The following is a 70,632-nucleotide window of genomic DNA, read 5'->3' as shown; positions in this document are numbered from 1 at the left end:
TCGCGGCATCACAGCATTTAAAGGAACTTTCGGGGCAATTCCATGTTGGGAAGGGCACTCCATGAACCCTAAGAGTGGTTACCTGGAGAACTGGAGCGCACTGGGCCAATTTCCAATTTTGATTTTACAGACCCCTGCACTGTTTATGTTTGTGTGTCAAGCACAACAAAAGCCCAACAAAGGCAAAGGAATTCATTGTCTTTACTATATTCTATTTAATAAGCCTGGAAAACATGCTCTTCCATGTAGAATGCTTCCATAAAAAATAATTTAAGTCTAAAGAAAAATAATTAAGATATAAAGGACAGGATCATGTTTACCAGCAGGCCGAGTTGTCACTGTGAAATAAGAATGCATGACAAATATGGAAAGCCTGCGACATGACAGGCTCTATGCGAAGCATTTTGCTTACTCATCTCATGTCGCTCTCATTACTACCCTTTTATTACCCTGCATTTATGGGAGAGTTGCGCTCTTAAGATTAAGAACTTTGCAGGGAGGCAAGCTGTGGAGCTCCAACTCAGATGCAGACCCTTTTAACACCAAAGCTCAGGTTCTGAAACCAGAGCTGCTTTGTTTTTTTGTGCGAGTCCCGCATTAAGGGGGTTGTGGCAGATTAGAGGTTCAGAGAAGCTGTCTCCATTTTACAAAACAGCATGCCTTCAAGGGTTCTTTCCCTGCTCCCTGCTGGTTACAGATGTTAATTAGCAAACCCTCCCTCTCTTCCAGCTGCCCACCCCCTCCTTCCTCCAAACCTGAACCCCCCTAGCACCAGTTCACCCTGCCCAAGAACTCCGGACTGGCCCCTTGGGAACAAAGGGCAATAACCCCAGGTTCTCTTGACTTAATAATGCTATGTGTCCCATAGCCCTGAAAAAGTGCTGTTTATCTTGCTATCTATTTGACATTTACAAAGGAGCAGATGAAAGTGAAAAGATGTTTTCCTTTGGATCCAAAAAAGGATTTGGACACTTAAGCCATGAAATCCTCAAGGGCCCCAGTTTTGCTTTGTATCTTCATGATGGAATGTGACATTTTGAAATATGGAGATGTTTGTCATGGGTAAAAGTTGTGCTTACTGAAACAAACAAACAAAAGAAGGTGAATCTTTAGTATTTTCTACTAAAATCACTTGCTTTTTAGCTTTGAAATGTAACCATGATCTGCTCATGTCCTTTCAGAAGGTGTTCTGGTGCTGCCTGAGACTCCCTGGAGAGAAGGACAGAGGGAGGAAGAGAGGGAGGAAGGGAGGGAGGAAGAGAGGGAGGAAGGGAAGGAGGAAGGGAGGGAGGGAGCGAGCTTGGTTTAGGGATGACCCATCTGCATGGAAGAGAAGCCTGAGGCTCTGAGAGGAGGGACAGTGCTAGCCAGTGGAGGAGGGTACCAGCCCCATGATGCAGCACCAAGTGTTAAATCTCTCTCAACTTCATTGGCTTGCTTCTCTATAAAACAAGCACAATTAGGGGTGCCTGATGGCTCAGTCGGTTAAGCATTTGCCTTTGGGTCCTGGGATCCAGCCCCTCATGATGCTCCCTGCTCAGCGGGGAGCCTACTTCTTCCTCTCTCTCTCTCTCTCTCTCTCTCCTCTCCCTCCCAAAATACATAAAATCTTAAAAAAAAAACAAAACAAAATACAAGCGGAATTAGAGAATCTATCTCATAAGGTTATTGGGAAGAAGGAATGAAATAAAACGCGTAGAAGGACTTAAATATTTCATAGCACAAAGTAAATTCACCATAGAGACTTCAGTTACTGCATCCCAGTGAGGTGCCAAATATCCAATCAACAAATCACACCAGTTGTCACACTATGGTTCGGATAGTTGCCACAAAGTGTCAGGCACGACGGAAATGATAATGAGAGTCTATAACCTAGCTTGGGAGGTCAGAGAGAACTTCAAAGAAGTGAAGGTAAGACTGAAATCCACAGGGTAAGAAGAATCCTTCAAGTGGGAGAAGCCAGTACTATTTCAACCGCGCTTTTCAAAAACCAACTACAGTGTGTAACTTTCAAAGACAGCAAATGTGGAAAGCATTTCTATTTTAGTACTGTTTTTTATTTGCTTATCTTTGATTATTAAGGAGATGAAATGTTTTCAAATATTTGTTGGTCATTCGAGTCTTTTTTTTTTAAGATTTTATTTATTTATTTGACAGAGATTACAAATCATCAGAGAGGCAGGCAGGGAGAGAGCGGGAAGCAGGCTCCCCACTGAGCTGAGCAGAGAGCCCACGCTCCATCCCAGGACCCTGAGATCACGACCTGAGCAGAAGGCAGAGGCTTTAACTCACTGAGCTACCCAGGCTCAAAAAAGACCTTGAGTCTTTTTTTAATGATCTTTGCCTAACTTTGTTACTGAAGGGCAACTGTATTTTGTTTGTTTGTTGGTTGGTTTGTTTGTTTGTTTTTAAAGGCTGTTTAGATATTAAGTATATTAACTTTGTCATAGTTATCATAGACAGTTTTCCGAATTTGTAATTCATCTCAATTTTGTGAAGCTCTTCAAAGTATATGTGCAAATGCATTAACACTCTATATCTTTGTCTCTTAACAGTCCTTGCCCTTCCTAATATCAAAGACTCACCTATATTTTCTTCCTTTTTGATGGTTTTATTTTGTAGTTACACACTCATAAGATTTTTAAAATTCCCTACACCCACTTGTTTTGATTCTTACTCATTGGAATTCGTCTCTACTATTTATCCTCCATGTAGATCATTTCCTTGCTCATAATCTTCATGGCTTTTCCCATTTCCTCTGTGTTCTGTAGAGACTCACAAAGTTTGATCTCCATGTTAGTGATTTTATGCTCTGGGCACTGAGTTCTGAATAGCCTCCCATCCCGATGATTTTAATCTTACCATTAATACCCGAGTTTCCTTGCCTTCTTGATACTCCTTTACATCTTGTCTTGTTTTTTTTTCTCATGATTTTCTACTTGTATTAATGGAAGCTATTTTAATCAACGAGGCCACACAGCTTTCAACCTGCTCATCTGGCTTTTGCCATACATCACTCCCATTGTTATACATTCTTCCTGTGAATCTGTGAGCTGTTACTTGTACTCCAGTATTGCTCATGAGGGCTTCAGTTGTCCCTTGCCAGGTTCCTCCCTCCCGATCTGCTTCTGCACAGAGGGAGATCTAACTACAGGACAGTTGTGGGTGTGTTGCCCATTTCCATGTCTCATGGCCGTGACAGCTCACAACCAATTCCCAATGTCCGGTATGAGTAACTGTCATGGTTTTCAGCAGAAACTTTTTTCAGAAAAAAATCTTACCGGAACTCCAACATAAACACCTCGAAAATCATAAAAGGCTTGACTGAAGCAAAGGATAGAGGCCCAGACTATCACTCTGTCACATGCCGCTCTCGTCCTCTGATGGGTTTTCTCCTCCTTCACAGTTCCTGGCTTTCTGACACATTGAACTGACGGAATGAACAAGAAAGGCAACCCCTCACCAGGTGCCATTATAAAGATTTCTTCTCGGATGCCTGGGTGGCGCAGTGGATTAAGCCTCTGCCTTTGGCTCAGGTCATGATCTCAGGGTCCTGGGATTGAGCCCCAGCATCGGGCTTTCTGCTCAGTGGGGAGCCTGCTTCCCGCTCTCTCTCTGCCTGCCTCTCTGCCTACTTGTGATCTCTCTCTGTCAAATAAATAAATAAAAACTTAAAAAAAAAAAAATTCTTCTCTCTTAGGGTCCAAGCATTGACCTTGGATCCTCAGTGCTTTGAAAGGCTCTGGATCATCTTTCTCTCTTCCCCACCCCAAACTCCCTGCCCTCCTCCACTCTGTGATTTGCAGTCTCTGGACAGATGTAGAACATGTGGGACTGGGGCGGGGAAGGGGGTGAATATTCTGGCACCTCTGGCCCAAGAAGTTGAAATGCCAACCTCAGGTGATCCTTCATTCTTTCCTCTGGGCCAAGACCCCAGGGGTGGGGGAGGAGGCCACCTGGGCAGCATGCCTCCTGCCCCAGATGCCCCCACCAGGCTCCTTCCCCACCCAGGGCTCAGACACAGGTGTGAGCGTCCCCTTTCTTTCCAGTTTGCTACAGCTATGACCTTGCTTTAGGATGTTTATTTCTGTTCCAGAGCCCAACAAAGTCGGCATTTAGCTAATGAGCACCATATTACTGAGAACATAAAAGACCCCATTGTTCCCCCCTCCCCTTTATGGAGGGACGCAGCTTCCTGAGGTAAATTAATTTGCGGAAAGAGTCAGAATGACCAATTGCTTTACAATGAACAACGTTTTAAGCCACTCATGCACAGGGTGGGGCTCGGGGAAAATATTACACGCTATATTTTTCTTCTCACATTTCTCTTCTCTGAAAAATGACTTTTAATGCTCTTATTAAGGTATCCAAACTATAATCTAATGGTTCTAAAAGGCTCCCTTGCACTTTTCTTCCTCTCCTTTAAATACCTTTAGAAGAGATCAAGTGTTGGGTCACTGGGAAAAAAGGAAACTGCACAATGGGATGGTTGAATATGGCTCCCTGACCCAAAAGGGCAGGGAGTCTGGAGGGAGTCACAGAAGCCCTTGGTAGTGACAAGGGCCAGCTCTTCCCAAGAGTAGAAAGTCACTCATGAGAGAGATTTGCCGAGGAGAACTGTGGGTGTGCATTGTACACATGTATGTGCGTTGCACATGCGTATGCATATGTCTGAAATTTTTAAAGAATTAGTACTTTTTTATGTTCGTAAAGTAATTCCCCCTCAGGGTAAAAATTCAAACAGTGCCAAAGAGACTAAGTGATCCCGGTTTTATAACTGTCAGAAAACCATGCGTATGTACATAGGCACATGTTCATATATAATGTTCATCTTCCAATGAGTTCTTTTATGAAAAGAAATGGAGAGAAAGCACTTCTCTAAGTTCTTCAAACTAGTGATTGCAAGCAGTTTCCAAAAGCCACCCTGAATCCTACTTTTCTCATCTTTTTTGACTATTTTCGGAACAGAAGTCATTTTTCAAAGTGAAACACACCTGGGAAACACAATGGATGAATTTCTTAACAACAGGACAACAAAAGCCTGACAGGTAGTGGACACTCTAAATATTTATTGGACTAGCAGGTCATGAAATCAAACTGTAACACTCTTTTGCAACTCTTTTTTTTTTCTCTCAGGACCTCTGGGGTGGTGTCCATGTGGGTCTGTGGAAGTGGGTGGCAGTTTTTTTGTTTGTTTGTTTGTTTTAATTTTACTTATTTATTTGACAGAGAGAGAAAGAGTGTGTGCAAGCAGGGGGAGTGGTGGGCAGAGGGAGGGGGAGAGGGAGAAGCAGGCTTCCTGCTGAGTAGGGACCCTGACATGGGGCTTGAATCCTAAGACTCCAGGATCATGACCTGAGCCGAAGGCAGACGCTTAACCCACTGAGCCCCCCAGGTGCCCCGGGTAGCAGTGGTGGTACGTGCTGCTAAGTGTTCTGTTGTTGGAATTTACCATCATTTGACCAAACAGACATTGCGTGGGGACACAGGGTGGAATTTTAGCCTAGAGCTTGAGTCCAACAACTCTAAGTAAAAAGCAGGAAATGGGTCAGGACTCCTCACCCCTGTCCCTTCATTCCAGATACACTTGGAGCTTTTTAATTTTCATGGTTGAACCTAAAACCCATCCAAGAATGTGTCAGGGATACTGACATCCGCGTTCAATGTTAGGAAAGATGGGAAAGAACAAAGGGAAGTTTAAATAAAGAAGTACGAATAAAAGTTTCACTTGGCGCATCACTGATTAGAGGAATAGAGGCTTACACTTCTTTGGAAAAAATTAGAAGTTAATACTATTGGAGTTAAATTCTTTTACCAAATGACTACCAAAAAAAAAGCCTATAAAATATGTGTATGTTTATGTGTGTGCGTATCATTAACAGGTTATGCAGTAAAAGATTAACACTGCATTGATAGCTTTATGAGTCACTTTTTTAATTTATAAAAATAATGCAACAGCAAAATTCTGCATGTGGAGACAGGACAAGTTTCAAACCTCTTAGGAACTAAGGATCCGTTCTGGTCTGTGCATTACCATCTGGGGAATGACCGGTCCTGAAATCCACTCTCCTTTCCAATCCGCATGGCGGGGTGTCATGGATCCCCAGCCAGCAAAGGGCTTGTCCTCCTGGCAATCGGCTCAGAGAGGGCTGTATGAGCCAAGGTGAGACTCGGACTTCAGATAACAGTCTAGCTCTTTTATCAGAAACAGTGTGGCCTCATCTTTGCCTGTCCCAGAATGAAGCCAGAGTCAGAGTAAGGAGAAGGAGAGAGAGAACAGAGAGAGCTGGAAAGACGGGGAGAGAGAGAGACAACAGAAGACAAGTTTGAGCCTCTCCTCCCTGTCAGGTGACTCCTTTTTATCTAAATCAATACATCTCTCTTTCTCACCTAGTTAATTTGAGTTGGTTTCTGTCACTGATAACCACAAGAATTCTCAGGCAACGTGTCAGCCCCTAAAAGTTCAGGACACGTTTATGGACATGGGCTTTCTGGGCCTACTTTAATCAAGAATGCTTTCCCCAGCCAGTACGATGTGATTGTAGCCCAGAATAACTTTTTCTGTGAAAGCCACTGCCTCATGAATATAGAAGGCTTTGGGAGCCTTGTCTTGCTATTATCAAGTGGTTTGTCTGTTCTGGCAAAGGGTTTTGCTTTGGAGAATTTCCCTATGCCCTCAATCCTCATCTACACTTGCTCAACAGAGACCCTCGTTTCTACAAAATCGGGCCTACTCCCACCACCCAACCTCCACCCCTTTCACCCTCCCTCTGTTCACTCAACTCCAGCCAACATGTTTTGTCTTTCCTGACTTCAAAAATGCCAAACTGTCACCCAACGCCAGGCCCTTCCCCATGCTGTCCCCTCCCGCTTGCAAGTTTCTGCTGAAAGCATCTCCTTCCTTCACTTGGCTGCCTCTTCCTGAGTCAGCTGGGATAGCCCGTATTCCTTCTTCCGGCAAGTGAATCTAAGATCTGATATCAGCTCTCACTTTAGTTTTTGCTTTTCTCTTCTTTATCACAAAACATATTGCCCAGTTAGCTGTGTAATTTCTGTATTTGACACCTGGCTGTAATTTCTGCAGCCAGGTGTCAAATATCTCTTTCTTTCCAAAGATGACAAGCCCCACGAAGGCATGGTCCAGGCCCATTTTATCCATGACTCCCCCCTCAGGATGTAGAATAGTGCCTGACCCTCCCTGGGTAGCTGCTGAGTGGGTGAGGGCAGACTCACCACCAGTTGCATACACTGGATAGTTTCTTGAACACAGAAGGAGCCCAGCTTTCAGGAACAGAGCATCTCTTAAGAGCCTTGCCCACAGGACACTGCACGGATTAATGGCCTTTGCACTGACTTCCGCACAATTAAAAAAAAAAAAAAAATCAGGAAGGAGAGTTTCCAGGAAGGCTCTGGAGTCTGGAGAGCAAATGGATGGCATGGAGCTCCTTGTTTCCATTTGTCTCTTGCAGACATCAGTCAGGACTCACCCAAGTCCTCTTTTCAGGGTATTTGGGGCCCCTGTTCAGTCAGGTTAACTAGGAGACTCCCAGCACCATCAAATTTATTTCCACAGCATGAGACTGGTACCTATCAAAAGCAAACACTTAAGCAGCCAAGTTGAAGGAATTTGGCTGAAGCAGGCATCATCAGACACTCAGACCAGAAGGGAGGAAAGTGCTTTTACTATTTGAATGTTCTTAAATCTCATGTGCATTTTTGTATTATTTTGCATTATTTCTCACGGTGTCAAGTAACCCCAGAGCAAAGGCTTTGAAGTCAGCAAGACCCACTACGTTTTAACTTGGCTGTTCTACCTACTAGCTGTGTGACCCAAAGCAAGTTGCTTAACCTCTCTGGGCTTTGGATATTTTTCTTCTGAAACTAGAGGATAATGTCAGAACTTCCCGCATAAGGTTGTAGTGAGCGGGTGGGCCTTGAAATAATGTAATCAAGGCAAACCACCTAGCACCAGGCCTGATACCTCGTGAGCTGCTGTTGTTAGCTGTCGTGGCCTGATTGCCGTTGCTATTGTTGTAGACGTGAGTAAAGCATCTGGAATTGTGGCTGGCACATAGCAAATATCAATGGTCTCGTGTTACTCCTTTAGGTCCGGCACAGGTGAGATTCAAACATTTCCCCACCACAGCACAAGCCAATCAGGGGGGAAGCAAGGCATTGGCCTCCTGGTAGCCGCAGTTCTGGCAAGGAGCACCTCCCATGGGACACAGGGATGAGGGAGTGCAGGGATGGCTATGATGGTGAAGAGTCGTTTTGGGGGATCTGGGCAGTGGCTCGTAGTTACCAGCCAGAGTGGAAGCCGTTCTGCAGGGAACCCCCAGTGTGGCCGCGCCCAGGCAAACCAGGGCACATCTGGCCTGGACCGGCTACTCAGTGGGAGCCTCAGGAGGCTCCAAACCCGAGGGCACGGCTGATTCTCACCCAATTAGAAAATCTCCTTTCAGGGCTCACACATGCCACGAGGGTATTGCCAGGCCTCAGTTGCCTTTTCTGGACCCTTCTTCAGTGACTTCCTGCCCAGGAACCATGCACAGCCTCCATGCCCACAGACTTGCTCCCTCTGCAACTCCTGGGCTGCACGTTGCGCCTGAGCCCATGCTCTCCTCCCTCCCCACCTGACACCAGGCAGAGGCTGGAGCCACCCCTCCCCCCCAGCAAGGCTGCAGCTGCCTCACTGTCCCGTCTGTCACCCCCCAACACTGGCATGAGAGCCTGAGGGGCCCTGAACTTATGCCCCCTTTCCTGCTTTCCAGCAGGGCGGCCAGACCCTCCAGTGGTCTGAGGCTGCGGGGCTGGGTGGGCCTTCCCACCCCCAGCTGACTCCCACTCAGGAAATGGCCAGTCTCTATTTTGAGCAGAGGAACGTGTCACACCTCCCCGGGCCAGGACACCTCCTCCCTTGCCAAGAAACCACACTGCAACTGTGCTTAGCCAACGACATTTCAGTCGCGGTCTGCAAAGGCCTTTAGGACCTTTCAAGTTGCTTCAATCCTCTGAGCCTCCAAAAAGTAAATCTTATTTTCGCTTTCTTCCCTAGTACTTCCCCCCCAGTCAGCTATATATAGCTCCAGGCGAAAGAGCTAACCTTGGAGGGCTGGGCACTTGGACAGGGTTGAACTATTGTTTCAACACCCGCCCTCGTGCTGCCAAAGCCCCCCACCCGCCACACAGCTGGAAGCTAGAGTGTGCAGGGAGGGGTGTACAGAGAGGGATCAAGTGCAGCCACCTCAGGCCTGACCACGCCAGGCCCTGCCTCTTCTTCCCTGTGCACTTCTGGAGAGCTGACTGGATGTCTCTGAGACTCATTTTTGAAACTGGGAAAATACTACAAACTTCTTGGAAGGGTCAAAAGGATTAGCGTGTACATCTATGTCAAGAATCTGACTCCAGGAGGGGGTGGAGTTGGTTGGTAAATACTTGCTGTTAATTATGCTATGCGGTGACTTTTGGAAAGCTCTAGGTATCTGGGCAGTTGAGAAGAAGGTCTTCTCTTTTTGTGTCTCAAGGACAGCACACTCACGTGGACACTCAGAAAGGTCTATTTACTTCTTAATGTTTAACTCTTCCTAATGTCCCATCACAAAGCTTGTTCCTAACACTTGTGGAACAAAAGACAGGACAACGAGGAGGCAGACATTCTATGAGCCTATAGACCGAACAGCTTTATCAGGGTGTAATTGACAATCAAACTTCCCACCATAGATGTAACACACGTACACACCCACGCGGCCATCTCTGCAAGCAGAGAGTGAACACGTGTAATGCTCCCCAAAGACCCCTCCCCCTGCACGATTCCACCCTGCCATACCCCCACCCCACCTCTGCCATCCCCAGGCAACCACTGTTCTGCTTTCTGTGGCAAGGGATCGATCTGCGTGTTTTAGAGTTTTATGTAAATGGATCCATATACTACGTACTCTTTTCCTTTGTTTCTGCATCTCAGCATCCTTCTTTTGAGACCCATCGTGCTGATGCCAGTATCATTGTTTCACTCTCCTTTATTGTTGGGTAGCGGTCCACCGGCCTGCTGCATAGACATAACACACACTGCTAACCCATTGACTGGTTTTTGACTACTTGTTTCTTATTTGGGGCTATTAAGAAAAAAGGTGTTAGGAATATTCATGCATCAGATTTGGTTTCTATATATGCTTTCTTTTCTCTGGAGGAAACACCCAGTACTGGAGTAGCTGGATAGGTTATGTGCATATTTACTTTTTAAGAAACTGTCCAACTTTTCCTTATACGTGGCTGTACCCTTTTCCACTCCCACCCACCAGCAGTACAGGAGAACGTTCCAGTTCCTTCCCACTCTTGGGTGTGACTAACGCTTGGAATGGTCTTTTCCATTCTAGCCATTCTGACAAATGTGTAGTGGAATCTTATTGTGATTTTAATTTGCATTTCCCTCAAGAATAATGACGCAGAGAACTTTTTATCATGTGCCTGTTTGTCATCCGTGTATCTGCTTTGCTGAAGAGTCTGTTCAAACCTTTGGCCCTTTACTGAAAAATGAGCTCGTTGTTTTCTTGATATGGAGTTTTGAGAGGTTTTCTACTTTGTATATTCTGTACTCTTAATCAGTTGTGTAATTTGCAAAGATTTTCCTCTCAGTCCATGGCTTGTCTATTTATTGTCTTAACAGCATCTTTCAAAGAGCAGAGTTTTAAATTCCAATGAAATTCAAATCATTTTTTTTCTTTTATGAATCATGCTTTTTGTTCTCATATCTAAGAACTCTTTGCCTAGCTCAAGGTCATAAGGATTTTCTCCTGGAAGCCTTATGGGTTTGGGGTCTCACATTTAGGCCTAAACATTTTTTTAAGACTCCATTTTATATATGGTGGAAAGTCTGGTCTAACTTCTCTTTGCATATGGAGTTCCAACTATTTCGGTCCTATTTATGGAAAAGAATACACCTTCTTCACCAAATTGCCTTTGCAAGTTTGTCGAGAATCAGTGTCTATTTCTGGAATCTTTGCTATGTTCCATTGATCTATTTGTCTATCTCTAGGCCAATATCATCATCTTGATGAGTGTAGTCTTCCAATAAGGATATATTAGCTTTCCTATTTTATTCTTCTTTTTCAAAGTTGTTGGGCTAATACAGGTTTATTACTTCCTATATGAATTTTAGCATGAGCTCACGGATATTTAATTTAAAAGAAAGCCAGATGGGATTTTGATTGGAAGTACAATAAATCTATAGAACAATTTGCTGAGAATTGACAACAATACCGAGTCTTCTGACCCAGTGTTTTTCCCATTTATTTAGGTTTTTTAAAATTTGTCTCAGCAAAGTATAGTTTTCAGTCTACGGATCTTGCACGTTGTTTGTCATGCTTATCCCTAAGTGTTTTATAATTTCTGGTGCTATTGTAAACTGTGTTTTTAAAATTTCATTTTTGGTTGTTTATTGCTGTCAGCGGAAATACAATAGATCTTTGTACGCTGATCTTGTATCCTGCAACCTTGCTAAACTTGTTTATTAGCTCTGGTAACTTTTCATAGATCTCATCAGATTTCCTGCCTAAATGATTAGGTCAATGGTTAGTAAGAACAATTTTACTTCTGATTTGGATAATTTCTTTTTCTTGACTTATTGCACTGACTACAACCTTCAGCATAATTTTAAGTCAAAGTGCTAAGAGCAGACATCACTGTTTACTACTTGATCTTACAGGGTAAAGGCTGTTCGTCTTTTATACTGAAGCATGGCGACAGGTGCAGACCTACTGTACAGGCCCACTATCAGGTTGAGGAAGTTCTCCACCATTCCTGGGTTGCTGAGAGTTTTTGTTTGTTTTTCATCAGGAATAGATACTGGATTTTTAAATGTCTTCTCTGCATCTATTATGTGTTTTTGTTTTGTTTTTTTGTTTTTTGTTTTTTGGGTTTTTTTTGCTTATTAATATAGTGAAGTATGTTGATTTTCAAATGTTAAACTCACCCTCCATTTCTGTGATGAACTACTTGGGTATGATATATTGCCTTTTTATAGGTTGTTGGATTTCTCTATGCTAAAATTTTGTTTCAAATTTTTCCATCTAAGTTTATGAAGGCTATATTGGTCTGTTGTTTTTTTGCGATGAGTTTTTCTGGTGTGGAATTAGAGTGATGCTAACCTCATCACAGGAGCTGGTTTCCCCTTGGGCATGGTCTATTCTTGGGAGGATATTCTGAGGATTCCAGAAGACCCTCAGGATGATTCTGGCAGGTGACTTGAGTTTTCCAGTTACGTGCAATATGAGCTAGAAGAGCTCTGCATATGGTTCCTCTGCCACTTCCTTACAGTCCTGGGTAGAGTACTGCAGGTGAGGCTCTTTAAAACTCTGGACATAGGGTGGGGCTCCTGAAGCCCAGGACCAAGACGCAGCGCCACCACAGAACCTTCTGGAATCCTGACTAGCCATCATCTGGAGTCCTTGCTCAGTATGAAACTAACCTCTTTCCCTTTTAGAAGACATGCTGTGTGAATCACCCTGGCAAAAACACTCTCTAGTGTGTTTTCAACCTGCCTTGGCTACCACCACCTTCCCACTCAGACAAGCTCCAGGCTCTCATCTTTAAAATCCATGAAAACCAAAGCTCGTGAAGCAGGGTCTTCAGGACCCTCACCACCCTTGCCCCCTCTCTTCCACAGGAAGAGCTGAACCCCCTCACCCTGTCCCCGCTTCCCATCCCACAAACAGCAATCTGCCTCTCACCCTCACCACTCCTGCCAAGGTCACCAACGAACTCCTTGTTGCCAGTCACTTGGGGGTCCTTCTCTGCTTCACAAGTCATACCCTTGGGCACTGCTGGCTGCGTCTCTGCCTTGGTGCATCTCCTGTTGACTTCTGTAACAGCTGGTCCTCCTCCTCCTGTCTCACTGGCCTTTGTGTCTCTCACAGACACCAAACATACCAGTGCTCCCATGATATCTTTCTCCTATTCTTACTCCTTAGACTGATCCCCCCAGTTCCAGGGGACGTACCCCTTCCTCACCAGCAGCCACACAGGTGCGCTCAGACTGTGCACAGGCTGACTCCAGACAGCCTTGTCCCCACTGTGCTCATTCCATGGGGCAGAGACCAGATTTGAGTTATGCACAACCTGGCCCTATGTGACTGCTCTACCTCTATACATTCCAGGCACACCACTTGACACCCTCCACAGCAATGGTCTCTAGGCTGTAAAGGCTTTAAAGACTCAATTCAGCCCTTAATCATCTTCGACAGACCCGGTGCACAGTAGATGATCTTGAAGAGGGTGCTGTCTTCCAAGTCCAACCCCCACTCATAGCCAGGGTGGGTTTCTCCACCGAGAAAGGCCACCACGTCCCGAGGGTGGGGTTGTCCTCTTTTGGACTGTGTGTTCTTCTGAACCAGAGGAATGGATGGAGCCCAATGCTAGCTCTGCCTCTCAGACTCTGAGTTTGCTGCTTTAGCAAATAATATAGTCTACCTTACAGACTGTGGGGAGGATTGCAGAGGTAAAGGTGTGGAACTGTCCCCTGCCTTCGGTCCCCCGCCTTGCTCTCTAGGGCGCTCAGGACAATACCTCTGAGCAAAGGATATTTCAGGGAAAAATTTCTTATCCCAAAAGGAGCCCAAACCTGCCCGACCACCGCTAGCTCTCAAGGTCTGTTCCATTTCTGTGTGTAATTGTGCCCTCAATCTAGTCATCTGTCCATTCAGATGACAAAGGCTCAGTGCTTGCTGCAGCCACATGCTGTGGCCAGCACCGGGAGACCAGGACCCTAGGTGACCGAATACAGTCCCTGCCTTCAGGACACTGCACTTTGCCACACTTGGGAAGTGTCGGAGTGGATCTAGGTATATACTTGCTAATGGAGGAAAAACACTGGCTTCTGGGACAAAGCAGTAGCAGGGTGGGAAGTAGAGAGGTGGCCCTTTAGACAGAGTATTCAAGGAAGGGCTCTCTAAAGAGGTAAATGTTAGAGAATGCGGTTGGAGCGCAGGGAGATTTCTGAGAAATGGTGGAGCAGCTGGAAGGGGCAGGCTTGAGCAATCAGGGAAGGCAATGTGGTAGCCACGAGACAAGGGGAAAAGGGAAGGGCCTTGGGTACCATTGGAAAGGTAGGGAAGCACCAGATCACCCAGGACACAGAATCAGGGCCGGATGCTAAGAACAAGAGGCCTTCTCTCAGGGTTCTGAGCCGGAATGAATAGGATTTGCTTTAGGGTTTGCAGGTGGGGGATTTCCTTACTGTCAAGGGCCATCTGCCCACCAGGGGGAGCACCTGGTACGCACCGCCTGAGCCCTCCCCTTTCTGCCGGTCAGTTCTTAACTCCTACACCCAGACCCCAGGCCCGAAAGTACCCGCTTCCTCAGACGGGGAGCTGGGAACTGGTAGAAGAGAAGAGATTATTGGCAGTAAACGGAGTTCATTGCTTACGGAGTCCTACGCACCTGGCCCGAACGAGGCCCACTGTTACACACATAGTCCCTGGCCTCTAGTACACACAATACTATTAATAGCCCCATTTTTGGATGACAATTCGGCGGCGATTACAATTTTAAATGTGTATATTAGTGTCGAGCAGTTCCACGGCTGGGAATTCAACCTCAAGAAATACTTGTCTATTTCCACGAAGAGACTTGTGCAAAGATATTCATTCACTGGATCGCTATTTGTAAACTGGTTTAAAAAAAAAAACAAAAACAAAAACACAAAACAACAACAAAAATACCCCAGAACAACCCAGAAACAACTTCAATATCCAATCCTACCAGGGCAATGGCAAAATAAATCATGGTCCATGTACTCTTGGGGAGCTATTATAAATAATGAGAGATCTCCAGACAGTGTTTTGGGATCATTTCCCAGACACAAAGAAGTTTCCCACAAAGCTGGTGCGCTGCAGTCTCATCCTAGCAAACAGAACACAGACATAAGCAAAATAAAGCTATTTTTATTTACCTTCATATGTAAATTTATAGAAAGAAGACTAAGGAGGAGGCAGAGCAACCTTTTTAAAAATGCTCTTTTCTCTGGGGCAGGGTTGGGATGAGTAGCTCAAATTAGGTCAAGGGTGGCTTGTACTGGCTTTAATTTCTCTCTCTTTTTGGGGGGGTTCCATACAAAATTAAAAGAAAACAATCAAACATTTGAGCTTGAAGTTACAGAGCTAGGAAGTGGGGGAGCTGGGATTCAACCCAAGTGGAGGGGCAGCAACGTTCATACACAAAGCACTGCTACTCTTCCTAGTCACCCCCTGACTCAGGTTCATGGAAGTATCTTCTGAAGACCAGACACCGTGCTAGGCACAGGGAGACCGCAAAGAACAAAACCGAAGATCTCTGTCTAGTGGACCTTACTAATTGTTTGAAATACTTTTAAAGGTATCTTCTTATTTATTTGTCGGAGAGAGAGAGCAAGAGCGGGTGCGTACAAGCAGGGGGAGCAGCAGGCAGAGGGAGAAGCAGGTTCCCTGCTAAGCAAGGAGCCCAAACCAGGGCTGGATCCCAGGACCCTGGGATCATGAGCTGAGCCAAAGGCAGTTGCTTAACAGACAGAGCCATCCAGCAATCCCTGTTTGAAATATTTTAGAGCAAGACAGGCACACACCCCCTGCAGATAACTCTTCTTCTCCCCTGCCCCCACCCCCCCAGTTCAAACTTTGGTTGGGCCACTGAATAATTGGGCCACTTTTTAAATTCTTACCATTTCAGTTACTTAAACTGGGAGTCTCTGTATATTCATCTACAAAATGGGCCAACATTACCAATAGGGTTATATATGAGACAGAAACTTAACGGAGGGCTTGGCACAGTGGTATATGCTTGGTCACAGGGACATGATTACCCTTGAGGTTCCAGTCCTTTTGTTAATAGTTGTATATGTCAGGTCTCTATCCAGCTCTTGAATCATCCAAGAGGGTAGAATTGTGAACAAGGGATGGGGTGGGGAAAGGGAAGGCTAATTCATCCTTCTCTATCCTTGAGAGCGATTTTCTTAAGTTTTGAGCTCCCAAGATCAAACCTGGGCTTTATCTTGAGATCCAGTTACCGGGAGAAACCATCATTAATTCAGCCAGGCCCCATTCAAAAAACATGTGCACATCACAAGCTCTGTTACCAGGGGCCAGCTCGGGGCCTGGCACGGAGAGGAATTGAGCTGGTCTCAGTCTTAGATCAGATCACAGGCTGTAGTGGGAGATTTTATGGAGACTTGGGCTGCCCGGGTGTGCTCAGGGACAACTTGAAAAATATCTAGGCAAGGACTTCTGGAAACCTGGCGGCTCCTTACAGCCCGCGATCGGCTCATCCACCCCCTCGCTCCTTCCCTCCCGCCAGCGAGTCTTTTCCCTTTCCTCGGGTGGGCTCTGCGGAGAGGCGGGGCGGAAAGACCGTGGACCAGCTCCCCAACACAAGGAGCTGGCAGGATCGAAAATGAGGCTCGCAGTTTTGGGGGCGTGGAAAAAGCGCAGCCCCGCCCCTCTACGTCAGTCCGCTGCAGTTAGAGAGGTAGAAATTGCGAGGCGTTTCTCGGGTCGGCTTTAGCTCAAGCGGTTACTTCGCGTTCAGTCTTCGGACTTCTAATCCCTTCACGGGGGTTCGAGACCCGCGGGTGCTTTCTGACCCTTTTCGTCCTGCTCTTTTAAGAATTTTTAGTTTTGTCCTCTGTCCCTCTTCATTTTCCCGCATTATTTATCTGCTGGTAATATATGCTGAGGTAGATTTAATGGCCTGTGGGAGAATATGAAGAGGGTCACTCATCAGCCCAGAGTCAGATTTACCCTGTATGACAAACCAGCCTCAGCACCTGCAGCTTTGTCCAATACCCGGGGCGAGGAGTGTGAGGGGGAATCCCCCACGAGAGACTCACTGTCAAGGTCACGATCAGAGCCCTGTATTATGGATTTCAAGTCCAAGGGAGTCTCCCAAACTTTAATAACAATAGGTGTCATTTATTATTTTACCATTACAAGCTATTGTTCGCATATGTTAAGCTTCTCGAGGACCTGCTGGATCAACCACAGCTAGTGAGACCTCCCCCTCCTTGCTTGCTCCCAATTTTTCTTTCAAGTCCTAGAACACCCCCAAAGGGCTCCCTCACAGCCTGTGGCTGTGCTATCTTACCACATGGACTTCTACCCAAGCCTCCCTCCCTACCAAAATGCAATCTCTCCTTTTATCTTCCCCTCACCCTTTACTGGTTCCCCTCACAGCGCTGGCACAAATCCTAGACATTTTATGGGAGTTTGTTTAATGCGGGGCGCTCTCTGGAATGTAAACCGCACGAGGGCAGGGACTCGGACCCCCGCTGTACCCAGGGCATGTAGCCCTTTCTAGGTTAGATTGAGCGAATGCACACTGGAGGGCTTTACAGATGTGTCGCCCAAGTTCCGTCGGGAAAGGTCTCTGGGACGAGGGGCTGGCCTTGGTCGTCCGGGGACACAAATCCCTGCGGGCTCGGGGAGGCCAAGACGGCGAGCGGCGCGGGGACCCTGATGGCGTCTTGGGCTACAGTTCCGAGCCCGTCTCGCAGCCTCGCAGCCCTTCGGGGACCTCCCACCCGCGGCCCTGACCGCGGCGCGCGCCACAGATCACACCACGGGGACGCACGCTGCCGAGGCTTCTCGGGGGCGCTGATTCCGCCTTTCCGCTTGCACAGGCTCCCAGGCCTCTGCACCAGCCTCCCCCGGGCGCACCGCCCCTTCCGCCTCCGCCCCGGACAGGGGACTCGGACCCGGCCAGCGCTCGGCCTCCGACGGCGCTCCCCGCGGACCCGCGCGGGATCCTGAGAGGGAACTGGGTGCGGCGAACAGCCCGCGAGCAAGCTCCTCCACCCGCGTGGAACAGCCCCGGCGCAGAAGGAAGAGCAGGGTGGCCCCGGGCTCCCAGCCCCTCCCCCGCTGCCCAGTTCCTCCCGTGGGCCTACATACTGGCCCTACCATGGCCCACCTCCTCCAAAAACAGAAGTAAAATCTACACCAACAAAAAGGATCCCCCTAACCCAGGTCCTCTCCTAACAGTCCGTTTCTTTGCCCCTTCTTGGCAAAGCACCTTTGTCTCCATTTTCTTAGGGCTTTTCTCTCCACCAGTCCCTGGCTTTTATCGAGGTGTCCTCTGGCCAAATTCAACCACCGATTCTCTTTCCCCACCGTCTTCCAGCCCAGCGAATTCACAGACTCACCCTCCTCCAAGCCCCTGACACCAGGCTCCTCTGTGCCCCCTTGTCTCACGGGCATGTCTTTCCCTATCTCCTTTGGAGGCTCCTGCTCTGTGGACCCCCAAGAGTTAGAGGCCCCATGGCTGTACCAGCTTTGCTGTGACTGTCCTACCCCTCTCCTCTCCCTGTCACCGGATTCAGTCCCCAGGCATTCAATTGCCAGTCTGTGATGATTTCCCAATGCAGACAGCTCATCAAGCCCAGGCCTTTTTTGACCTTCAAATTTTAATATCCAGTTGCTTCCCTGAGGTATATCTGACATTGCCAACACGATTAACCCAAACTCTGGAGCCCCCCCCCCCCCCCCCCCCCCGAAACCCACCCAAACAGGTTCCTTCCTCCTTCCTGTCAGGAAATGGCAGCTCTATCCAATTGGTGGCTTCCATCAGAAATTTCGATGCTATCTTTGATTTTTCCTCATTCCCCCCCCAATTCAATCCATTAACAAGTTCTTGTGATTTTACTTCTAAAAGAAATCCTTAATTCTCTCACTTCTCATCATGGCGACCTCCAGAGTCCCTGGTTCCATCACTTTCCACCTCCACTCCTTGACAGCAGAGAGCCGGGACCCCTGCTTTGTGTTAGCACCCTCTGCTTCATCCTCCAGGTGGAAGAGTCCCCCATCAATATATTATGAAAAAAGGGAGGTCCTTCTACGAGGACTCCCCAAGCTGCTGGGGTCCTCATAGAAGGATACAGAAGCGAGCTGCTCCAGAGGGGCAGAGAGATGTGACATGAGCCCCTTGGGATCCCTAAACCTCCATCTGGGAGGATGGCTGGAGACTCTCTCATCCTTAATGCTACAGCTGGGGTGCGGGGGGGGGGGGGTTACACAGGAGGATGAAATACATGCATTTGGCAGTGGGTCAAGTGCAGACAACGTGCTCCTATGCTCTGCCCTGTGTGTGTGGCCCGGTGGCTCTTGCTGCTTTGTTTCAGACCTGAAAGAGTATCACAGCCACATGGTTCTCTTTGTGAAGAGCTCTCATCTGTCAGCTCTCCAGAGACCTGCAGATGGGGCCGTGCTCTGCTCTATTGTTTGGCTCATCTTATTGGTGTCCTGGTTTTTAAAAACTTCCACGAAGGGTCAGGCAGAATAGGTGGGCTTTGAAGGGCTCTGAAGTCTCACGTGACTGCCCCAGCTCAGGGAGTAGGCAGCGGGAGGCTGAGCTTGTTCTGCTGGACAGAAGGGGCCACTTGGCCCCCAGGGGCCTGACACCCTTGTTCTCCTGCTCCTTCTGCCTACAGCTGTACCTGAGCCCTCCTCTCTTCAGGGCCCAGGGCTCCAGCTCAGAGAGGCATACCTATACTAGACCCTCCTTTTAGAAAAAGGGGACCAATGAGAATGCCCCCCAAAGACCCTGTCTGGAAGCCGGAAGCTCCTGGGATGCATGGCTGCACCCTTGTAATGGTTACCTGGTGTCCCATAGGGAAGGGGATCCTGGCACCTGCCTCTGGGGTAGGCATGGGGCTGGTGGGATGAGGTCTACTCCTCACAGGAAGTGGGACTGCCATTTCTCCCCCACTTCTAGCCAAGTGCTTGGTATCCCACAGGCATTCAACACACCGACCAAAGGAGGACTTCGAGAGCGTTGAGAATGATAGTCCTACCCCCTCCTTTCAGGGCAGTGCTAACTTTCCTTGTATCTTCAGGCTAGGGAAATCCCATTGCTTTCCAGATAAGGGTAATTAGGCTCCAGAAACTGATGCATTGAGAAAAAAACCTCAACAACCTGCATTGCATCCCCCTGGCAGCTGTTGGTGAACCAATAAACATCTGGAGAGAGAGTGGAGTCAGATCTCGCTGAAATCATCAAGACAATGGCTTTCCTACAAGAATGTGTATTTTTGCCTATCTGCATCACGATTACCTACCTGGTGCTCCCAGATTTTGTCAGGAACTAGGGAATTCTTGCTGGGTTCATGTGGCTTCCAGAAGCCTAGTCAGCTTCCTGCTGCCCCTGACCCGGCCTCCTGGGGAAGCAAGGCTTTGCCTTTGGAGCCCAATGTGGAGACAACAGCGACAGCTGATAGCCCTTCCTGGCCAGCCCGGAGGTGCTCTCCCAGATGCGGCCAATTTCTCAAGCAGGCGTACTCCAACTCTACCTTATATCAGAATCACCTGGAAGGCTTAATCAAAACCCTGGCTCCAGCTCCCTCATTTCTCACCCAGTAAGGTTGAGGTGGGGCTCCCCCACTTTCATTTCTGCTAAGTTCCCACATGATGCTACTGGTCCCCACACTACATTCGGAGAAACACTGGTTTAGGGCAGTCCTTCCAAGTCTGCTGGGACATTTGCCACTTAAAAGGTAGTCCCTGCACCAGGACCATTCAGGCCAGCTGGAAGCCTGTTTGAAATGCAGGAGCTGAAGCTTTTGATTTTGATGAAGTCCCAAAAGTTCATTTTCGCTTTTGTTTCCTTTGCCTTTGGAGACATGTCTTGAAAGAAGTTGCTGTGGTTGATATCGAAGAGGTTACTGCCTATGTTCTCCTCTAGGATTCTGATGGATTCTTGTCTCACGTTGAGGTCTTTTATCCATTTTGAGTTTATCTTTGTGCATGGTGTAAGAGAATGGTCGAGTTTCATTCTTCTACATATAGCTGTCCAGTTTTCCCAGCACCATTTATTGAAGAGACTGTCTTTTTTCCACTGTATATTTTTTCCTGTTTTGTCAAAGATTATTTGACCATAGAGTTGAGGGTCCATATCTGGGCTCTCTACTCTGTTCCACTGGTCTATGTGTCTGTTTTTATGCCAGTACCATGCTGTTTTGGTGATCACAGCTTTGTAGTAAAGCTTGAAATCAGGTAATGTGAGGCCACCAGTTTTATTTTTGTTTTTCAACATTTCCTTAGCGATTTGGGGTCTCTTCTGATTCCATACAAATTTTAGGGTTATTTGCTCCAGCTCTTTGAAAAATACCAGTGGAATTTTGATTGGAATGGCATTAAAAGTATAGATTACTCTAGGCAGTATAGACATCTTAACAATGTTTATTCTTCCGATCCAAGAGCATGGAATGGTCTTCCATCTTTTTGTGTCTTCTTCAATTTCTTTCATGAGTGTTCTGTAATTCCTCGAGTACAGATCCTTTACCTCTTTGGTTAGGTTTATTCCCAGGTATCTTATGGTTCTTGGTGCTATAGTAAATGGAATCGATTCTCTAATTTCCCTTTCTGTATTTTCATTGTTAGTGTATAAGAAAGCCATTGATTTCTGTACATTGACTTTGCTTCTGCACAGCAAAGGAAACAGTCAGCAAAAGAAACAGTCAGCAAAACAAAGAGGCAACCCACGGAATGGGAGAAGATATTTGCAAATGACAGTACAGACAAAAGGTTGATATCCAGGATCTATAAAGAACTTCTCAAACTCAAGACACACAAAACAGATAATCATATCAAAAAATGGGCAGAAGATATGAACAGACACTTCTCCAATGAAGACATACAAATGGCTAGCAGACACATGAAAAAATGTTCATCATCACTAGCCATCAGGGAGATTCAAATTAAAACCACATTGAGATATCACCTTACACCAGCTAGCATGGCCAAAATTAGCAAGACAGGAAACAACATGTGTTGGAGGGGATGTGGAGAAAGGGGAACCCGCTTACACTGTTGGGGGGAATGCAAGTTGGTGCAGCCACTTTGGAGAACAGTGTGGAGATTCCTCAAGAAATTAAAAATAGAGCTTCCCTATGACCCTGCCATTGCACTACTGGGTATTTACCCCAAAGATACAGATGTAGTGAAAAGAAGGGCCATCTGTACCCCAATGTTTATAGCAGCAATGGCCACGGTCGCCAAACTGTGGAAAGAACCAAGATGCCCTTCAACGGACGAATGGATAAGGAAGATGTGGTCCATATACACTATGGAGTATTATGCCTCCATCAGAAAGGATGAATACCCAACTTTTGTAGCAACATGGACAGGACTGGAAGAGATTATGCTGAGTGAAATAAGTCAAGCAGAGAGAGTCAATTATCATATGGTTTCACTTATTTGTGGAGCATAACAAATAGCATGGAGGACAAGGGGAGTTAGAGAGGAGAAGGGAGTTGAGGGAAACTGGAAGGGGAGGTGAACCATGAGAGACTATGGACTCTGAAAAACAATCTGAGGGTTTTGAAGGGGCGGGGGGTGGGAGGTTGGGGGATCCAGGTGGTGGATATTGCAGAGGGCACGGATTGCATGGAGCACTGGGTGTGGTGCAAAAACAATGAATACTGTTACACTGCAAATAAATTTAAAAAATTTAAAAAAAATGCAGAAGCTGAGGTTCCTGCTCAGGTTTATTGAATTGGAATCTTCATTTTACCAGGTTTAAATAGCATGGACCTGGGCTGTGTGTTAAATATGCTAATTCCTGCTCTTCACCCTGCCCCAACTGAAACCATCTGGGAGAGTGTACTCTGGAATCTGCATATATAACAAGGCAGAGGGTGGGGGGGGGGGAGTCTTTTGCGTGACAGTGCTGGAGAACCTCTATTCTGCACGTTAAAATCCCCAGGAGGGGTTTTGAACTGCCAATTCCCTTAAAACCAATTAATGTCTGAATGGCTGTTGAGGTCCAGGCCTACGGATTTTAGAAAGTTGCTCCAGCTCCTACCTTGCAGCAGGATTGAGAACCACTGCTCCTGGGGTGCCTGGGTGTTTCAGTCTGTTGAGGCTCTGCTCCTGGTTCCAGCTCAGGGCATGATCACAGAGCCCCATGTTAGAATCAGCCCATAGTCTGCTGGAGAGTCTCTCTCTCTGCCCACCCCCCACAACACAAACTCTCTAAATAAATACATAAATAAAATCTTAAAAGAAACAAATACCCACTGCTCTGTGGGTTGTTGCTAGGTGCATACATACCTCTCCCTTGGCTACCCAAGGTAGGTAGTAGTTACCAGAGTCTAGAGTCAGAATCAGTCAGAACACTGACTTCATCTGTTTTGTTTTGTTTTTTCTTCTTAAGATTTTGAGAGGGAGAGCAAAAGAGAACAAGAAAGCGTGTACAAGCTGGGAGAGAAGCAGAGGAAGAGGCAGAAGCAGACTCTCAGTTGAGCAGAGAGCCCAATGCAGAACTCCATCTCATGACCCTGGGATCCTGAACCAAGCGGAAGGAAGAGGCTTAACCAACTGAGTCACTGAGGCCCCTCCCCCGACTTAATCATTAATGACGCCTCCTTGAGTAAATCGTACAACCTCTCTGACCCTCAGTTTCTTCTTCTGTAAACTAAGACACTAAGATAATAAAAGGGAATGTGAGTATAACATACACAGCATAAGGCTTTGTACAGCTAGGCCTTCGGTAAGAGAGGTCTCTGATTATTATGATTGGCGCCAGAGGGTGGGTTGGTGGAGTTCCGGGGTCTTGGTGATTCAATTCCTTCCCCACCAGCCAGCCCTATGGCCACCCTTAGGTGCTATAGGACAGAAATGTGCAGGCTTTTAAGTGTGTGAGAATGCAAAGCTGGGCATGTTTCCAGAAGGCCCTGTGAATGATCAGGGGCTCAGTTGATACCCATCCTAATTTGTCAGTGAAATACAGAGGCACTGTGGGTGTGGGTGGCCATGGGCTGAGCTAGCCCATCAGAGCTGTGTGCCTGGGAACACCTCCTTCTCGAGGCAGGTGTTTGGTGAGTCTGGGAGAGATTTGAGGGCCTGGAATCCCCCTGCTTCCTAGAGCAGGTGCACAGAGGGGTCTCGCAGCCTGGCCCTGAATCCCCACCCTGGACTCCCCATCTTGACGCAGGCTTTCCTTGAAATCAGGGAAATCGAGATACCATTGCAGATGCTGAGTGGAAAGAATATAACTAAATTCATAGCCTCAGTCCCCAAAGTGGTTCTGGTAATATTGAAAATAGAGTTAGAAAGATGATAAATGTGTTTTTCTTTTTAGTCGTTTGTTAGTTTAAAGGTTTATATTAATGTCTAGGGCCAAGGAAGAAGTTACCACAAAACTACTGGCTGAAACAACACCAATTGCTTCCCAGTTTCATGAATATTCTGGGTGGGCTTGACTGGATTCCCTGCTCAGACTCTCCTAGGCTGACATGCCGTCAGTGGGCTCTTACCTGGAATCTCTGGGAAGAATCCATTTCCAAGCTTTTAGGTGGGTGGTAGAGCCTAGCTTTTGGGAGTTGTAGGTTCAAGGCCCCCATTTCCTTGTTGGCTCTCAGCTGGGGATGGATTCACTCCTAAAAATTACCTGCTTTGCTTCCCACTTGACTGGCTAGAACTTCAAAGAACAACCCTGTGTCCAGCCCCTCTCAAACACCAACTGTCTGCCTGACTTCCACTTCCACCACCAGCTGGAGAAAATTCTGCTTTTTAAAAAGCTGTGTGATTAGATTGGATCCACCTGGATCATCTTTTGCCAAAGAGGGAGTAACGCTAGAGAGCCAAGGTCACAGAAGCCCCCCTCCAAAATTCCGTCTATCACAGCACCTGTTCTGCTTTTGTTTTGAAGCTTATTAATAATTTACGTTAGTAGAATAAAGGGAAGTTATGATACATCACGTATGCTCACATTTACCTCAAAAACCAAATCTGAAAGAATGTGGCTCTGATCATTTGACAAAGGTTGTCCCTGGTTGGTAGAGTTATAGGCGATTTTTGCTTTTTCTTTCTGCTTCTATTTTCTAAAACCTTTACAAGGAGAAAGTGTTAATTTTGCAAAAAGAAAAAAGTTATCTTCAAAAGCAAAGAAATCGGAGACATTAAAAGACACTAAATTAACACCAATTTAAGGGGTGTGGTACGGGTGTGAGCACAGATATGCAAATCAAAGGAACAGAAAATGAGAAAATATGGCCCTGAGACACAAGCTGATATGAATAAAAATCAAATGTATCTCTGAGAAGGCAAAACAATATAATAGGAGAGGAAATAACTGTTGAATCCCTGGTGCTGGGATAAAAATTGGGAGGTGACATTATTCACAAAGACCCTGAATTCTCGCCTTAGAGCAACACAAAGCCAAATTGAGTTTAAACATTAACAAGAAAATGATGGGTGCATTAGGAAATAAAGATTCACAAATAAGAGTTTCTTTTCCTAAAGCAAAAAATGGAGTTAGAAAGGTGGCCAAAGGGCTTTTATTTTTCATGATTTACTGGTGTAAATTCTGTGATTTCCAAAAAGACATAGGCTATTGAGAATTACCTTCAAAGACTTACTTTCCGTGTGGGTTATTCCTCCTGGTGGAATTGTCACAACAGACCAGAGATAAAGGTGTTTCCATGTCACTCAAGGCCCCAGGGGCTCACATCAGTGTGGATTCTGTCATGTTAAAAAGGTTTTGAATTCGGGGTGAAGGTCTTCCCACCCTCCTGACCTTTGCAGGGCTTCTCACCCGTGAGCCCATCAGAGGGCCTCTCGACCTGGTGGCGCCGTTCTCTCTCCTCTCTCTTGGTGTCACGAGCGGGGTGTCTCTGTGCCATGAGCGGCTGCCTCTGTGCACAGTTGAGGCTCAGAAACCGGGTGGCTGTGAACTGCCACTCGTTTTATGTTATGAACGTGTATTTATTGACTGTGTGTCCAAGTGGGATGTTTAAAAGACAGAGGTCTTGCTGCGCCCCAGAAGCTTGTAGTGTTAGGGAATTCGGGTCTGTATGAAAGGTACATAGAGTAGGGTTCCAGAGGGAGTGGTCCTCAAAACTCTGTACTGTAGGGACTTGGTCCCGAGGACAGGGTCCCAGCTTGTACTGGGAGCTCCTGGCTCAAGGAACATCAGGAACCCCTACTCTAGGCAGGAAGTTAATAGGACCTGAATGGTGGTGTTTCCTGTCAGAGGAGGGCTGGGATTTGAGGCTGCATCTTGGTAGTTCAGAGACTGTTGTTGCTTTGCTCTCTGGCATGTTCTGAGGAGCTGTGCTTGTATGTTGGAAGAACTGAGGATACAGGTGTGTGTGTGCCTGCACGCGTGTGTGAGTGTACACCCTAGCCCCGTGTTGTTCCCCTCCCCGACCATGGTGTGACCAGCCACTACCAGGGCTGTCTCCCTCATCCTCCACTTCTTGGAGCCAGACTGAAAGCTGTCACCAGGGAAAGGTCCCTGCGTGCAGATGGCTTCCTTGAGATCGAATTACTTACGGGCTGTTGTCAGGAAGCCATAGGGACTTACAGGCCCTACTGACAGGGGAGAGAGTGGTTTTTCCATCTGTTCACTCAAAAACTCATTTCTGCCCAAATGAGGATATTTAATCAAAAGTCTTTCCCCTCTGTCTCTGCTGCTCCCAAACCTCAGACCTTCTTTCTTCAATACAACTGGAGGAGGAGGAGCCTAGAAATGAGGGAAACTACCTAAGCGTGATATTTCCTCCCTAGGGGAGTTAGAGGGCCCGGTCACCTGCTCAGGATAAGTCACTTGCTCTGTGGTGTGATTAACCAGCCATTTGTCTGTTCTCTGGAGCAGATGTTTTCCTTCTCCTGGGGCCTGCTGGCCCACAGGTGCCCCCTCTCCAGTAAGGTGTATGTGTGGGGAGGAATCTTGCCAGAGTGGACTGAAGCAGACCAGAGCAGGCCACCCTCTGCTTTCCTGGGAGAGCTCTGAGGAGAGCAGTGGAGCCAGGCTTCCTCCAATCCACATGCCTAACAGCCTTCTGGAAGAATGCCCCAAGTGTCTGTAAAGTTCCCTCTTCCTTTTCAGTGGGCAACAGGGGCCCAAGGCCATCTTGTTCAATCAAGGGGTTATTGCCTGTCTGGAAACCAGGCTCTGGGATAACTCCTTTTGAATACTTACTGTGGGCCAGACCCTGTGCTCAATGCTGGGACACAGTGGTGGGACAGAGAACAGCTCACACCTTCACAGGGGAAGCCAGAAAGGAAATGGAGAATGACTCTGAATAAGTTATTAAGACTATGATAATGGGGGGCGCCTGGGTGGCTCAGTGGGTTAAGCCGCTGCCTTCGGCTCAGGTCATGATCCCAGGTCCTGGGTTTGAGCCCCACATCGGGCTTTCTGCTCAGCAGGGAGCCTGCTTCCTCCTCTCTGTCTGCCTCTCTGTTTACTTGTGATTTCTCTCTGTCAAATAAATAAATAAAAAAATCTTTAAAAAAAAAAAAAAAAGACTATGATAATGGGTGCACAAGGGATGGTGGAAGGGCCTTCTGAACCAGGCGTGAAGGATGAAACTGAAAGGGTAGATGATTTCCAGATTTTCCTTCACCTACAGGGTTCTCATTCCCTGAAAATGGCCTCTATTTACACTCAAACCACAAAATGTATCCATCTTGTCTTTGTTCCCTCTCACTCCAGATGCAGTCCTCTTGTCTCCACTGACCATGTGCTTGCTAAGACCACTGATGACATGCACATGGCCCAATCCAGTGGGCACATCAATAACTTAACATGGCTGACATGCCATCCCTCTTGGAAGGCTCTCCTCCCTTGGCATCCACTGCCCCACACACAAGTTCTTGGGTCTTTCTGCAGGTTTCTCTTCTTCTGCCAGGCCTCTGGATGCTGGAGAATCCCAAGGCTCTCTTTTTTATCTGTGCACTCTTGCTAGGTGATCTCACCTAGGCACTGTGTGTGAATAATTCTTATATGCAATGACTCCAAACACCTCAACTCAGTCCTGACCTCTTCCCTGAGCTCCAAGGTTGGATATCGAGAAGCCTCTTTGACATCCCACTCTGACGTTTAAAGGGCTTCCTCAACTTCAAATATCCAAAGTAGAGCCATTAGTTTTCTCCTCCTGATAGCCTCTCCTTCACTCTTCTGCATTTTAGAAAAATGGACACCAGCTTTTGGCCAGCTGTTTGAGATAGAAACATCACCATCTTTGAATTCTCCTTTTCTTCCACACCAGTCCTCCAAACTAATCCTAAATCCTGTCTGTCCTACCTCCAGGATAGACCTCATCCCTCCATGTCCTTCCGTCTCTAGTGAGACCACCCTGGTCCTCCGTCATCTCTTGCCTGCATAGCTCTGACAGCCTCCTGACTGGTTTCCTAGCTCCGCTCCTTCCCTCCACCCTGAAGCCAAAGCAATCTTCTAAGCACAAACTGGGAAATCAAGAAAACAATGTCATTTACAGTATCATCAGCAAATTAAACACTCAGGAATTAATTTAACCAAGGTTCTACCAAGGATGTATATGTAGAAAAGAGTAAAACACTGTTGAAAGAATTAAAGAAGACAAAAATAAACCAAAGACATCCTGTGTTCATGGGTTTGAAGACTTAATATTGCAAAGATGTCTATACTGTACCACAAAGTAATCTACAGTTTCAGTGATATCCCAATGAGGTCTTTTTGCAGAAATATAAAAATCTATCCTAAAACTCATATGAAATCTCAAGGGACTCTGCATATCCAAAAAAAAAAAAAAAATCCTGAAAAAAACCAGACAACTCACATTCTTGATTTCAAAACTCACGACAAAGCTACAACAATCAAAATGGTGTGGTTTGACTCATTAAAAACAGACCTATAGAACAACAGAAACAGAGCACAGGCATAAAACCTTGCATATGTGGCCAAATGATTTGCAATAATAGTGGCAAGACTATTCAACAGGAAGGCGACAGTCTTTCCAACCAATGTGACTGCGAAAACTGGATGTTTGCATGAAATGAACGCAGACCCTTATACCATACACAGAAACTAACTCAAAATGGGTCAAGGATCTAAATGTAAACACTTTTAGGAGAAAACATAGGGGAAAAGCTTTATGACAATGGATTCAGCAATGATCTCTAGCATATGGCACCAAAAGTATAGGGAACAAAAGAAAAACAGACAAATTGGACTTAATAAAAATTAAACATTTTTACTCATCAATGGGCACTATCAACAAAGTTAAAAGGCAACCCACAGAAAGGGAGAAAGTATTTGCAAATTATCTATTTCATGAAAGATTAATATCCAGAATATATAAGGAATTTCAGTAACATTCAAGAAGCCAATGACCTAATTCAAAATTGGGCAAAGACTTGAATAGATATTTCTCCAAAGAAATACAAAGGGCTGATAACCACATGAAAAGATGCTCAAAGTTGCTCATAATTAGGGAATGAAATGAAATCAAAACCACATCCATTAGAATGGGTGTTATAAAATCAGAAAACAGCAAGGCAAGAATGACATGGAGAAACTGAAACCCTGTGCACTGTTTGTGGGAAATAAAATAGCAAAACCACTGTGGAAGCAGTATAGCAATTCCTCAAAATTTTAAAGATTTTATTTATTTGAGAAAGAAAGAGAGAGCACGTGCGTGCATGCGCCCGGGGGTGGGAGGAGGGGCAGGAGGAGAGGGACAAGGAGGCTTCTCCCTGCTGAGCACAGACACCAACACTGGGGCTCCATCCCAGGACCCTGAGATCACGACCTGAGCCCAAATCCAGAGTCAGGTGCTCAACTGACTGAGACATCCAGGAGCCCCATTTCCTCAAAAAATTAAAGATGGGATTATCATATGATCCAGCAATTCTTTTTTTTGGTATATACCCCAAATAATTGAAAATGGACTCAAATATTTGTACACCCATGTTCATAGTGGCGTTATTCACAATAGCCTGCAAGTGGCAGCGACCCATCCTCCATCTATGGATGAATGTGGCATATGAGCAATGGATGATTCCTCAGCCTTGAAAAAGAAGGACATTCAGACACATGCCATCATGTGGATGAACCCAGAAAGCGTCCTAAGGCAAAAAACCAGTCACCCAAGAACAAGTACTGTATGATTCCATTTATATGAGGTACCTAGAGTGGTCAAATTCATAGGGACAGAAGGTCAAACAGAGATGACCGAGGCCCGGGGGGAGCAGGGGGAATGAGAATGCAGAGCTCGTGTTTAGTGGGTTTCAGTTTCACCCAATGAGATGAAAAGAATCCTGGAGATGATCGCACAACAATGGGAATGTACTTGATGCCACAGAACTACACACTTTTAAAAATGGTTGGAAAGAAGAGCCTGTGAGGCTCAGTCAGTTGTGCATCTGGCTCTTGGTTTCCACTCAGGTTGTGATCTTGTGGGTCATGGGATCCAGCCCTCCATCAGGCTCCCCACTCAGTGCGGAGTCTGCTTGAGAGTCTCCCCTCTGCCCCTCCCCCCACTCATGTGTGATTGCTTTCTCTATCTCTCTCTCAAATAAATGAACAGTCTTTTAAAAAATGATTAAAAAGGTAAATTCCCTGCTGTGTATATTTTACCACAATGAAAATGTGATCAGGACATACTGTTCTTTCCACCCAGAGCCCCCTCCCCGGCCCCACGTGTTCTTCAGGGTGCTCACTCCACCGTCTCTCTCACCGATAAGAGCTTCCGGATGGGACAGCCTCCTGCTCCGGATGGTCCGTGTGGCCATCTCCCAGAGGCCTGAGACCACAGCCCGAAGGTTCCTGGGGAGCAACCAGGGCTCCTCCCCCAGGTCCCAGAGTCCTCTCCCCACCAGAGGTTAGCTGTGCCTGAGGCTCTATCTGGGGTCCTTTAGCCCCTTCAGGCCTACAGACAGGTGTGTGTGGGGGGAGGGGTGTGAGTGTGAATGTGTGACCGTGTGAGAGTGTGTACATGTGAGTGTGTAAGCACTTGGGAGTGTGCGTACTTCCCTGAACCACCTTGGTCCTGGGTTTGGTCACAGGATCCCACAGAGGAGACGTTTCTTTCTTTGCCAAGCAGGCATGGCCAGAAGTGGCCTCATTTGACTTCTTGGGAAAGGGCTCTGGGCCCATCCCTCATTCCATGGCCTTCTCTCCTGGCTTTGGAAAGTTTTCTGAGCACAGTATTCCGGGCAGCTCCTCTCAGACCGTGACACTGAATTATGGCTTCAAGCACAAGAGGGAAATTTCCCCTCCCAGGGCCCCTGTGCTCAGGGTCTTTGCAGTGCTCTCTACCCTGAAGGCCTGCCAGCTGCCTAGTGACAGCAAAGAGAGAAGGGAACTAGCAAAATGCTTGGCCTTCCTCCTACTCCTTCCTTTTCCTTACTGGGGCCCAATGGGCAGGGGTCAGCCCAGCGCTAAGCAACCTCCTGGTTGGGCTGCCCTCTGGCCTTCTGTCGGAGGGGAACACGGGGCAGGTGCACACCTCCCTCCAGCAGTCCCCCCAAACATCCAGTGCCAAACCCTCAGCCCTGGGCATCCGTTCCCAGATAGGAGCCCCTAATCCTTAGCCTGGGGTCTCCAAGAACAACATAGGTGGGGATGAGGGGTATCAGGACCCAAAAAAGAGAGCTTGCTCTTTTTTGGCTAGGAAGGGAAGGCAGGACCAGGCTGTGTGTGATGCTCAGTCTGTAGGAAGGACACACCGGCTGAAAAGTGGAGTGTTCTTGTCAGGGAGGCTGGGATGGAGGCTGGGCAGCGATCACAGGCACAGAAGGAGGGATTTGGGCATTTTTAAGGAACTTGTGTTGGTTTTTATTTTAAATAAAGAGATCTTTAAAAGTGATCCTAACCGCTTCTTAGGATTCTGATATTTTCTTGATCAGTCAGGGCTGTGCCTTTCGGGTGCTTAAATGAAGTATGGAGGTAGCATATCCAGCAAGAACTAGCCGTCACTGGCAGCCGAGCCAGCACGGCCCCTGGGGCTGGGTGAGCAGGGCAGAGCTGTGAAGCAGGACTGGGAGCGGCAGAAGGCTAACTGTCACCTCTCAGGACACCCCTCCCGGAGCCCTTCACCTCCAGGAGAGCTCCTACACCTGCTCTCATCCCCTCCCACTTCCAAGAGCTCCCAGCATCCCTTCCTCCATCCCTACTTCCGCAGATTCTTCCTCATCTGTCACGGAAGCGCGGGCCACAGTACCATTAGCCAATGCACAGCTCCCTTCCCCATGAGCACGGACACTTCACAAGACTGAGGCCTCACACAGATATTTGTGGAGGGACCGAGGAGGGCTGCGGAGTGGTGGATGAGTTACTGTAGGTATGACAGGTAGTGTCTGTCTGCCCCCGACTCGGCGGGAGGGGCTCCATCTGGGCTGCCACCGCTGTCCCCAACCATGATGCTGAGTTCTGTGTGGGTCTCCAGGTCCTGGAGGTAAAATGACCTGTCCCCAGGTAAGGGGGCTTTCTTTGGCAGACATCAAAAAAGGGCTGTCAGCTGCAGGGATCCTGAGCGATCCCAGATAGTGGGATAGAAATCGGGATACCTAATGCTGTGCTAGGCATCTTGTGGGAATCATCTCGTTTCTTCTGCGGACAGACCTCAGATGGAGATGCTCTGATCAGCCCCCTGGGACCATTCTGGGAACAAGCCCTGACAGTTTAAGGCCACAGGCAGGGAACAGTGATGCCCTGGCTGCACTAGGCTGTCAGTGCTGAGGATATCTCAAAATGGAGAAGACCAAAGGAGCCAGGGAAAGGATTTATGTGGGGGTTGGCACAGGGGGTATGGGCCTGGAAAACCTGGACAGACTCCCATGCCAAATGGTGGTCCCCGGGAGGCAGAACGCTTGGGTGCCGGTCCCAGTTCAGCTATCTGCGGTGCTCCCAGGGCCTGTACCTTTCCTGAGCCTCGGCCTCCTCATCTGTATAATGGGACCATGCAGGAACCTCTCCACAGGGTAGTGCCGAGCATTCAAAAGTCCAACACCAAGGCAGGGGTCACAAGGCTGGATGGGAGATGGGGACTTCCAGCCAACAAGAAGAGGCAAGGCAACACAGAGGACTCGAGCCCTCAGGGCCCATAGAGGCTGAAAGGAAAATGAGTTCAACAAAGATGGAGCATGTCCCACAGACCATCCCCTTGGGGCTCCTTGTCACACTGCTCCTGGATGCAATCTCTGCAGGAAGGACCAGCACAGCCCCAAGAAGCAGACAGCCCCCCGACCTTGCGAATACCCAGGCCGGCCTGCGCTTCCCGCCAACACAGGAGTACGTTTCTTTAGTTTTATTATTACAAACACACGATGGCTCTGCCACACCTGGGAAATCCTGGGCTCTGCATGCTCTCTCTCTCTCCCCTCCCTTTCCTACCTGGACAGGGCCACCAAGAAGTGTCCAAGCCGCGTGCAGGCACAAGACATGTCTGACAGAGCGATTCAACTCACAGCTTATAACGATGCCATTTCTCCAGTTGTAAAAGAGCTTTACAACAACTGTGCCAGGACCCCCTCCCCCCACCCCCATGATGCTGGACTGACTGATCTGTGTTCTGTGAGCGCCACAAAACTTCAGCCCCCTTTTCCAGAGCACTTGGCACGGGCGGGAAAGTCCACATTCAGGACAGGTCCTTTTTAGAAGCGACTATCGGGTAGGGACATCCAGGTCTCCACAAGCAGTGGGTTAACAAGCCATGTTTGGTGGGGGGGGGGGGGAAGACATCTCTTTCCCTCCTCCCTCCACCCACCCAGGGCTCAGATCTCATTCTGGTGCAGCCCAGGTACACTGAAGTGTGATATTTGGTTTCAGAAACATTCAGTCTCTTTGGTAAACTCAGAGAAAGTGGCGGTGAGCTGCCGATGTGCGTTCTTCCCATGTCCTCCGCGCTAATGTTTCATCCTCTCTAATAACCGCTGATACACGGGGGCTGGAAAAGAGAAGTTTCCTAAGAGGAAAGGATGCGTATCTGTCCAGGACACCGTCAGAGCCACGCGCAGGGCCAGCAGGCCCTCCTCCTGCTACCCTCCCCTGCCCCCCTGCTTTTTGGTTTGGGAGACGTCCTGTTTTACTCCACAATGTAACAAAGATCGTGATGTCTTGGTCCATGATGTAATGGGAACTGGGACTTCTGCCATCTACCAGCTTCGACCTAAACCACCATGTGCTCCTGCTAACGGCACATGCAATATTCCCAGGTTCCCAAAGCCAAAAACTCACAGCAACCTTCAAAGGCTGGGGCTCTTAGTCTCTCCATCTCACAGAGAAGGGAACTGGGTGTTCTGCGTCTGACCCCAAAGACCACGCTTGTTTTATTGTACCATGACGTTCTCATCTATATACAGCTGATGGCAGGTTTGTGCCGGCGCGGGGGGAAGGCCCGAGCACCTGTACAAAGGACTTTAAACCCAGGCCAGACTTACCTAGTTTCACAGAGGTCCGTGCGGCCTGAAAGAAAGCACCAAGTGTCAGGTTTCTAGTGAAAGTTGTACCTGCCCCTGCTCGTGGCCCCATGGCTACCCCTACTCAGAAAAAATGCTGGGGGTGAGGAAGAGGAAGGGGAGTGTGTAGCTACTGGGTCCTAGAGAGCCCTCAGGTGGTCTTGGCAGCCCCAAGCACAGTGTAAGCCCCAACCAAGTAGAGTCTGGGATAGATATTTTTGGGAGACCCCAAAGCCAGGCTTCCACCGAGACTGCAGCCTAGAGTTTGGGGAGCTGGGACAGCATAGTGGGTGGCCCTCAAGAGTAGGAGCTCAAGGCCAAGTATCCTTCTCAAAGGGCATGAAGAAAACCCCTCTGTCCAAAAGTAAAGGACACATTCCAGCTCCAGGACTCTGGGTAAGAACACCTCCAGCAGCCTCTTCTCTTGAAATGCAAACTTTCTATAAGGTGCTCAGGTTCCTGAAGGGCTCCACCTCATGCAAAGCAGCAAAAGGAGACTAGGTGGGGCTTCTAGGCCCCGGGCAAGCAAGGGAGCAGAAAGAGAAGCGCAGGAAAAATCAGAGAGGTTCTAATGAGGAAGCAGAGCTGAGGCAAGGAAGGGGAACGTTCCCCTAACACCTGCCCTGTATCCAGATCCCACACCACTGCCTCAGAGAGCTTCAGCATTCCCCAAGACAGGCCATGCCATGAAAAACAGAAGGGGACTTAGAGGCCCAGGCTCAGGCCAGGCAAGGCCACGGTAAGGTGAATTCGGGATGGGCAGCCTTGCTTGGACAGATGGATTCCAGAGCTTTATCTGTCCTCACCGTCAGTGGCTTACCCATGGAATGAGGGTCAGAGACCTCAGTTGAAAGGCCTCAGCTTTTGCTCACAAAGGAAATAGGGAATGCCTGGGATCTTTCCTCAGAACTCCACTCAGGCCAGTGCTAAGGATGCTGTATGGAAGTGGGGAGAAGTTTCATGGAGTCCTGGGAAAGCACAAGGAAGGAAGACAGGAACCCGGAGAGCCCCCTGAATGGGCCCAAGCAGAGGACCCACGGCTGCTCAGATCACAGGCAAACCTAGAGGCATCTCACCCTGGAATATGCCGATGCCTGTTTGAAGATTTCAAGTGCAGAGTCTGCAAGTTCATCCCCTCGCTCCTGAGGTCTGATGGCTAGAGACAAAAAAAGGTGCAACACTGGTGAGAGCAAAACTCTTAGCACAGCACTGACAGCAAGCAGGACTGAGGGGCACTGTTGGGCTTGCTGGTTCACGTTCTCCCATGGATTTTTTCCTTCATAACATCCTCTAGCTCACAGTGGAATGTGGCCCATGAGGAAAGAACGCAAAGAAAGGTGAGTGTACAGTGCAGACAGAGGCTGGACCCAAGTTCAATCTTGCTGGAGGTAAAGAGAATTCCTATCAGGCACGATGGCGTAAGACACGTGGGCTGGGAGTCATGTTCACCACATCCATGGGTGACAAATAAGTGGACTGTGTCTGAGTGCGGCTAAGACAGGCAATTCAGCAAAAAGAAACATGTCCTCTAGTTTCTAGTGCAGCACAGTGGAAACCCACACTCCTTAATTCACTTTTCAATCAGCTCCAGCGATGCCGTCCATGGAGGCTCTGGGTGGCATATCACGTGCTCTTCTTATCTTTAGTTTTCCTGTCAAGCACCAGCTGCCATGCATGCAGAAGGGTCAGCTGCAGGCTGAGGGGGGATGGGCGAGATTAGGACCTTACCTGGAGGCTGCAGGACGCTGGAGATGGCGTAGACCACGCCGTTGGTGGCCATGATGTCAGCTTCTGCAACCGGCTCCTTATTGACATTCACGACGTTGTTTTTCTGGGAGAAAAAGAGACGACACAGACCACATGGATCTTGCTCACTCGGTGAGAATTTACTGAGCGCTCCCTGATGCCAGATCATGTGTTAGACGTGAGGGATACGCTGGGGAATGGAACTGCCTCTGCCAGCCACACGCCTTTAGTCGGTGGTCGCATTCTAACATCGGCATGTGGCTCAGTGCAGTATCATCTACAGAAGAGCCCCCCACGCTATCACGTTGTCCTCTCAGCACTGTGGGCTGAAGAGGGGGTTGTTACCACCCCACTTAGCAGAAAAAGAAACCGAGACCCAGGACGGGCCTGGGGTCTCCTTTAAGCTAAGTAGGTGGGACGGTGGGGAACAGAAGCCAGGCCTCCAGTCCTGGTGTAGGGCTCCTTCCACTTGTCCTCAGTGGCCTGCCTTTCTTACAGGAAACGCACCCAGGTGTCTACCTCAGTCCTTCCTGAACAACTCATGGTCTGACCCAAAGTGGAAGGGGGAATGGAAGGCTGTGATGGGACCCCAACCCCCCAAACTAGGAGTCAACAAGCCCTCATGTTCTGTCTCCCTCCATGCTTCTTCAGGCTCCAGAGGGAAGGTGGTAAGCAAAGGGATGGCTGTGAGGGGCCCGGCACCAAGGCTGGGCCAGCCATATTCTGGAAGATGGGTGGCTCCACAGGGAAGCCCAGTGACCTTGGCTGGTACAGCCAGGCAGGCCACAGGCAGCTTCACTGAGCTTGGCTGCCCATCCGTTCTCTCTCTCCAGTGAGGACGTCCCCTCAGGCAGCTTCAAAGTAGAACACGTGTCATCAAGGTGCAGAGCCAGGGGTGGCTCGCGACCGCACATCTGAAGAAAAAGCCGCTAGGGACAGTCTGGCTCATAGTGGGGCTTGGTGAGCCCCAGATTTGAAGGGATGGGGTGAGAAGGGGGCTGGGGATTGATTCCTCAAGATGCATGAGTAATTGCCTATCATCTTCTTAAGGGAAGGAAGACCTACTGGCCTCTCCCCTATGCCAGTCAGACGCTCGATTCCCCGGCAAATCTAGACGTTTCTATTCGTGTCTAAGCACCATCTCTCCTGATTTCCCCGAAGACCCTTTTCTCTTTTCTGTTTTTGGGCAGAATGCCCTCAGAGATCCAAGGTGTACCTTCAAGACCCTGTGTGTGTGTGTGTGTTTATGTGTGACCCTGGCCCAGGGGTTGGGAGGTGCCCTGGGGTCTCAGGGGCAGTGCACGGCTGGCCACCTAGTTCTCAGGCACACTCACCGAGCTGACTTCCAGCTTGTCCCCCTGGAGAGACTTCAGCCGCACCAGGGCCCCGATGCCCCCGCTGACCAGGATCTCATCGCCAATGTGGTATTTCAGGATGTTGGCCAGCTCCTTGGCATTGCCTGCGGGTTTGTGGGAAAGAAGGGAGAGCAGAGTTCATTGTAAGCCTGGTACCCAGCTCTGTCTAGAAGGGCCGGGAGGGGAGGCAAGCGGTGATGGCCGAGACATAGAACTCTGCGACCAGGTGAGGAGCACACAGTGGGTGTGCTCAGCCCACTGACAGGCTGGCTGCTGGAGGCTCTGGGGATAGAGGCACACATCTGCGGCCGTGGATTTGCCTCTGTAGTGGGGAGGGTGGGAACGGCTGGGTTAAGCAAGAGCTCTCTGTGCTGCTGAGAAGGAGTTAATCCATACTCCTCTGTGAGTATGACTCATTTTTCCATGAGCTAAATATTTGCTTGGGAAGTCAGGAACCTTTCCAGCACCGGCATCTGGGACATTTCATCATCAGCGTGGCTCCCGACGGTTATAACACAGTAGTGAAATATTTACACATTCTGCCCTCAAATGCATATTCCGGGGCAGCCGTTTCCTGCCGGGAGAACTTAAAAGACTCAACAGCTGCCGTCTGGGGGGGGCTGTGGAGCCGATGAGGTCAGGGCTAAGGGGGGCATTCCCTCCGCAGCATCCCTCCCTTCACGTCTCGGCATTCCTTCCAGCCCACATCAGCTTCTCCACCAACTGGGGAGACCATCCGATTGCTCATAAAGGTGCACAGGCATTTTCCAAATTAAGTGTGGGAGGCAATTCTTAAAGTTGCCAGCTGTCCTCTCATCTCCATCACGGCTGCCCTGATACTCACATTCCCAGCCAAGTGGCTAGATTTCCCCCAGGGCTTCTGCATGCCTATTTCCAGCAACTTGAAACTAAGAGCGGAGGAAGTTTGAAAGCATTTGGGAGAGTTCACTTAGGTACAGACAAATCCACATTAGTGCCGCGGAATGGAGCCACCAGGTACCATGTGGTTTCCAAACATCCTACAACTTGGCAGATGGGAATTCCCATTCTATAGAAATTCCACCTGGAAGCGATGAGCCATGCCAGCCCCCAGGGCAGGGGGCCTCCTTCTTCCAAGACATCTAATACCTGGATTGACCTCTTGCGCCTGGCTGGCCCTCTATCCCCCAGGAGCACTGGGGGCTTTTCCTGCCTGCAGGCCTGGCAGAGGGCACATGTGGGAAGTTTTGTCCAAGCCTCCTCCTGCACAACTGAAAATGAGAGGGAAGTGAGCAGGCTCACGGCCATCTGGGGAACATTCCACTCCTGCTGGACCAGGAGAGGTGGAAAGTTTATGTTCAGAATGAACTTCTCTCCTTTTCTCAGGAACATACGTCAGCATCAAAGACACAGGCATTCGTTTGCAATAAAGACTATTAAACAGGACACAAATTCGACCCACAGATGCCTGCAACCTTAACTTTCTGAATAGAAAGTTCCTTCCTGCCCTGGGGCTGGAAGGAAGGTATAGATGAGGCATGCCCAGAGGGTGGCCAAGGTCCTTCCTCCTCCTCCTCCACCTAGCTTCCCTCCTCCTTCTCCTCAGGCTCACCTTTGTGGGAGGAACAAAGTGTGCCCACAGGCGAGCACCAGAGCTCCACACTACACCCTCACCCCAAACCCCATCATCGCAGCCATCACCGGGGGAGGACGTGTGCCCAGCACTGCTGGCAACACCTCATTTACTCCACACTACACATAGCAAGGCACCCTCATTTTTCTAATGGGAAAACGGAAGCTCCGAGAGGTTAAAGGACTTGCTAGACATCACTCACCTGGTGAATGCCAGAGCCAGGAATTAAAACTGCTTTTAGGTGATCCAGGAATCCAAGCCCTTAACCACTGGGGTTATCTCTCAAACATCCTCAGCTAAATTTCTCAGGGCCAGGAATAGCTTCTCTGGTAAAGCTTTGGCCCCGAGGGACATTTCACACAGGTAAATGGCTTCATTATGGCTGTCCTCACAGGTTCTCATGGGGAAGACATGTCTCAGTGACGGGGCTCATTGTTACCCACTCAGTGTCTTTCTACTCTTCTCTGCCTTGCATGGTACCCGGGGAGACTGACCGTTGTGACTCATGCCACCAAGGGTCCCTTGCCCCCTTCTCATGGCTGACAGGAGGCCCACGCAATGGGCCTATGGGAGGAGAGGGAGGCTGAAGGAGTCCTGGCCCCCTTGCCTTGGCTCTGCCCGCAGCTGCATGTGGGCCCTGGTTGCTGTCCTGTGCCCCTCCCCTGAGCTCCGGTTCTCCTTGTGCCCTCTTCCCCCTGGCCTCCCCAGCCCCTGGCCTGCGGTGGGAAACACTTTTCCCTGGGTGTCCTCATCCTTTGCTGGTCCCTTACTCCTGCCCATACTTCTGCGGTCTCCCCATTAAGTTCCTTTCAGTCAAACCCTTGGTAATGAGCCCCCTGTTTCCTGCTGGTCCCCTGACTGTTCCAGTCATGTTAGAAACCGTGCAAAATATACTTCGCTTGGTCTTTACCCAAGAGTTTGTTCAGCTCTTCTGGTGGCATGGCTTGGAAGGCCTCATTTGTAGGAGCAAAGACTGTGTAGACCCCTTCCCTGTTGAGCACCTCCGTCAGCCCAGCAGACTGGATGGCGGCCACTAGCATGCTAGGGAGACACACAGAGAAAATGTCACCTGCCTGTGACGGGGAGGGGATGCCCACTTTCCCAAATATCTTCCCACTGCTGGGAGGCACACCCCAGAACTAGAATTTACATCTCCCTTGCTGTTTTTCACCCCTTGCTCATCATGCACAAGGAGGGAAGACTCCATTCTGCATATTTTCTCCATAAATGTTCAGCTCCATCAAACAGCCAGAGGTCAGAGGTCGGGGGGGAGCAGGAAGGAAGAGGCCAAGCCACCGGGCCCTGGGGATGTGATTCAGGGGAGTGCAGGGGGTGGGGGCCTCCTGGCTCTGGTGTCATAGCACCCAGGGGTAAGCAAGCAGGTCAGAAATGGAGAGAGGGGGCAAGAGAACAAAGTGACACAGGGAGCTTGAGAAGGAGCGGCAAGGAGTCTTCAGGGGCCCCAAGGAGATATTGTGCCAACTGAGACTCATCCCACACTCAAAACCGGGTGCTCTCAGCTTACTTGGGACCTCAAGATAAGAGTGTGGTATCTTTTCTTGCCCTTCATACGAAAATGTAGCCCCCTCCCTGTTCCCAAGGATGTGGGGATTACAGTCCCAGAAATAACCCTTCTTCTCAACATAAGCTTCCAGTGTGAGCCTTGCCCTTCCCAGATCCCCAGGCTGGAAGGTCACCAGGACACCGCCAGTGTTCACTGAACCCCCCGAGGCAGTGAGGAGCTTGACAGATAGCGGAGACCCAGCGTCCTGACCCGGCACGACCACTTGGCAGAAGTCTCCCATGGTATGAGGCTGGTTACCTGAAGCGATTGTCACCCTTCAGGACGTCCATGACGGTCCCCATCGGGGGGGTGAGCATTCGGTCCATGGTGAAGAGCGTCCCGTATCTCCCCCTCTTGTCGTGGGCGGCGATGCAGCTGTTCTCGATACACAGGCTCTGCACCAAAGAGGGGCAGACATAGGTCATCCACCCTAATGAGGCCTCCTGATGTGCTCCAGGCACATGCTGGTGGTTTCATCCACACGGAGCAGTGAATGTACGCTAGAGCGGGTCATTACGGCCAGGAAAAAATGTGTTTTCTCCAGGAAAGGAAAAATAAAAATAGTGTTCCTTAAGGAGAAAGGGCCACTGGGCCCCACTAGAGTGACAGAGAGGCCCCACGATGAGACTGTCCCAGTACACGTGAGGCCCATTAACGATGATGAGATCAATAGATCAACTCTACTGCATTGTTTACTTTAACAGATGACAACCGTCTTTAGTCACTGGTACTGGCAGGTCTCAAGGAATGCACCTGTGTTGTACTGTGCTTTCTGGCTAACAGTCCACAGTAACTGTTGAGTTTGAAGATAGAAAACAGACAGGAGAAGGGAAAAGAGAAACTTTTGGACCAGGGGGAGCTGTGTTTCAGTTCAGAAGGCTTCTCTTCGCATAAGCTAAGGATTCAAATTCTCCATCCCTCCGCCCCTGTTGATCACAATGACTCGATGTGGACCACTGCCTACCTAGTCAGCTACATGCTATATACCCACATATGTAATTTTTTTTCTTTAATACAGTTTTCATTTCTTAGAGCTGAGGCAAAGAAAGAGCATGATTTAGGAGCCAGAACTTACATTGCGATAAACAAAAACTCTCAGTTTTTTGCCACCCAGAGTGTCCAGGGTCTGTCCATGATACAGATACTTGGAAGCTAGCTGGTCTTTAATCATGTGATTCAGAAGCAAATTCCTTGTGTGTGTATCAATGTTAGGGGTTCCATCTGCAAGAGAAGGTGGGTTCAGTCCAGAGGCATGCTCCAGAAAGGAAGAGAATGAGAGACAAATGCAGTGAGAAGCCCAACCCTCCTTGCACTTGAAAATGGGAGACTGAGAAATCCAGGGAGGCTGCCAATATTCCTTAACATCTGGCATCTTCTGCAAATCAACCAAACACAAGAGGGTATAGATAATCGAGGGTGTCTGGAGTTTTGCCCGTGGAGGGAGGGGAAAGCACGGACACCCCTTGGCCTCGTCCTCCGCCTTCCCCTCGGCCAAGGCTCAGCTGTATCCTCGCTCTGACCTTCTGCCGATCACATGAGCGGTTGATTCTGCGAATAAAAAGGCGCTCTCTGGCCAGATGCAAACTCTTGGATTCTGAGGACCAGACCCCCAAATGCATTCTCTGCTCTGCCAGATGATACAGCAGAGCCCCTGAGGTTTCGGGTGAGTCGGTGGAAGCACTAACGCTGGCGGGGTGCTGTCCTTCTGGGAGGGTGCTGTGGAGGTGACCCGCTCCTGGGGCTGCCCTCACCACGTTACCTTTGAATACAGAATTCATGGGGGCCAGGAGGGTCAACTGCTCCTTTCCGGAGAGATGAGTGCCGAGGCCAGCCTGTCTGAAAAGGTCAACGGCTGTGGAAACATCAGACTCTGCAGCCAACTCAAATAGCGTCTTGGCTGCAAGGAAAGAGAACGCAGGTTCAAAAGTTACAAGTGCTGTTTTCATTTATCCTCCATCCACCCCAGCATGACGCATACCAGCAGGAATGTCATCTCGTGAGTCAACAGCCCTCTCAGCCCCGCAGCGGCACAGCGGGCTCGTGTCATCAGGCCCCTGGTCCCCCTAGGTCTCCCTGGGCAGGGCAGGGAGGTGAGGAGCAGGAGGCAGAGGCCAGTCTCTGTCCTTGCCTTCAGCCAGGATGCCATCTAAGGCCCGCAGCAAGGCAGCGTGGTCTGTGTGGTGGCTTTTGAGGGTCCCATGGTGCCAGTGACCACACCCACAGAAAGCTAACTTCTGGTTCGGTTTTCTTCTGTGAAATTGCTTCACTTCTGGGCAACCGACCTCCCTGGAATTCCAGAATGGGGCTAGCCTGCTGCACAAAGCCCAAGTCAAAGTCCACTCAGTCATTTCTCCCAGGCTCAGCGAGATGGCAGGTGCTCAGAGGCCAGCAAATGGCCCTCTGCGCCCAACCAGAGCAGGCCGATCTCCTGAACGGCTTCTGGGATGGAGTCAATCCCTCCCCGGCTCCCCTCAACAGCTCTCTGATGCCTCCAAAATGAAGCGTGGACTCCCAGGCCTGCAGCTCAAGATTCTTCACAGTCTGGCCATGACCTGCCAGCTGCCCAGGCCCTCTCCCCTGAGAGGCTGTGAGCTGGGTGCCTGCAAGGAAATGGCCCCCACGATCCCTGAATTCCCCAAGGGTCCCCACTGCAGATGGCAGAGGAGCCAGCAGGCCTGGCAGGATCATGGCCTCGGAACCCTGGCTCACCTGAGTCCGGGATGAGCAGCTCATCGATGTAGTGGATCACACCATTGGTGGCCAGGGTGTCTTTATTGGAGATGATGGCCTTCCCATTGATGGTGAGCATGTCCCCGCTGCAACCCACCTCCAGGGTGGTGCCCTCCAGGGTCTCCATGGACATCCCTGCAACGATGGCTTCTGCACACATGGCCGACTTTAGGATGTGGTTGTTCAGCAGGTCTGGGGACCAAAACAGACACAGATCAAGGCTGTGCTGGCTCTAGGCTGATCTCAGAGGCCAGCTCACAGCTCCCGTGGCTGTGGATTCTGTTCTCTCTGACACTGACCTGGAGATGAGGCTGGGGACTGCACCGCCCACGGCCTCCTCTCCTCCTGCTGCTGTCCTGAGTCAGCAGGCAGACTGCCTGAGTCTGAATCCCAGCTTGGCCACTTACCCGCTGTGGGGCCCTGGGCAAGTCTCTGAGCCCCTGGGAGCCTCAACTTCCTCCTCAGGTCGAGATAAGCCTAGCATTCATCTCCTGGGGATGGTGTAAGGAGGACATGAAGCCCGGAATGTAACGCACCCAGCACAGTGCCCGACAACACAGTCAACACCCAACAAACATTCGTGACTCCCTTTAATTAGCACCTGGACTTGAGACTGAATTCTATTAGTGTCTGACCCTCAAAATGAGTTTACCCTCAGACTTTTTATCTACTGACCTTTAGAAAAACGTGAAATTTGATAGGGAAAGATGGAAACTATAGCAAATGAGTGTTCTAGATTATCTGTGCATTTTATCTGTTTTTGTTCATTTTACCCAAGGGCCCGCTAGCTGCCAGGATCTGTCTTCGGGCTCGGGGATGGTGCTCCGTCAGACATGGTCTTTGGCACTCCCCTCACTCCACCGGTAAGTCATAAGTAGAATTTATTTCCTTGTCCAAGTGGCCCTCAGGGACAGGGCAGAGGCTGGGGGTCCTGAGGAAGCTGCAAGGAGCAGTGGGCGGATGTGACCCCCACCAGGCAGGGCAGATTCCCGGACGGCCACTCCCCCAGGTCAGCAGGGCCCTTTCCCTTACAGTCTCACCACAGAGGCAAGTTTCAATCTGTGCTGAGTGTGGGAACCAAAACCGCACCGTCATGGACAGGAGGAAGCTCAGAAGGCCTACAGAGGCACGGGGCTCCCACAGGAGCGTCAGGGGCCTTGAAAGCCATTTGGCTGGCGGGAAGGGAAAGGACAGCCAGGCTGCCATGGGAACGAGGTCTCGGGGATTTAGCTTCTAAGGGAAGGAAGGTAAAGGCTGGGTGGGGTAAGGGTGACCTGCTAGGGCCACGGGGAGGGAGAGCAGGGCCAGGGCTGGAAGCCAGTCTTCAAACAAGGCACGCCAGCCCAAGGCTGCTTCTTGCCTCTCTGCCAAGACACCAGAAACAGCTGAGGCTGTGAGGCTGGACTCCTGTCCCTCTGTCTTTGAGCCAGCCAGTGACACCCCCGTACCGAGGGCCTGGTCTCACAGCAAACGAGTTACTGAGCAGGAAAAGGCCCGTGTGCAAAAGGAATAAATTAGGGCTGCCTTTTTCTTACAGCAAGAGTTCTGATATCTTCAAAGATGAAAATGTGTTCTGTACAAAAGCAGTTTAAGGGAGAACACAGCTCCAAATAGAAAGTTCAGTATGCGGAGATGCGCCCACGTCCCAGCTCCTTCGGGAAGCCTCGGGACCCCTCTGGCGGCACGTGCCCTACCCCCGCCCTCATGCCCACCACCACGGGGGCGTCTGTGTCATAGCGCTCACCACTTCAGATCCCACGACCTGTTTTTAATCCCAACCAGGCTTAAACTTCCTTGCAGACAAGCCTGTACCACGTTTCCTTTGGGGGCCCGGGTTCATGACACGGAGGCACCGTGACATCTGGACACAATGGATCTCCATCTGCGCTTTCAGAAAAGTGCCCTTGCCAGCCCTGTGTGGCTGCAGGGAGAACATTTTACACTTATCGGGCCTCTGAAATACAGTAGGTATTTTAAATCGTACAGTTTGAAGGTGGGTTGAATAGACTCCAAAGAAACGAAGTCATCCTGAGATTGTATTTGGGAGGAATAAGTGTGTTTGGGTACACAGAGGACCAGGGGGCTACTCCTCTCTGCAGGAGATGCAGGGGTCAGTGGCTGAGCCCGGCCTTCACTCCCCTCCCCCTCACATGTGCTGGGTCCTTCCTTCTCCTCCAGCAATAATCAATGCACCCCTAACTGAGCAGCTCACTGAGGAGGCATGGAAGGACCCAGCTCTGAAGTCAAGAGTCAACTCTAACTGGTTATTAATTTCATTTTGGATTATCCACAAGGTCCCTGGCCAGACAGGAAGACTTCAAGGGTCAGCACGATGGCCCCATTCTAAGGACACCAGGACCAGCCATCTCCTCCCCACACTCCCAAGCTGCTGCCCGCTTGGCAGACTTGCTCTGGTTTTGAGCATCTTCAGCTCTTTCTGAGTCTGGCCAGGGCCTGCTGTGGACCTCCAGCCCTGCCTTGCTCCTCAGCACAGCTGCTGCTGGACAAAGGCTGCTGGGTTCTTCCTTGTCCCTCTGACCAGGGCTCTGCTCTGGCCTCTGCAGAGACAGGGCCAGATGGGAGCAATGGGACAGGATGGTGTGCGGACTGTTCATCTTGTGCAAGAGCAGGCCTCGGGCTCAGTCTGGCCGCTCCAACGGCGCTCAGGGGTGCTCACCTCTCAGGGCTTCTGGGTCACCCAGGATCCTGTTCAAGGTTTCAGCAGGGATCTTCTCGAAGGCCTCGTTGGTAGGGGCCAAGAGCGTGAACTGGCCATCCCCTTCCAGCACGGTGTTGAGCCCAGATGCGGCCACGGCAGCCTGCGGGGCAGGGAGAGGAAGGAGAGTTGCCTGAAGGCTCTGGGAGGCTCTGTAGACAAGAGGCAGACGCCGCCTCACCAGGCCTCCTGTGAAGCGCTTCAGACTCATAGAAGAAATGACAAGACGCCAAAGCTCACCTCTCCTGGTGTCCTCCGGGGACCTCGTCAGGACTGAGCTCCCACCACTCTGGCCATTTCTCAATGACTTCCTCTGCCTTCGGCCTTCCCACCCCAGGCTTTGGCCTGGCCATTCCCTCTGCCCTTCCTCCTTTCTTGGCTTCTCTGACTCCTATCCCTTCACTGGGACTTGATTATAGAATCGCTTTTCTAGGTAGCCAACTTGGCGTTGCCCCCATCGCCACCCCTCCCCCTGCCACTGCCCTCAGACCAAAAAGAGTCTGTTGTATGAAGTTTCACAGCTTGCGTCCTCCTTGCATAATACTTAAATAGCTCTGGGCAATGCTCCTTCTGTGAGCTCCAGGAGTGGAAGGATCACATCACCCGTTTCTACAGAGGAGTCCTAGGATCTTCTAAAAGCAGAAGGGGCCTCCTGCTGCCCCGGGGTTGGGGATACACCCTTTGGCCCGGTCTGCAGCCCTGCAAGCTCTGGCCCCTGCTGCTCTGCTGCTTCCACGTCACACTCTAGCTGTGTACGTTTCTTCCTTCTGGCCCTGCCCGCCTCCTTCTTACTATTCCTGCCCCGGAGCCTTTGCCCTTGCCTTCCGCTCTGCCCGCTGAGCTCTGACCCCTGCCTTTCATGTAACTGGCCATTCTCATCCTCCAGTCCTCAGATCTGAATTCACTCTTCCAGAGAAACCCTCCCTGACCACCCAGTGCCTACCGGACCCCTCAGCTCACCACTCCCTGACTCCCCGATGCCTAGCTCCGTCCATGGCTACCTCATGTGCATCTGGTCTGTCTCTCAGGAAGAAGGAAAGTGCCACCGAGGACAGAAATTTGTCTGTCTCATTCACCTGTATACCCCCGGCAGGTAGAAGACCACCAGGCCAGGAGCAGGTATTAAAGTATGTGTTAGTGGAAGGAAAGATGGGTGTAGGGAGGCTCCAAGGGGAGGGAGAAAAGAGGGAACACTTATCAAACCTAAAGTAAGAGGATGATACTCAGTGGGGGTTATACACAGTTAATCAAGAGGTGCCACCAACTTTGTGGGGACGTATCATTTCCTTGCAGACCCCTGACCTTGAAGTGACCCAGAAGGAAAGCAGGGGAGAGCTGAGAGAGCAGGGTTCCCTGAAGAGCCACTTCCTGAGGCCACATCCCTGCTGGGCCAGCCCCAGGGTGTTTGTCTCTGTGTGTTGGAGATCTCCAGGGGAGGAGCCTCCGCAACCCCCCTTTGGTATCCTTTGTGGTCAGGAAGTTCTCCTTGAATCAGGGCAAAAACCCTGACGGGGCAGCCTGTGTTCACTTCCTCTGAGCAGCCACTGCCAAGAGCAATGCCGTCTTACCGCTCCAGTCCGAAGACAAACTCATGCTGGGCAGGGCCAAAGGAATGGTGTTCTGTGGCTGCAGAGCGGGCAGAAGCCAGGCCAGAGGTCAAGCCCAGACTCCCTTGACCTCTCTGCTGGTCTGGGATCCAAGGAAACCTGGGGGTGGCTGGGGCAGGGGTTCCCTGGAGACACGCGGTCCAGAAGGTCATGAAGCCTGGCACTATTCTAGTCCTGCATACGGAAAGTGCCCCTGGGGAGTGGAGGAGGACACTCTCACCTCTGGAGCCCAGAAGTGCAGGCCCAGGCAGCCGAGGGCTCAAAGGGACCTGCGGTGCTACAGACTATGGGACTTTTCAGGGGAGTCACGAAAGGACAGCCTTACAGAGGAGAGGACGGGCAGAGGGAGTTTCCCAGCAGTGGATTAAGATGCTTCCTCGTGGTCAAGCTCAGTAATGAGTGGACCCTCTGTGTTCATGGGCTCTTAGAAGAACAGGCTGTATGTCTCCTAAATGCCCATGAAGAGACACTCTCTGCTTCTCCTGCGGAAGAAGGCCCTTTTGAGAGGTCCTGTGTCCCCAGGCCGGTCCTCTCCCATGGCAGTTCCTCACCCGAAGGGTCTCAAAGGTGTCTTCGATCTCGATGATCTGCTGGATGTTGTTGGTGATGGTGGAGATGACCTTGTCGATGAGGTGCACCACACCGTTGGTGGCGTGGTGGTCGGCTTTCAGCAGCCGAGCACAGTTCACGGTCACGATCTGTGCAGAGAAGAAATGAGGATGAGCAGCTCACCTACCAGAGGTGTGGGCCCGAAGCCTCAGCAGGGGAAAACAGGGCAGCATGTGGGTTCCACAGCTGTGGAACCAGAGGGCCTGGGAAGAAGCAGGTGCAGGAGGTGGGGATGACCTCCAGCCTACCTCACCCCCAGAATGAAACCCCAGAGCCAGCCCCACGTGCAGACCGGGCCTCGGCTCAGGGTGGATACAGGGCAATGATGGGTCCCTGCGGACTCCCTACCCCATTGGGATAATGGTGGATCTGGATGCCCGAATTTTGGTACATGGAGGTGAGGGCCATGCCGTGTTTCAGCTCATCTGTCAGGACCCGTCTGTTGACCATGTGGTAGCGAAGGGCATTGAGCAGCTCGATGTTGACGTTGCTCACCAGGGAGTCCAGCACTTCCTGGAAGGAAGGCCAGAGCGGCAGTTAGGGGGCAGCCGACCACAGGGGCAATAGGTGACTTCCTGCTACCCTGGGAAAGTTACTGTGGAAACCAAGGACCCCCTCCTCAGTGAACACAACGTCTAGACAGTTGGATGGGTGGGCACAGGAAGCCATCTAGTAAGGTAGAGTTTAACTCAAGTTCCCTGACTTCATCTGAGGGCTCAAGAAAGAAGCTTCGTGCAACAGTGGGAAACTGCTATACAGTGTCTCGCTTCCGGCCCACCACCCACCCCTCTGGGAAGTAAGGTGGTTATCTCACAGCTGGCAAGGAAGCCCAGGCCTCGTTGCTGGGGGCGAAGATGGTGAAGCTGCCGGGCCCTTCCATCTCGGGCCTCAGCTTCTCTGTGCGATCTGTGTAAAGCTGAGTCGTGGTGGATCCAACGACGCCCAGGGTCTCGTAAAGGTTCGAGAGAGGTAGGGCTGCAGGGGCAGAGGACAGAGGTGGGACAGACCTGTGGAGCCCGCCCCAACCAGACCACACCTTCCCTGGTGTGCAGAGCGCACAGAACCTCTGCAGGACAGGTGTGTGGGAAAGCCCAAGGATAGCCATCATGGGCCAGCTCAAAGCCTGTCACTTTATGAGTGACAAGCTGCTTTTTTTTTTTTTTTTAAAGATTTTATTTATTTATTTGACAGGGAAACATAAGCAGGAGGAGCAGCAGAGGGAGAAACAGGCTCCTCGCCAAGCAGGGAGCCTGAAATGGGGCTTGATCCCAGGACCCCGCGTCCATGACCTGAGCCAAAGGCAGACTCCCAACCAACTGAGCCACCCAGGTGTCCTTGTCATATACTCCTTAAAGCAACTCTGGGGGTCAAATGCCTCCCTGCTGAGACTCTACTAATTAATTGGTCATTTTTTATCATTTTAGACACAGGAAAATGAAGCTTCTGTTCATAGACATATAAGATTTTTTATTTATTTATTTGGCAGACAGAGGTCACAATTAGGCAGAGAGGCAGGCAGGGAGAGAGAGAGGAGGAAGCAGGCTTCCCGCTGAGCAGAGAGCCCGATGCAGGGCTCAATCCCAGGACCCTGGGATCATGACCGGAGCCAAAGGCAGAGGCTTTAACCCACTGAGCCACCCAGGCGCCCCTGTTCACAGACATACAAAGATTTGAAAGAGAGAGCACAAGTCGGGGGAGGGGCAGAGGGACAGAGGATCCCAGTCAGACTCCCCACTGAGCTCAGAGCCCCATGCTTGCTCTCAAGGACCCAGAGATCATGACTTGAGCTGAAATCAAGAGTCAGTTGCTTAACCAACTGAGCCACCCAGGCGCCCCGTTCATAGATGTTTACATAATACCAGCAGGAATATACACCCAAAATAGATATTCTAGTTACAAACTGGGCTTTTTGATTTATCTAGTTGAAACTGGTTTCCTAATGGCCTCTACTGGAATGAAAGAACATTACAAATTTTCCAGGTTCTTTGTCTATTTCCAAGCGATAAAATGCTATTTCCTAAACACCCAAAAGTGGCCGGAAGCACAGAAGGCCTTCCCCGCCCACATGCCATTCTCCTCTCCCCACCGCATAATTCCCACCTGCCCTTCCACTTAAGCCCCTCAGCCCCTTATGACCTTGGCACCAACCAAACTGTCATTTCAAGTCTGTCCCACATTCTCAAGGAATAATTACCAAATTTCAAAGTTTAAACTTCCCCTCTGCATAGTCCCTGCGGGGATACGCTTGAAGGAAATCCTCTGATAGAATTCTTAGGTGCCGAGGTCTTTGGCTCCTCTGGCCAGGCGTGGTTCCCTGTGCTGGTTCTGGGAAAGCCTGCCTGGTTGGCCACCCTCCTCCCAATGGACTCCAAAGGTTCAAGTTTCAACAAAGGGAGGAGGGGGTGGCTCAGTGCCCCAGCCCCGCTCTCCAGCTGAGCGGATCAGAAATGCTGGGTGTGGTTAGAATCCCTCCCAGCCCAAGACAACAAGGCCAGCAGCCCAGGCCTGGGAGGCGAGCACAGGCAGGTTGAAATTGGAGTCTGCTGCACCAGCCACGTAAGAAGGTCAGCTTGCACAGAAAGGAGCAGTGCAGGAAGCTCCCTGCTCCCAGCTTCCATCCTCTGGCTCTCGTGTGGCGCCCGGAGCCAGAGAGCATGCAGGGAGGGTGTCCCTGCAGCCCTGTCACCTGTACCCCCCTGTGGATGGACTCCTGCTGCCTGCTATGTGGGGGCTCCTTCCTCCCTGCCTCCTCCCCCTCCCAGCACCAATGCCGCAGGCCTGGCTTACTCACCTGCGGGACAGCCCTTCTCTCCTGGCACCTTCTCATATCCAGGACAGCACTCGTAGCTGATGACTCTGCAGTGAGACAGACAACACACGTGAGGGCGACACAGGGCTTCCCTCCTCCTTGCTGTCCTGGGGAAGAGGTGCCTCCACAGACAGAGGAAGGGAAAGGATGGTAAAACACCCTGCTCTCAGAGGAGACCATTCAATCAGCTGTATTAGTGCATCATGGTGTTTAGGAGCAAGGAGCTTGTCAGTCCTCCTCAGCTTTGCAGAATGTTCCCAAGGTTGCCATCCGTACAGCAATCCCGCTGGGACTGCGGCAGCACACTCCATAGGGGGATTAGAAAACACACCCACCAGGAATTTGTCTCCAGCATCACTCACGGTGAACCCCATGGTTGGCGTTCTTGAGAGGTAGTGGGGAGCAAGGGGGGTGGTTCCCTTGGCCTGCTCTGGCTGACACCGCCACTAACCAACCGGGGCCTGTGCTGCCAGCCCTGTCTCCTCCCTGGGTCTCCGTGCCCCTCTGTAAAACCTATGTGTGTATCCCGCAACAGTCATTGGACTAAATCTCCCGTGCTCATCTAGGCTTCTGATTTAATAACCAAGAAGGACAGCATAGAGATCATCATCAAGTTTTTCTGTCTTCACAGTCAAACCTTAAAACTTTTAAAATTAAGACAAAGCTCCTTTGGGGTGTTTTTTTTTTTTTTCTTTCATTCTTTAAATTGAAAACAGAATCTTAGTAACAACAATGATATGTTTTCAAATTGAAAATGTACAAAGGATGACATAGCAAAGTGTACCCCATTAAACCTCGCGTCCCTCAACCGTCCCATCATCCTCCCAGGAAGCAACTGCGACTACCCGTTTGCTTAATTCTTTGGTATCTGCATGAAAATGAGACTGGCACTCTACAGTGTTAAACTTTGAAATCATTCGGTGGAAAAACTTAAAACTTTCTCTTCTCCCAACTCAGGCCAGCCCATTATGGAACATCTACCATCCTCTGGAGGTCTGAAACACACAGCTTCAGTGAACCCACTATTCTGGAAGCCCAAAAGCCTGAGTTTCAAATCATATGGCAAGGAAGTAAGTGATCAAAAGGCTTATAGCTAAGAAAGACTTGCTTCTTATCAACTCCCCGGGTTCTGAGTAAGGCTAGCCCCGCATGGGCAGGGTAAACAGAGCCTTCTTTGACAGCCTTGGAACCAAGGGCAAGTGGTCACATCCTGTCCCTTCCCTTCCTATATAGGGATTCACCCTTTTTGGGACAGGAGACAACTTGGGCTTGAACTGCAGCAGGTTTGCCCACAGAACTGCCCACCACAGGGCTCTCCCAGGATGTTTAATGACCTCGCCGGAAGACAGGCAGGCAGAGGAGGAAGAAACAGGGCTTTGGGGCCAGGCAGGGTGCTCTCAATGCACCCAGGACATTCTGCTCTTATTAAATGACTTGGAATCATCTCAGGGGAGCCCTGGTGATTCATGAGAAGACAAAGCCGACTTCATCTGTTATCTAGTGGGGGTTTCAGACACTGACTGGCTAGGATTCTCGGGCTGCCGGGGAACTATAGGAAGCATTTTGCCAGAAATGGGTCCCCCAGGAAATGGCTGCGGAGTGACAAGTCATGCACCTCCCTCTTTGCCCTGCTCCTTGCTTCCCTCTGACCACCTCATCCTCCTTTTCTCCAACCTTCCCCCATCCTGGTCCTTTCTAGCCTTTCATCTCCATACCCATAAGGGCTCTACTTATAAGGGCTAAACAGACTCAGGACTTGCCTTGACTGACCCACAGTTTTATTTTTGGAGACTAAAGTCATCTTCTGCCATGAAAGTCAGATTTGACTGACAGGCAACCTTCAAAGGCAGCATAGTGTCATGGAAACAATGAGAGTTAGGGAACTTGACTTGTGACCCATTGGTAACCAGTAGAGTGACCTCAAAGGTCCACTTTTCTCTCAGGGTCTCCATTGCCTTATCTATGAAATGGAGTGAGGTTAAACTAGATGATCTCCAAGGTTCGTTCCAAACTCACACTCATGATTCTAGTCACTAGGATTGTTTCTAGGGGGCAGAGAAGCTGTCTTTCAAAGGACAGTGTCTGCTGGCTTCTCCCAGCTAATCCTAGGGAGAGCTCCAAGCCTCAGGCCCATAGATCCAGCGGACACCCATGCATGGGATCCCAGGGCTTCTCTGATAAATACCAGGGCTCTGGGGCTGGGGTTGCAGAGGTGGGATTAAGGTCAAGTCTGCCAAAACTTAGCATCTTTCTAAAAGTGCCTGGGTGACACTTCATGGAACTGGAGAAGCACGGTTGGAGGATGGGTCTTCTCCTCAAAGCTCTCCTCATCTCAGGGGTCCCCCGTGCATAGGGGTGCTGCATACTCTATGCCTTGGAATTCCCAGCTGGGCTCGCCAACATTTCTTCTTCCAGGGTGTCAGCTTTTGAGTTCCATCTCAAATCAAAACAAAACAAAACAACCTGAAGAGAGCTCCACAGCTCAGGCGGCCTCACCAGAATTTCACTGAGGACAGAGAAAGCCAACTCACCAAGTGTGAACTTTGTAGTTACTGTGGCTGCATGTGTCTGTGCGTGGGGTGGGGGTAATGGGACGTGTGGGGAGAAGAGGGCTGGGAGGAGGAACAGATACAAGCAGACAAGTCTCAGTGTGAAGAAAGATACTTAGGATGGAGTTAGAAAACTGCAAGGGCTCTCAGGGGCAGAAGGGTTTCTTTCTTTTTTTTTTTTTTTTTTTTGGCAGAAGGGTTTCTTAAGATCACAGCTGGGTAGGGGCAGACTTAGGACCCCCTCCCCCAATTTCATCAGGTCTCATCCCTTTTCCATTGCACTTGGCAGCATATAGGGGGCACAGAGAAATCTGACACTGAGAGGACACAGGTGCTCTCTTTGGTGTGGACAGAGCCCCCCACCTCGTCAGCCCCCTTTCCATGTGGGCTTTGCACCTGTGTCCCACAGCGGCTGGATGTGGATGGCACAGGGCAGCCCACAGAGGTCAGTCCACCAGCCGAGGGCTTTTCCCTGGTTAACGAAGTGTGGCTCTGCCAGGAAGCTTTCTCCTCATCCTCCCACCCCACTTGCCTCTCTCTCTCCTTTGCCCTCCTCCTGCCACAGTCTGGCATCCTTGGCACTCTCCAGGTGCGAGGACATCAGCCATGCCTCTCACCCCCAGCCTGGTAGCCTTCTGGGCTGAGATGCTTTCTCGGCCAGCGGTTTCCCTACTGTCCCCACAAAACCAGGCCTGCTCAGAACCGGTGTGCATGGCAGAGAGGCGGAGGCAACTGGAAATTACAGACTGAGAAGACAAGCCCATTGAGATGATCTTGACCAAAACTTTCTGGACAAGCGGTGCCTGCTCACAGCCCAGTGTGCTATTCCCCTTGAGCTTTGGCTGAGGAAAACATGGGTGCTATGAAGAGATGGAGCTGGGGGCCATCACAGTGTGGTGGGTCTGATACCTTCTCTCTAGGATGAAGGCAGGAAGGATGGGAAACACAGGAGCCTCCATCTCTGTCTCCCCAGTTCCTTGGCCTCCCCGTGCAGAGAGGACTGATCTATTGCTCTCTGAATCGCATCCCATCAGGGAAAGCTGCTCCGATGAGAGGCTCTGGGCTTCTCTTTGACCTAACACAGTCCAGTAAGTAAAAAACCTCAGAAAAAGACTATCTCTAAGACAATGAGACATGACTACTCTTGTTCTGGTTTCCCCATCAGAAGAACCATTTGAGGAAGAAGGTGAGGGAAGGTGACCAATCTAGAAGGGCCTTTAAAGGAGGAAGGAGAGACAGTGTCGATCCAGGGTCTAAAGATAGAGGTGGATGGGAGGCTCTCTGCCAATGGCCTCCAGAGTGTTACTCACAATCAGATACAGACAGAAGCATTGCTAGTTCTTTCCTCAAAATGATTTTCCATGAAGTTAATATAATAAATTAAAACAATCGCTCTCTCCAACCATACTTCACAGTTCCGGCCGGTTGTCATGGCTGTGAATGTCTAGGGACGAACCAGACTCTGGAAGTAGGTGGAGCAAGGAATGCAGTCTGAGCGCCAGTTTCCCGTGACAGGAGGTAAACCACTCAGCGTGTCATGATTTCCAAGCAGAATCGCAGAGCAAACACAGCCCCATATCGTCTAGACACAAAGCCATCCCCCATGGACTGCTGGCCTGGTCTGGTTCCTTTTCTGCTCTCCTGGCCTTGGAAACTAAGCTGAGATTTTTTGAGCCTCCAGCAGAAAATCAAAATCTTGACCTCTCTGATGAGAAAGGGCTCAGCTGGGTACCTGGGTGGTTCAGTCGTTTAAGTGGCTGCCTTCTGCTTAGGTCATGATCCCAGAGTCCCGGAATCAAGCCCCACATCAGGCTCCCTGTTCAGCCAGGAGTCTGCTTCTCCCTCTGACTAGCCCCTCTTGTGCTCTCTCTCACTCTCCCTCTTTCAAATAAATGAATAAAATCTTTTTAAAAAAAGGGGGGTGCTCGCTTTGACTTCATGGCCAGCACCAAAGGCCCCATCATTAACCAGGGTCCAGCTTGGTTCATGAGAAGATAGAGACTTTAAAAAATGTACTTACATGTTTGGTGACCATCTGTGTGTATGGAGTGGGTGCACACATTGTGGGGGCTCCTGAACACTGACTGTGTCTCTTGAGTTCCCATTCCCTTTTATCTGACCAAGAGTCCCCATGTAGCAGGAAGCACAATGATCACCAGACTGGGGGTGAGCAACCAGAAGGTGGCTGGTGAGTCTGAGCTAAAAGGCCTCTGCTGCCCCTCAGGAGACCTTGTCTCTGGGACCTTCAGGCAGAGATTTTAGGGCTGTAGAGAGCGATGTGGGGCAGGTCACTCAGGCCCTACACGGCTGCTCGCTTGTGGATCTCCCCATGAGACTAACAATAGCTGCTACGTTTACTTTCCCTGGAGACATCAGGCCTGCCCCACTTCCCAGCAGATGACTTTGAGCACACTCCTTAGGCTTTCTGAGCCTCAGTCTCCCCAGCTGTAAAATGGGCTAATAATAATACCACTCTCATAGGGTGACTATGGGAATTCAATGGGTTCACATATGAAAAGTACTTCACAGATGCTTGATATTTACTAAGGGCTCAGTTCTTGAGCTTTAAAAAAAAACAACACTGCAGGTATAAACTTGAAAACTGTAGTTAGATTAATAACTTCATTGAAAGCAACGTCCTGCATGAGACCACTGTTTATCACGGTGTGATAAACAAATTCCCCATAAAATGCAACCTACAGAACGCAACAGACAGGGCCTACATTGGTTTCCCATTGTTGCGGTAACAAATAATCCCAGATTTAGTGGTTTAAAACAACACAAATTTATCCTCTTACAATTCCAGATTACAAATCACCTTACAAAGCGGCCTTAATGAGGCTGATATGAAAGGTTGTATTCCTTTTAGAGGCTCTAGGGAAGAATGTATTCCTTGTCTTTTCCAGCTTCTGGAGGCTGCGTGCACCTCCTGGCCTGCAGTCGCATTACTCTAACTTCATCTCCTTCTCTGAGTCTGACCTACCTACCTCCTTCCTATAGGACCCCTAGGACCACATAGCAGATGATCCAGGATAACCTTCCCCTCCCAAGACCTTTAACCTAATCATATCAACAAAGGCTCATTTTCCTTGTTCCAGGTTCAGGGATGAGATGTGGACATCTCAGGGAGTTGTCATTCTGCCTACCCCAGGGCAGGAGCCCGGATGCTGCATGGATGCACAGAAACAACAGAACGAATGTCAGCTAAGCTGCCACCTTGGAAGTTATAGAGTGGGACAGAACCTTCAGGCAATCCTGTGCCACTAAGGTGGCGTTAGGTGGGTGTCAAGTATATTATTCTGAAGCACATTATCCATGGGGTCCCAGATGGCTGCACGAGGAATAGGAAAGAAGGAAGTGCTGCTCCAGGTGTGGGGAGAGCCTGGCATCCCCGGCTGGCTCCTCACCATGCTCGTGGGACTAAGGCTGTGCGGGACAAGACAGGGAGGAAAAGGAGGGCTCTTCTTCTGCTTCAGAACAGATGTCCCTGGGTGTCCTGCCAGCACGAGACCCTCTGGTAAGGGCTTGGCTGGCTGAGGGACAGGCTCAAGCCATACCCCAGCAGCCTCTGCCAGAAGTTGAATCTCTAAGCTTTAACGTGGAGCTGGAGAAGTGTGAATATCGCAGCCCTTGGGCAGAGCAAGGCTGGCTCCTAGAGGAAGGGGTGTGTCCTCCTGCCAGCTCATCTTGGCTTCACAGAATGGCTACTGAGCTCATGAATGTGTTGCTGCTCATGAAATCACTTCAAGACTTCTGGAATGGACAGCTACCGCCCCTACCTGCTTGCTCCCCTGCTGGCTGTGCCTCTGCCACGTGTCTGATGTCTGAGATCCAGCTATGACTATTACCTCCCTGTGATGTCAACTCCGACCCGACTTGGCTGTGAAGCAGGCCTCCCTCTCGTGGGGCTCACACAAAGGAGGCCTGTCGGGAGGCAGCAAGGCTTCCTGACCACAGTTTCCTGCACCTTGGCTCAAGCTGCTGCACAGAAACTTTTTATGGTTACCGATCAGACTGGGGCCTGGAATCACAGAGTGGGACGCTGGCTCCGGCCAGGCCCTCTTTGCTTGATTAGCTATCGTATCACTCTGGAGCTCTTTGGGATCTGGAAGAAAAGCCGATGTGAATTTCCAACTAATAAAATTCAGTCGAGTCGCTAAATAGGGGCCCGCTGGTAACCGCTTCCTGTAATAAAATCCATATGGCAGGCTTGACAAGGAGCACCAAAGACTCAGGTTCTTCTCTCTTTGGAAATGCAGAAAAGCCACTGTCAGAGGACAACCTAGGGTCCTGTGGCCAGTCCCCTCCCTTCCTCCATGGAGCTGGGAATCCAGGGCCTCACTGAAGCAGAGAAATAGCTCCAGGCCCCTGGATTCTCTGTGGGACTGGACACTGCAAAGTCTTCCCCCCACGGCCCTGGGCTTGGTGCCACTTGTCTGCTTTCAAATTTAAATTCTTCTTCCAGACCTGGGCCCTTAGGCAACCTGTGCTGCCTCCCGCCCTGGGACACTTTGCTTCCTTGTACCCCAACACACACCTCTGCTCCAGCTTCTTCCCTAGAGTCTTGCTGAGAAAATTCTCACTGCCCAGTGGACCCCATGAAGAGATGATCCTATTTGCTCCAACCACAACTATGCTCCCCGTTTCCCAGTCTGGTCTTCACCCCTTCACCCCAATAAATGCACCTTGGGACCCATTTTCACGAGGGTGATGTCAACTCCAGCCCTCCCTCCACTCCCTTCCTGACCACCTGTGGCACTGAATCTCTGGGGGACAGATGGCAGCTCGCTCACGGGCCTCTGGCCCCGTCCATGAGTGAAGTGCAAGGCTGTTCCATCTCAGCTCCCTGACAATGAGGATGAGTTCCCCTTTCCCTCCCTGAGTCCTCTGGCCCCCTTCCAAGTGAGCTCCACCTTCCCGATACCTCATGTGATGTTCCAGGAAGGGACCCTCTTGTCCTGGATCATGAAGTTTTCTATCAACTCATGCTTTCCTAGCCTCATTTCCTCTTTTGGAAGTCGCCCAAAGCAATGGCCACCTGGACGAATTGAAGGCGCCCACCAAGCCCTTGTGGCTTTGTCAGACCAGCTCAGAGGCCTTGACGAGGCTCTGGAGGCTACCTGACCCCACTCTACTGCTCTTTCCCACCCACTGCCCACCCCCCTCTTCACTTTCTCTCCCAGGCTCCCCCTGCGCTCACTGGTGAAACAGCAGCACTCTCTCAAAGCCAAGCCTGCCCAGAGGGAAGAATGGGTCAATACAGCTGGGCGGCCTGTGCCCCCTCCTGGCACACAGGTGGAGAAGGATGTAGGTGCCAAGAGCCAAGAAGCCAAAATGGCTCATCACCAACAGCGATGTCAGCCAGAGAAGTGCCGAGGAACGTTAACAAGCTACTGTTAACAGGGCAGGCAAATGCTTCCACACAAGGCCACCCAAAATGCCACAGCCCATGCCACCCCAGGGCCAGCTTAATGTTAGAAGCAGGTCTCATTTCTAGGGAAATAAGGACCAACAAAAATGGGCAATTCTTGAAACCCAGGACTCTGAGATGGAGAAGAGCTGTTTGCTTGGTACACGTTTTTGGTCACTTTCTGAGAAGCAATTACATGTGGCCTCGCTCTATGTTTAATTAAGTAATTAATTAACTGTTTGAGTAGATGATATACACACAGGGGGAAAAATCAAGCAGCACTTAACTATTGTTATGTTTGTTTAGCTGGGGGCACCAAAGAAGAATGTGCGATGTAGAATTCGCATAATCTCCTTTTGTCCACAGCAGCAAGAATTACTGCTGGGCGTGGATTCCCGGGACCCAGAAGGTGTGTCCTCTTAGCTCACTCAGCCCTCACCTTTGAGGTTGGGCATGGTCAAGTGGGAGCCAGCAGTCATGGATCCACCCTACACGAGCTCCCAGGGGGCTGCTGGTCTCTCCCCAGCTCTGCCATGATCCCCAGTTCCTCTTGATTTGTACCCAGATCCATAATTCCCGAAGACAATCAGGGTCAGAAGTTGGACTATTTATTTTCTACGTCCGTTTTAAGGAAAGAGCATTTTCCCTTCCCTCAGCAGGTTATGGAGTGGGAAGAGACGTCTCCTCAAAACCCATGTCCCAGGCGATACATTTACAAATCCCTAACATGGGAAGGAGTTCAAGACAGTGGCTTGGAGGCTATTAACCCTCCTGTTCTGCAGACAAGAGAAAGGGCAGGCCCTCCCAAGTGGCTCGGGAGGTTTCTCAGAGCACTTTTCCTGTCTGCAGCAGAGAGCCAGCTTTGAGATCAGTTGACTCTTGGTGCCCAAATAGAACTAGGTCGCCCAGGAATTCTGTTCGAACATGCACGCCACTCTTGTTTCCACCAGGCCGCAGGGCCCCTGGAGCGAATGCCACCTCCCCGGACGCTGGCACCAGCAAGGCCTGTGGGTGACATGCTGGTCCCCATGCCACAGGCACTGTCCCTTGGGTCCACAGGGCCCAGATCTACGAGAGCAGCAGGAAGCCCTTACTAAGTAAGCACTTACTACATGCAAGGCCTCTCCTTCAGCCTCGTGGCTGCATCACTGCATTCAGGACTCGTGGCTATCCTGGATCCCATAAGGAAGTCCTTTCTCATCCCCATCGGGCACATGAGGCTACAGCTGTGAAGCAACCTGCCCAGCTAAGGGGCAGAGCCAGCCCTGGAACCCAGGAGGCCGAGCCGAGGCTTTGCTGTCTCCTAACATGCTTATTTCTAGGCACGCTGTCTTTTGGACGTGTTTACCTTATGACTGCAGAGCGGGAGCAGTGTGTAAGTTCACCGACGGGCTTTCCTTCCTAGAGGTACAGGTCGGGGGCACCTCTGCTCACTTGGTCCCACTTAGTGAGGAAGGAGAAGCGCGCGCATTCACACAAGCGCAACCCCCCGTATTTCACGCTTCTTATAATCCCACATCAGTCCTGAAAACTGTATCCAAGTCTTGTCAGGAACCTTAAAAATACAACCCCCCCCCCGGCCAGCTTACTGAAAAGGCCACTCCCAAGCACACAGCTCCCTGACATGTCTGCACAGGCACCCTCATGACTCCTGCTGCGGCCTAACCTTCCAGAAGGCTGGCCTAGGCCCAGGGCCCCCCTGGCTGCCCTCCTCGCAGCGCGGCCACATGGTCTCGAGCAGCCACAGACACTCACGTGGATTTGCCACAGATTTTCCTCTGGTACCACTGCTTGCAGTTGGTGAAGTACTTCTTGTTGGTGCCGATGAGCTTCTGCACAGCACACACGTTGGGGCTGAGATGGAAGCAGCAGTGTTAGCAAACTGGGCAGCATGCCCCCCCGCCACCATGTCCTCCCCCTGCCCCCATTGTGGGCCCTCCTGGGCCATCAGAATGTTCCAGACATGAAGAAGGTATACAGTCATTTTAGGGTTTTTTTTTTCGGGGGGTAGCTCAGGGGTAGACACCGTCTCTAGCAATTTCTAGCCCCCCGCAAGTTTCCTACCATATTAAATACTGTCTAAGTGCATCTCACATGCTGACATGGTTTCACGTAAGCGTCCTTCTTCTACACAGGTATTTGGTATGCATAGATAAAAGCATCTCAAAATGTTTAGGTCACACGCTACAGATGGAGACAACGAGCTAAGGTGTATGTCTGCTGAGCAAAGCAGCTTTGAGAGAAAGCTCCCAGCCTTTCGCTGTACACCCAACCCCTGACCCAAAATGTCCACAGGCTCTAACCTGGCCTCCCGGGACATGGCCAGCCCCACTGTCATGAGGGGAGGCCAAGGTCTGGACCCGGCACCTCCCAGGCAGTGCCACACAGATGTACTTTGCGTCCCTAGGCCAGAGGCTTGGCTCTGAACACAACCAAGCTGACTGTGGTCAGGACCTCGTTAGGAGATGCTCTCCCACTTGACTCTCTGTCATTCATACCCGGGCCCTATCCCGAGTCCGCTGTCCCTAGAAAGCCTTCCTCTAGGGCCCCAGGCGACACTCTTCTGTGCACATCTGACCTGGAATATGGTCCTTGTTTGATGCTTGATGCTTGATGCCAAACAGAATCCAACACTGATCAGAGAGGATTATCTCCCTGCCCTCCAAAGAACAGGGTTCCCTGCCTTGTTCTTTCTTTTATGTCCCAGATGGGGCCTAGCCCTGGGTCAGGGTGAAGAGAGACTTTGGAAGGACCTTGTTGAAAATACTGCTCCTGGGACCACCCACTCAGAGGAGTCCATGGGAACTCTGGAGAAGCTGATGGCAATGTCCACAGTTCTGCTGAGAAGCCTTCCTTCCCAGAGCCATGGGGGTTTGTTTTTATGTTTTCTTAATCCATGGACCAAGTCATGATCCGGACCATGCTCAGGCCATGTGGTGGCGGGATTGTCATTAGGAGCCCGTGGCGAAAGAAGGCAGCTGTGGCTATGTGGTCACAACTGTGGGGGCGGGGGGGGGGGGTGTCTTCCTGCCTCGGGTCAGGCTCATTGGCCAAAGCGCAAGTCAGAGGAAAGCAAAGCAAAGAGCCAGGGGCTTCCAGAAAACCTCTGCATCCTGAGAAATTCAGGCGTGACTTTTACATCTCAGTTCCTCTGTTACTTTAAAAATGCACTCAGTAACCATCACTTGCTGGCAGGAAGACACGGCTCCTTCAGTGAGAGCTGCACCTACCATCCCTGGACTGCTGGCTGCGGGAACATGGGCAGTTCTCAAATGTTCAGAGTTGGGTTATTGTGTAGGAGGGTGCACTGACACTTTTCTTTGCTGCTGTCTCTTTTGTCCCATGTGGATGTCACCTTTTGTCCAGTTTGTGGCTCAGGGGGCACAGGTGAATGGCCCAAGTAGGCCCACTACGTAGCAGTGAGTCGGCGTGGGGGGGGGCAGGACAGGGGAAGTTAAGGGTGGAGAGCAAACCCCAGGCTGGCAGGGAGGTAAGCCCACGTCCCCTTAGCCCTAGCTGGGTCACTCCTGAGGATTCTACCGGAAGCCCCTTTGCTCCTCTGTCTGCTGCCTGAGATTCACAGGTTACAGCTATCCCCACATAACCCCGGGAGAGTCCCCACTGGCCACACATCAGCCCTAGGTACTGTTTATTGCTGTACAATCTCAGAAGCTCTTCTATGTGACCGAGCAGGAAACAATTACTGTCGATGAATTCCCTGCAACTTTCCGTAGGCGGTTGGCGAATCTTCAGTGAGTCTCTTCTGGATGTGGTTCCAACATTCCTCTGCGGAGTGAGTTTCCACCGCTGCGGCCCTTTGAGATAGGAGCGGAGGATGGGGGCAAGGGGGGGTCTCGCTCTCACAGCAGGGTGGGAGGGGTGGGCTGTATACACAGGAAATCAAGGCTGAAGTCTAGTCGAAATGACCTCGCCATTTCTGGGCCTTCAGCCTTCAGCACCACAGCTCTGCTGTTCCAGTTGGATTTGAGAATCAAGTGCTCCAGGAAATCCAGCCCAGTTTGGGAGGACAGTAGAAGTACGAATGCATTTTTCTGTCTCTGTCAGTATTTCTGTCCCTCTCTATGGCAACATGGGTGCAGCCGGGAGTCAGGAGACCATGTCACAGTCTCTACGCTCCCAACAGGTCTCTGCACTGGAACTAAGTACCTCCCTCCCACTAAGCTGCGGTTTCTCCATCTGTAAAATGGGAACACAAACTACAGATGTCCCCTGTGGTGGTGAAGATGCAAGCGAGCGGGGTGGGGGGACAGAGCGCCGGGCATGGGTGAGGCACACTTGCTAGCTGTGCGTCAGGTCTTGGAGAGCACCGCGTGGCCTTAAAACAGCAGAGATTTTTCTTCCCTTTTCACCACTTCTCACTGCAAATGGAGGGTTGGGGCTTGAAAAAGGTCATGCATTTTGCACAGGGTGCCACACCCATGTGCAAGGCTGCGCAGTCCCGTGGTACTTCTGGGGGCACGGTGGTCACAGTAAATGCAACCGTGCTTACAACCATTTTGTCACAGTTCATCTGCCCACGGGCCCACACTTTACAGGGGAGGGGGTACAGGTGTGACTTCTCAGACCATCCTGCCAATCACAGATCTCTGCAGGCCTTTCCCGTGACACCCCAAGAACCAAAACAACAGGATCAGCCTGCAGAGGCATAGGGAGGAGGGGTGCACAGGAAGTTGGTCTAATATCCAAAATTCATAATAAGGAGCACTTGTTTTGCAAAAATACATAAACAAACAAACAAACAAACAAATAAATAAAATAATGCAGTATTTTCCAGGTGGTGTCTCTTCTGGGCTCCCAAGGGAAGGAGGATTTCTGCAGAAGTGATTCTTGGTGGAAGGATGCCAATGCCCTTGGGGAAGCTTCACGTTGGTGTGCACAGAGACACCATTCTGGGGGGCAGTGCTGCAAGACCCGTTATCCGGATCCTCTCCTGACTTAGTGGCTAAGATACAGAGGGAACAGAAACCTCCCAGGCACACTGTGGCACCCAAGCAGAACACGCTTCTTTAGCAAGAAAGGCAGGAGGACAAAGGTGAGCTGGGCATAGACAGTGAGAATGCCAGGGACACCCATTTGGACTTTTAAGCCTCAGAGACCCCTTAACTTTCTGAACCGACCCTCAGCCTTCTGCACACACAGCCTAAGCCCAAGGTGATTCTCCCCTTGCCCTAAAGAGCCCTGGACATTCCCTGGTGCTCTGCTCTTTCCAGGAGGGTACCGAGGCTGCGGCTCACCCTGCCTTCATTCCACTTGACAGAAATCCCCCTCCCCACAGCCCTGTGGACCTGATGGGCCAAATAAGCCCATATATAAGGCCACAGGCACAGGGTACAAGGATGACTACCCCTGAAGGGGGCAGCCTGTATGCACCCCTGGGGTTCTCCTCAGGGTGGGGAGCCGCGGCTTTGTAACGCCTCTGAAGTCAACTCTAGTCACCCTTAACAGTGAGTTTTGACTTGAGTACACATCTGCCCAGTCACGTGGCAGTCTGGGCCCTACTGAGTTCAAATCCAGACCCAATGGCATCTGAACTCCTACTGGGGTCCAGGGACATGTGGGCTACCATGTCCTTTACCCACATAGAGTTTTACCTCATTGTGAAAAAAGAGTTGATACAACCAGGTAGGCTGGAAGCTATAGCCAAGCCTGGTTAAGTGTGAGGCACAATGGTTTAGTTTGGGATGTAGAAATACTAGCCATCCCTGTCTGGGTCTGGGCCGGGATCTTTACCAGGTCGGACCCTCTGCTTGGGTTTGCCTCCTAAAGCCAACACATCCTCAGTGTCTCAAAGGACTGTCCACAATGATAATGTCCCACACTTATAATCCCAGCTATTGTTTCAAGGCATTCCAATCTTGGCTCCAGGGTCTAGTGCAGGACTGCAGGAAAGTGAAGCATCCTCTCCGGACTCAGTTTCCCAGTCTGTACCACGTGTGTGAGGAGAGGAGATGCCACACTGCCACTGCCGTGCCTGGTGGTGGGCGCGGAGCCTGGCCAAGTGAGCAGGAGCCTCCGGGCTTTGGACACTGCCAGCTTGCATGGCCCTGTGCCACGTGTGGAGACGCTCTCTGGACAAGGACCTGGCCCCACTGGAATCTGCGCCCGGCTGGGTGGGCTTCCTCTCTGCCCTGTGGCTTTCCACCGTTATTCTGGGCAGAGCTGCCAACTCCCCCCCTCCTCCCCCACCTCGCCCTCCCGGGGAGAGGAGGCTGAAAGCCCTGGCCGTTTGTCCAGCCCTCTCGGCCCGATGGGGAGTGTTGCTGGTCAGCTCGCCCGTCCCCTCCTCTACAAGTAGCCTCTCCTGCGGGCGTGCCCTCCAGGTCCCCCACCCCGCTCTGTACACCCCGTGCAGGGCCGGTCCCTCGGGGTGCCGGCGCGCCGCCTGCTTTGCGTTTGCGCTTTGTCCCGCGCGCCCCCGGCCCGTCCCGCGGCCACCCCGAGCGCTGCGGCCGGCTTACCCGTGCTGGCGGCCCCGGAGCCGGCTGTGCTGCAGCACCAGCTGGTACGGCGACTTGGCCGGGCCCGCCAGGGTGGCGGCGGGGCCCAGGGCCAGCGCCAGGGCGAGGGGCAGCAGCCGCACGAGGAGAGCCATGGAGCGGGAGGACGCGGACCTGGGGAAGTGAGAGCGCCGCTGCCGCGGGCCAGGTTAAGTAGGCGGCGAGCGGGAGGGAGCGGCCGCGAGGGGCGGGGAAGCCGGGCGCCCGCCGCCCCCGCCTCCCGCCCGCCGCCCCCGGCTGCGCGGCACCCACGAGCGGCTCCCGCAGTTCCCGCCCGCCCGCGCTCCCCGCGCGGCGCCCACCCCAGGGGCCAAGGCCCCTCCGGCGGGCGGGGTTGGGTGGCGCTGGCAGCAGGGGCGGCGGGCCGGCTCCTCACACCTCTCTCTCCTCCGGGCCTGCAGAGCCCCAGCCCAGAGATCCCTCCCTGACCTCTGGCTGCAAAACTCTAGGGGAGCAGGGCACTGGTGATGCCCTCCGCACTCCCTTCACACTTCTCTGTGTTTCCGGAACTGGCCTCACCCTGGCTAGCTAACTGAAAGACAGGTAAGGAGTAACACTTGGATTGACAGAAGCCAAAAAACATGTGCTACCATGACAGAAGCCAAAAAACTAAGTTACACTCAGAACCCCCAGAAGCGGGTGTCGGGGGGTCCTCTCATCTTGGTGCACACTCATTCGCTTTCCTTAAACCTCTCTTCAGTACTCTGGGCCTGACAGACTCTGCAAAGAGATGGAAGGGACTAGATTTCTGCCCTGGAGGAGCTCAGAGCACCTCTGCAAATAGTCACATGGGAGGGGCCGTCAGTATTCACCCAAGCACCTATTAATCACCCACTAGTTGCCCCCCCCCCACCCCAGTGCTGTTGGCCCTGGGGAGACAATGAAGGCCTGGTGAATGACATCTGGGCTCTTTCTGAAAAAGTTCACAGTTGGGAGATCCATGAGCCAACAATGTGCCATGGAGAGTGGCAGCTGGAGCCTTGGGAGCCCCAAGGAAGCACCTGGCCCTGTGGAAGTGACATCTGGTCTTAGACCTGAGGGTGAGAAGGAGCTGGTCAGCAAAAGGGGGCATGTGTTCAGGGAACTCAAGTTGTCCTGTTGGCTGAAGAATGGGGAGGTAGAGTCAAGGAGAGAGGAAGCTGGAAGACTGTGCTGCAGGGCCCAGATGCAAGCTAAGTGCTCGTGATGGGAAAGCAGGCAAGTGACATGATCAGTGTCAGGAACAGGCTGAGAGACGCTCAGATAAAGCAGGGCCACACTGGAGGCAGGAACGTCAGGTGACTAGGAGGGGGGCACATGAGAGCGGGACCATCCGTGGTAGAGATGGGTATGCAGAGAGGTGGGCCAACTCGAGGGGTGTGGAGGAGGTAACAGACCCAGCAGAACCTGGAGGCTGTACGTAAGGAGGGGAGGGGGAGGAGGCAGGATGTCTAAGGTGCTCTTGGCATGCACATCTCGGTGGGTGGGGACACTGTTTTTACAATAAGGGACAGGGATGGAGTTGCAGGTTTGCCAGGAGAGGGGAGGTCTGACGTGCTTGTGACTGATTGAGGTAGAGTGTCCCACGCACAGCAGGACGTAGGCTGTGGCTCTCCAGGAGGGTGGGGGTGGAGAGTCACATGTGGGAGTCACCCTGGGCACACATGAAGCTGAAGCTGTGGGAGAGCATGGACTCTTGGGGAGGGCAGAGAGAGCAGGAGGTGGGTGATGGCCGTGACGGTGAGGATGCAGAGCAGCCACAAAGCCAGTGACGGAGTGGAAGGAGATGGGGAGCGTGGGGCTGTCCCTGGGGAGGGAGGCTGTCAAGGAGGTGCTGTTCGCAGTACTGCTGCTCACATGACAGACCCAAAGAGCCTGCAGTGTTGCAAACAGAGAGCCACTGGGGACTTGGCTGTGGGCAAAAGGATGGCTGAAGCCAGATGGGGTGGTTTGACAGTGAGCGGGTGGGGTGGAGATGCGAGTACAGAGCATAGACAATTCTTTTAAGAATCTTGTCTGGGAAGGGAAAGGGAGAGTCAGGATGGGGGTCAGGGGAAGACAAAATCAAGAAAGGCTCAGACATGTTAGAACGCTGATGGAAAGGAAAAAGAAAAAGAGGGATAATCAGAGTAGGAGGTGCAGGGAGAGTCATGGAGCAGAGCAGTTGAGGGGATGGGGGCAGGGGCACCTCCTACTTAGGGCAGTAGAAGCTATTGGGGGCCTGACTTGGGGGAGCAGAGGGAATAGGGAGAAGAGGACAGATTTCAGGGAGACTTCAGGGTAGCACTGACTAGACTTGGAAACCCCATGGGCACTAGAGTAAGGAGTGAGGCAAGTGAAGAGGCAACCAAGGCTTGTAGCTGGAAAGACTGGATGTATGAGGGGCACACGGGGAAGGTGCATTTGGGTGTCAGTGGGGAGTGAGGCGTGACCCCGGGTGTGTTCACATCGTGCCCCTGAGCCACCTGCATTTCCAGGTGGAGAGGTCCTGAAAGGAGCGGCCTTCACAAGGCTGGAGTGCTGGGGAGGGGCGAAGACAGGAGATGCACCTTGAGTCACCACACTAGCAGGTGGTGGCCAAAGCCAAGGAGTAGACGAGGTATCTGGGGAACCTCTGTTGGAAGAGAGAAGGAGGAAAAGCAAGGAGAGGGGAAAGAGGAAGCAGGTCCAAGCCCTGGGGAGAATCCATTTGAGAGGCTGAGGGGCAGGCAGAGAAGGAACCCAGCAGGGAGGCCAAAGGAGAGGAGGGTTTCAGAGAGCAGCATCATTGCCAGGTGGGGCGGAGAGCTCCGGCTGGATGCTATCACCGAGTGAGTCCTAGCTTATCATTGGCACTCGGGAAACCAAAGACCAGAAGGCTGTAGAGAGTTTCCTGGAACCCCAGTTTGTATCTTCTGCATTGAAGACTAGGGAATGAGGTGGGGTGGTCTTGACCTGATGGCCTTTCTCCCCACCCCCATCTCCCCAGAATGAAGGGGTGGGACATTCACTGTCCTGGCTAGCTCTGGGAGGGAAGGCTCTGTCACTTTGAGGAAAATATTCCTTTGCCTGTTTCTACCCAGATGAGGCTCATTCTGCTCGCTGGTGAGCACGGTCAAGCACATACCTCAGTCTGGAATAAGTGAACTTTCCCAAAAACAACCTTCTGAGAGAGGAGAATGTCTCTCTTGCTGCCTTAGATTCTGGGTTCGAGTCTCCAGGGTTTAGCTCCACTTGATCTGTGAATTCTTTCCCTCATTGTGGGGTTTATTACCATTTCCTTTTTTTTTCCCTGCAACCTCTGGGAGAAAATCCACAGAACAGGATAGGAAGAGCTATTTTGATGAGTTCCACATCAAGAAATCCTGTGTGCTGACTCTCTGCTCAGCCAGGGGTCACGCAAAGAGAGAGGTGTCTTTGGCAATGACCCCACTCAGTGAGTCAGTCTGGATGGCTGCTCAGATCACCGGCTGGGAAGGCTGCATTGGCTGGGCTGAGGTCTGAGCACATGGCAGCCTCTATGGACAAGCATCTGAGCCTGACCTACTGGAAAATAATTCCTTTGTAAATGTGGGGTGGCTTTGACAAGGACAGCAGGATAAGAAACAATAGGAAGTTTCTGGGAAGGAAAGCGGGGAAGTAGCCCTTGGCGATCTTATTTGATGGTTCACCTTTGTCGCTGGAGTCCCCACACCAGGTCCCCCAAGTAGAGAGCCAGCCTTGCCTGAGTAATGGCATTGGGACAGCAGAGCTGTGGAGTTCAGGTGCTGGAGGCAGGTGGCCTGAGTTCAAATCCCAGTCCTCCTACTTAGAAACTGTGTGGCCTTGGGCAAGTTGTTCAACTCCTCTGAGCTTGAGTTGCTACTTCTCTCACAGACATGCTAATAAAACCTGCCTCACAGGACTTCAGCGTAGATTACATTTTATAACTCAAGTAAAACGGCCAATAAATAGGAGTTGCTTGCTTCTCCCTGGTAATGGTTCTATATAATAGAAGCCACTGATTAGCAAGAATAGAAGCAATCATGTGAAAATGATCATTTAATTAATTTCAAGCAGAACGTTTCTCTGTTTCAACAGGACAGCTCGGCCGAGGACAGGAGGAAGTCTTCGAAGAGATCCAAGCTAAGGCTTGAAACTCCCCCCGGGGGCCAGAGCCCTGGCAGCATGTGGACTGTAGGGAAGATTCCTCCTGTGTGTAAGGGCCCAGGACCCCGCCTTCCCGGCCCAGCTCTCCCTGTAGCAAGATTTATGGGCTTTGGAGCAAGTCAGGTAATCTCTGCAAAACTTCCCTCATCTGTAAAACTAACATTCGATGACTTGAGTTTTTCCATGAGCTCAGTAAGAGATTACAGCGATATTTCATTTACTGTTTAGATGTAGGAAAAAAAAATTCACCTTCATGCCTACCACTGCCCCCTCTAGAAAACCATAAACCACAGAGCCCCGCGAATGTAAACATGTTCTCCCACCAGAGATAGCTGCTCTGGGGGTGTTTTTGTTCTACGGGACAAGATGCAGCTGACGGGAAAAGCAAGGGTCCTCCATCCCCGCCGACCTGGAGCCAGCCAGGGCTAACACAGCTCACTAAGAGACCGCTCACTTGGAAAGGATTTTCTTTTTCTTTCTGTGTCAGACAAACCGAAGAGAAAGAGCGGCTTGTTTGGAACAATAATTACTAGACCTTTTCAGGCACTTTATAAAAATGACTACTTTCACATTCTGTGGCTCACGTAACATTCCCCCCAAACGGTTTCGTTTTTGAAAAATCACTCTGTTGTGCTTGACAACAGGCCTTAAACATCGGGATGAATTCGTGGTTTCCAACAAGTTGGCCACAAACAAAACCGACAGAAACTGGTTTGGGGTCTGCCTGTGGGAGAGCTGGCGTTTGGAACCCTGGCCAAATTCATGCCTACCTCTTGCCATCCTCCCCAGGGTCCCTGGTGATGCCCGTGTGTCAATGGGGACAGACGAGATGGTCAACATAATTTCCAGAGGACACTCAGCCTCTCTAACCTGCCACCTGGTAGCGAATTAGCTCTTAAAATTCAGTACCCTCGGACTTGCTGGGGAGAAGGAAGGATGGGTTTTGGCACGAGATATCTCACTTAAAAGAGTACGCGAATCGCATTTTGAGGAAAGTTTCCATTCTTTGTACAACACACAGCGGCACTATCCATCTTACTTTACACGCGGCAATTATCCATCCCCCTAACAAACAAATGCACAAAACAGCCCTGTTTTCGAAAATTAAGGGGTGACTGC

General features: G+C 50.6%; 1 protein-coding gene across 2 annotated transcripts; it reads right to left on the bottom strand.

Annotated features, from left to right (window-relative positions):
- Positions 1–33,016: 33,016 nt before the first annotated feature.
- On the bottom strand, positions 33,017–65,628 carry TGFBI (transforming growth factor beta induced). Of its 2 annotated transcripts, none has more exons than XM_047730411.1 (17): positions 65,368–65,628; positions 60,644–60,742; positions 50,912–50,976; positions 48,935–49,095; positions 48,469–48,633; positions 48,063–48,209; positions 45,866–46,007; positions 43,168–43,380; positions 42,218–42,355; positions 41,534–41,679; positions 40,717–40,853; positions 39,805–39,935; positions 37,262–37,386; positions 35,910–36,012; positions 35,258–35,337; positions 34,164–34,188; positions 33,017–33,688 (listed from the first exon to the last, which is right to left on the bottom strand). In XM_047730411.1, the coding sequence occupies exons 1-17, from the start codon at positions 65,499–65,501 to the stop codon at positions 33,630–33,632; spliced, it is 2,070 nt and encodes a 689-aa protein (XP_047586367.1). In that variant the 5' UTR covers positions 65,502–65,628; the 3' UTR covers positions 33,017–33,629. The 2 variants fall into 2 exon arrangements, with proteins under 2 accessions (XP_047586367.1, XP_047586368.1); XM_047730412.1 differs by having other exon boundaries at positions 33,017–33,670; positions 65,368–65,625.
- Positions 65,629–70,632: the final 5,004 nt, after the last annotated feature.

The sequence above is a fragment of the Lutra lutra genome, chromosome 5 (assembly GCF_902655055.1).
Source record: "Lutra lutra chromosome 5, mLutLut1.2, whole genome shotgun sequence".
NCBI lineage: Eukaryota > Metazoa > Chordata > Mammalia > Carnivora > Mustelidae > Lutra > Lutra lutra.
This window is presented reverse-complemented; position numbering and strand designations above follow the sequence as displayed.

Bases quoted from the DNA above. Each gene is read 5' to 3' on its own strand.
- TGFBI (XM_047730411.1), bottom strand. From the start codon at position 65,501: ATGGCTCTCCTCGTGCGGCTGCTGCCCCTCGCCCTGGCGCTGGCCCTG. The intron at 49,096-50,911 runs GTGAGTAAGCCA...CTGCCCCTGCAG, and splicing joins AGAGAAGGGCTGTCCCGCAG to CCCTACCTCTCTCGAACCTT. The intron at 42,356-43,167 runs GTGAGCCAGGGT...CTTTCCTTGCAG, and splicing joins GCTGCTCATCCCGGACTCAG to CCAAGACGCTATTTGAGTTG.